Source organism: Diadema antillarum, unplaced genomic scaffold (genome assembly GCF_040938485.1).
Source record: "Diadema antillarum isolate AM-2024a unplaced genomic scaffold, OU_Dant_1.0 scf00000043, whole genome shotgun sequence".
Classification (NCBI taxonomy): domain Eukaryota; kingdom Metazoa; phylum Echinodermata; class Echinoidea; order Diadematoida; family Diadematidae; genus Diadema; species Diadema antillarum.
Window position 1 is genome coordinate 1,842,388 of NW_027270932.1, and position 69,454 is coordinate 1,911,841.

The 69,454-nt window shown below is 37.5% G+C and overlaps 1 protein-coding gene across 2 annotated transcripts; it reads right to left on the minus strand.

Annotated features, from left to right (window-relative positions):
• Nucleotides 1–8,819: 8,819 nt before the first annotated feature.
• LOC139713270 (D-2-hydroxyglutarate dehydrogenase, mitochondrial-like) lies at nucleotides 8,820–44,565 on the minus strand. 2 transcript variants are annotated; one of them, XM_071625025.1, is made up of 9 exons: nucleotides 44,544–44,565; nucleotides 42,011–42,145; nucleotides 40,568–40,827; nucleotides 37,234–37,431; nucleotides 32,479–32,672; nucleotides 30,152–30,320; nucleotides 16,777–16,880; nucleotides 10,830–11,012; nucleotides 8,820–9,453 (listed from the first exon to the last, which is right to left on the minus strand). In XM_071625025.1, exons 2-9 carry the CDS (start codon nucleotides 42,082–42,084, stop codon nucleotides 9,037–9,039), a joined length of 1,599 nt encoding a protein of 532 aa, XP_071481126.1. In that variant the 5' UTR covers nucleotides 42,085–42,145; nucleotides 44,544–44,565; the 3' UTR covers nucleotides 8,820–9,036. The 2 variants fall into 2 exon arrangements, with proteins under 2 accessions (XP_071481126.1, XP_071481119.1); XM_071625018.1 differs by lacking the exon at nucleotides 44,544–44,565 and having other exon boundaries at nucleotides 42,011–42,168.
• Nucleotides 44,566–69,454: the final 24,889 nt, after the last annotated feature.

Genomic DNA, 69,454 nt, shown 5'->3' on the forward strand with positions numbered 1-69,454 from the left:
TTATCTAACGCTTCAAAAGCGGTTCAAGCTATCACAACACTTAAAACAGCGCTCCAGGAAGTAAGAACGAAAGCAACCTTAACATCTTCGCTGCTTTGCTCGTGTTGTTTGGTTCTCTTGAATTCAATAAATCGATTATGTTATCTGAGATCCATTCCGATACTTTGTTTTGCGATCAGTGCTTGCTGTTTTACGTTGTATAGTACTATTGCTTGTAAATAACAAAACACTCCTGATTCAGGTGCCTTTTTTGCTTTTTGCTTGTCGAACCACTATTGATGCTTGGATATCAACAATTATAGTCGCTTTCCTGAACAAATATAATCATGCTTAACACATGTCATGAAAAAGCAACTTCCCCTATCAAAATGTTTTTTTTTTTTTGTTTTAAAGAAAATAACTTGGCAGGGATGTGCCTATCATTATATATCAACTTTAAGATAACTTCTGGGTGAAAATAAGAATGATCTGTTGAGTTTTGCATGGGTAAGCAGGAATAAACGTTAGAATTAATGATCTCTTTTCAAAAGTAAATTTGGAGGGTTTTATGAAATAAGACTTTCAACAATTTCTCTCTTGTTGAAGTTGTATTGTTCATTTATCATTCATCGTTTCATCCTCTCGTATCTATGACACTACATGGTATAATCAAGCTTTGTCTTGTATTTACGGACGAATGAGCACAACTAAGGGGTATGTTCAATTGATTTTACTGACGTAAGAACTGACGTAAGATATTGTAGCAAGTACTGACAGGTAAAAGCACATGTTGTGTTAACATGTGAGGTCGTCATTTAAAGGACAAGTTCACCTTCATAAACATAAGGATTGAGAGAATGTAGCAATATTAGTAGAACACATCATTGAAAGTTTGAGGAAAATCAGACAATCCGTTCAAAAGTTATGAATTTTTGAAGTTTCTGTGCAGTACCCGCTGGATGAGAAGACTACTGCAGTGTATGAATAACTTAGATGTCACATGCGTACAACAATATAAGGAAAATATAAAGAGAATTTCACAAAATTCCATCTTTTGAAAAAAGTACATTCCCCTGACTCGTTACCGATAAATGTTATGGGTAATATTATTCCCCCTGCCTTTAGAAAGAGGCAAGTCAATTGCTCTTTTATTATGCGAAAAAAGTGAAAATATGTTGAATTTTCTTTTATATTTTCTTTATACTGTTGTACGCATATGACTCACAAGCTGTAGTAGTCTCCTCATCCAGCGGTTCCAACACAAAAATTTAAAAAAATTCATAACTTTTGCATCGATTGTCCAATTTTCCTCAAACTTTCACTGATGTGTTCTACTAATATTGTTGCATTTTCTCAATCCTTATGTTTATGAAGGTGAACTTGTTCTTAAGTCAAGTACTGTACTTGTGTCGCGAGTTTGGTGGACATTTACCTCAAAGCTTTTAACGTTTTGTGAGATATTCAGAAACCACTCTATGAGATGTCAGAGAGCATGCAGTTCTAAGGGGTATCAAAAGTTTATTCGATGAAAATCGGTTCTGAAATGGCCGAGATATCCAAAAACAAGGTGAAACAAAGAGATACTAATACAGTTGGGGCATGTCGCCTTTTATTATTTGCACTTTTTTTTTTTGATATCTCAGCCATTTGAAAACCAATTTTCATCAAACAAACGTTGAATCCTTAAAATTACATGCTCTTTTATATTTCATAAGAAGCTTTTCATTATCTCACTTAGGAATGTTCAAAATATGAATCCCTACCTCAACCAGTAGGGCCTACTGTACAGTCCCTTTAATGTGTGCTCACATGGTACCGGTCTTTACATGTCGTGACTCAGCAGAACGTTCTCCTATTGATGATGATGATAGAAGTTCATGGTCAATAAGTTAGTGTAGCACACTCCTTTAAATAAGTTTGTTCAAACCTTTTCGTCAAAAACTTATGCCATTGGAGAGGAGATCCTTTTGTTGACATAAAAGTGTGTGTGTGTGTGTGTGTGTGTGTGTGTGTGTGTGTGTTTGTGTGTGTAGGTGTACATGTGTTTAGACGGTAGACATAAAGTGTGGCCACGCGCCACATAAAATAATCCCTAAGTGTCATGTATAACTAAAATGCTTTTGGCTACTTCTACAAGTTCTAATCCTATAGATGATATAAAATGCTTTTTAATTTATAATTTGGTATACTCTGAAAAATTTCATCAATAAGTTTGTGACATTTTGAAACATGAACGTTACACGTAAACAGGCATGCAAAAGACAAAAAGCAATGAAAAGTAATCATCACCTTACCATAGATAAGTGTACATGTATTATGATTTTGACACACCAAAGTTGCCATTACTCAACTAGAGACATACAAATCGAAACGAAATACGAACACAATCTGTGAATATCGCATTTCGACGCACATGATTATTGTGTACACTCCCACACGCAGTACATTCATGTGTACACAAATTCAAAGCACAAATCATACATTAATGATTTTACATGTTTGTATGAATTTGTGATTATAACGGGAATCACAATATACAAGAAATACATGTATCTGCTTTGTGACTTCCAAATAACATTCGTTCCCATTTTAGAAGTAATCTTCTCTCATCACATAATTGCAATTACAGTGTAACACTGAGAGTCAAACAGACATACAAAGCTAGAAAAAAAGAAGAAATGTCATGTCCAAGCAATTTAAGTTAATGTTAGTTTCCCAATATTTTCAAAACAGGTACGTTTAATATCGATTCCTGCCATGACTTGGACCGACATAGAATGATAAAAAAAAGAAAAATCTCGTATCTAATGTTTCCAACCCACGCAAACATGTTCTTCATCATGTTTACAGAATGCCGCCAAGAATAAAAGAAGACAGCTTCGAAAAATATGGTTGCATAATCTCGGCTGGCGAGACAGGAAAGGTTGAGAGGGAGGGATGAATAATCCGTCAACTTCCCCCTCAAATCTCGGTAGTTGAGTCACTTTAATTACACCTTGTCATCTCATGCCTACTTCATTATCATTTTCCCCACTGCAAAAACCTGCAGGTCAATGACTTCATCCCACGTTCATCTTCACAGTCTGCACCTCACCCATGCCCTTTAACCAACCACCGTTATGGAATCAGATCAAAATCACACTGAATTTATAAAGCGAATCGTTCTCTGTCTCTACGTTTTCAGCCATCAGCAGAAACTGCTTTCTGCCGAACAGCTTAAATTGATGATATGGTATTGGTGCAGATAAGAATTGGACTTATAACTATTAGTTTATTTCTGAATTTCATTTTCATACATAAATGAATACAAAGACTTTATCGAACGAACTAATTGAGTACAGTATAATTTGAATCTGACAGTTAAAACAGATAAAAGATTGCTCTGTTTCGGATATCTCAGCCATTTCAAAGCCGATTTTTATTAAATAAACGTCGAATCCCTCCTGGAATTACGTTCCCTTTCGTATTTCATAAGAGGTTTCTCATTTTCTCCCAAAAGAATGTTGGAAACCTGAAGTTTTTTTTTGCCAAGACATGATACACGTACACTGTATGACGGCAAATGATAAAGAAAACATTCTAGCGCCTTAAAACAGCATAGCTTGATTTTCTTGCACTTTTTCCAATGGCATGCATGCTTTATTTATTTCATGAACCACACTCATAATAATTCATGCAGCTCATGGAGTTCGTATTCATTTATTCTTAATGGATTCATTCAACCTTTCCACTCTATGAAATTATGAACACAGGATTTACATAAATACTGTATTGACGACTGATCTACGCCATTAATTTTATGTGAAATATGTTTATTACACTTTATAGATAAAATCCAATACAAACTTGTGACATACTCAATGCCAAGATGTCCTCGAGAGTGATAAGATATAAGACATAATAATTCCAGTCAACCTCGTGTAAGTCGACATAATCGGGACTGAGAAAAACACGTCGACTTACGCGTAAGTCGACATTTTGTCGACTTATAAATGAAAACTATTTTCCCCTACACAGAGTGACATTACGATGCGGATCGCAACCCAAATCTTACTCCTTTTGCCGCCAAACATACCTACTGACATTAACAACAATTATGTTTTAGTTCATGCATAAATCTCGCGCGGATTAGTAACGACAACGCACAATTCCCAAATCTCTAGAGAGATTTTGAGAGCGGGATCGGAAACCTGGGCCCGTTTCTAGACACTGTACGTTTTAAATTTGATTTGAAAAATCAAACGCATATTCCCCAAATTGCATGCAACTTTGCGATAAAATTCAAATGCGTTGCTGCGAAGATATGCGTGTGAATTCGTATGATTCTGTCGAGATAACGTTTCAGTGCCGACTGAGTTGAAATATGATGTGTGATTTTCCTTCCCTAAGTCGCCATATTTGTTTTGCTTAAATTTCTACTGCCATACTCTGAAAATAAATTGTTCTTGCGCTCCGATTTGCAACATTACCGCTCTGTACGGCGCGGGCCAGTCTGAAATAAAATGAAGAAGAAAAAGTTTGTTATTCCGAAAACGATATCTTTCGGATTACTAACCTTCGTAAAAACAAATCTCTTCCTAACGACGGACTAATTTAACTTTGGTCTGAGATTTAAACCTTTGGCATAGCGAACTGTAACAATAATTTGCTGCTATATTTTCATTGACAGTTCGTGAAGCAGGCGTTTCGGTATACGAGTTTGAAACGTGTAAATGTTGCGATGTCTTTCCCCTGCTAGTGCAGACTTAAGTTCAGTCATGGCGAAAGTTCCGTTACGAAATAAAAAATACTGCAAGTCTTTTCAACAATAACGCACTTCCGTATAGATTTTTGAGCGTTTAAACGCAGTTTCTAGTTTCGTACAAAACCGCAAGTCTTTTCTGCAACGCTCTTGCGTTTTAGATACAGCGTTGCTTGTGATTTGATGGACTTGAATTTGATTTTTAGAATTGCGTTGAAACGCAATTGAGTTTAAGTTTCCTACAATTTTCTAGTTTCGGATGATTATCAAACGCAAGTCTTTTCAGCGTTCCGTGTGATTTGATGGACTTGCACTTGATTTCCGGGGTTGCGTTTAATTTTTAATTTTGCGTACGAAATAAACGATGCAAGTCTTTTCAACAATAACGCACTTCCGTAGATGTTTAGAGATACATTTAAACCCAGTTTCTTATAGTTTCGTACAAAAACCGCAAGTCTTCTCTGCAACGCTCTTGCGTTTAAAGACAGCGTTGCGAGTGATTTGATGGACTTGCATTTGATTTTCAGAATCGCGTTTAAACGCAATTGAGTTTTTAAAAAAAGTTCCCTAAAATTGTCTAGTTTCGTTTGATTATCAAACGCAAGTCTTTTCAGCGTTCCGTGTGATATGATGGACTTGCAATTGTATTTGATTTTCAGAGTTGCGTTTAATTTTTAATTTTGCGTACGAAATAAAAAATAACGCAAGACTTTTCAACAAAAACGCATCTCCGTAGATGTTAAGAGAAGCTTTTAGACGCAGTTTCTAGTTTCTTACGAAACCCGCAAGTCTTCTCTGCAACGCTCTTATGCGTTTGAATACAGCGTTGCGCGTGATTTGATGGACTTCATTATTTGATTTTTAGAGTTGCGTTTAAACGCAATTGAGTTTCGGGTTCGTACAACTATTTCCTAGTTTCATATTTATGATTATCAAACGCAAGCCTTTTCAGCAACGCACTTGCGTTTATGTGCAATGTTGCAAGTGATTTGATACACCTGCATTTGATTTTCAGTTGCACTTAATTACATGTAGTTGGATTTTAATTAATTTTCTAAAAATGGGCCCAGGTTTCTAATACCGCTTCGGAATAATCAACGTAAGAATATTCGGATAAACGGAAACACCTATTTTATGTTCTGATAATGATTCTCTACTAGGACCTATAGGTTTACAAAATTTGTGCGTTTTGAGAATAACGAGGAGAAAAGGGGGAGAGTGAACTAATTTGGGTACCACATGTAATTCTCCAATGTACTAGTATATGGGTGTATGCCCTTTCTATTCTGGCGTACAAGACAATGGACGCATGGCGCGAACGCTACCGCGCCGTACACTAGCGAATTACCGAGTAGAAATGCTGCGAATCGGAGCGGGAAAACAATTCTTTTTCAGAGAATGACGATAATATTTTGAACGAAAAAATTATGTCGACTTAGACGAGGGAATTAACACGTATTTTAGCTCAGTTGGCACTCAGAAATCAGGTCGACTTACGCGAGTTGTGAACTTATAAATGTCGACTAAGACGAAGAAATTTTCAAGGAATAACAAAGGCAAAAATCGGGACTTTATCGTGTCGACTTAAGCGAGTTGTCGACTTATGCGATGTCGACTTAAGCGAGGTCTACTCTATGTGCATCCATTTTGCTCTAAAAAAAAATGAGCAGAAGCCACTCTTCGCAACCGAAAAATATATACATGCAATAAGGAAGAAAGAAGAAAAAAGAAGTACTCAAGCGTAATGTTTGTGCAATGAATGATTGGTAATAGACAAAGACTGGCTGAGAAGTACATGTAAGTCTCCACTTCGAGGTTGTTGTTTACACCTGATCTCTCTAGAGAAGAATGTTCAATTCTGAAGTACATACTGCAGGTACTTGCCACTAAATTGTATAGCATTGTAAGCTGACTGATATTCACGATACATAATTCAAGAGCTTTGATTTTATGAAGATTCATTGTCTCTCGTATCGGGTTCATACCTTTATGTTCTCGCTTTATTCCTCCCCAAATTACAAAACGTACACACGTCACACCGTAGCAAAAATGCTGGACCAATAGAGTTTGTAATAATGACTTTATTTTACATTCGATGACACGGCAGCTATCAGAGAGACATAATACGTGTATACATAATACGTGTACGTGTACACATTGTGCATTGATCTGTATACATGTCGTTGCATAAAATAATGATTTCTGCGTCTAGTAGTTGACATGAGGCAGCTACTGTGAGACGAGGACCACACACGCATAACATTACTGAAAATGATAAGTAGGATAAAAGTAGTCGAAATAAAAAAAAATAGCTTAAAAATATCCGTATATCAACGAATCCGAATGCAACGGGCGTGTATACCCGGGGTTTTACAACAAGATTATGGGATTTAGTATAATAAACATAAATGACATCCACCCCCCCCCCCCCAAAAAAAAAAGGAGTGAAAAAGTATGGAAATACACCTGAATGAGTATTTGCCGTCTACAAGTTGTGAGTGTGACATTTGACCCTGTAAAGACGGAACGCTGGCATGATTGGGGCAAAAGATTACATGGATTCAGATTTGACTCATAACTATATACAGCATCAAACTTGAAGGAAATCCGTCATATATTTAGCTAGTAGAGCGCACCCATCAGATTTAAAAAAAATGAACTGTTTTTTTAATCTTTTTATTTATTCATTAAAAAAAATATATATATAAACACGTTTTACACGTGGGCATTTTCCATCCAAAGTTATAGATGACGTTAGAATTTTTATCATCATTATTATCGTACACCTACATACGGAATTTAAAGAAAGTCTGTCGAGAGACGCGGCGTAATTGCGCATATAAATGTGACCAGGCGGCGGCGATGGCATAAAACTGCTGAATCCAAAGTATCCTCCAATACACGTTTCGCGGAATAACGAAACAACTTCATTTATAAAAATAGTAATACTGATAATGATCACAATCAGAACTAAAATGGGAACATGGTTTATAATAACCTCGGGTAGACATTTTGATTGCTAGTACAGTGGACTCCCGTTAAAACGAAGTCCTCGGAACCAGCAGCTTTCTGTCGTTATATTGAAATTCCGTTATAACCAAACTAAGAAATAAACATTAAAAAAACAGAGCGGATAAGGTTAAGGCCTGAATTGTCACTTCGTCGATCCGCAATTGCGTAACAACCGTATTCGTTATAACGGGAGTGCACTGCATACACTTCCATACAGAAGCCATGATATTACTCAATACAACCACATTCACACATACACGCGCGTACACACATAAGAATAATCCGCACACAAGATATATACATACATGTACATTACAAACATAAGGCACATTCTATTATGAATATCAACTTTATGCCGCAGTTGTGGCAAAAAGGAAGTAAAGGACAGATACAAATAGACATCTTGTGCGATAGTCAATGGATCGAAATACGCGACAGTTTCTGACGTTAATATGCTATGCACTGGACGGTCTCCACTTGCATCTCTGCAAGAACAAATTGTTTACAAGACAAAAATAATGAATTTGTTAGTCTCGCTATCATCGACTCAAATAATTTAACTTTTGTCTAGGACGATCTCGAAATATTGTCATTGAAAAATGTCATCATTACAACATGCGACCATATCACTGTCATACTACGGAAATTGCACACATGTGAGCACCCATTATCTTTATAAACAGTTATATATAATTTTTTCTTCTTCTTCTTCTTCTTTTTAGAGGATAACACATCTTTGAATATGAATAGCCCCCTCCCGCCCTCCGCCACACACTGACACACACACGCACAGACACTAATCTTCATACACCTGATGTGAAATATATAAATGGGAAGTCCGATGTTTCGAAATAGCGCGCTATCTTCTGACTTGGGAAATCAACCCGATCACGAAATAGCGCGCTATTTGAAAATGTGAATACAAATTAGCGCGCTAATTGATGGAAAAAAATTCCCGAGTCCAACTCGGGAAATTTCCGAAATAACAGGATAATTAATGCGAACTAGCGCGCCATGTTCGGGCTGATGTGAACAGGAAATGAAATAGCGTGCTAATTTGCAATCGCGAAAAATATCTCGAGCTTGGATTTTTATCGGGCTGATGTGGAAACGTCTTGTGAGAGTGCTTTCATGAGTATAAACATAATTTTCGCATCGCAATGCCCAAGTCTTACAGGAATTTAATGTGAATGAATATGACCATCATCATCATCATAGAATTACATCACAGAATATCATTGCTTTCTCTGATTCGTTGACGAGCTTGTGAAAAGGACTCGGCGACTGATTATCACTCTTAGAAGCTAGGGCAACACTTTGTATGGATTTAGGATTCCTTTGGGGTCCATCATCGCTTTAATCCCTCGCATCAGACCGACGGCAGCGGCAGCTTTCGACAACCCGATGTAGTTTCTCTTCAGGAAACCCAGTCCGTGCTCGGCACTGATGCTCCCTTTTAAGTTCGACGTCCACTCGTACACGAAAGGCTCCAGAATCTTGTGCACGTGGCTGTCGTACTGCGGCGTGACGACATTCAGGTGGAGATTCTCGTCGCCGACGTGCCCGTACCCGACCACGGTGGCTTCGGTGCCCGACAGTCGCTCACGAGTCTCCTCAACGAGACCGTAAAAATGGTTGATGGGGATGGTAAGGTCGTACTTAAAACACCAGCCCATTCTTACAAGGCCCTCAGCTATCCGCTCACGCAGGGCCCACAGCGCCTGCATCATAAGACACCATGAGGAAAAAGAAAGAAAGAAAGAAAGAAAGAAAAAAAGGACCACTTCAAATACAACTCTTTGGACGCTGTCTCATGTCCCACTCGCAGATGGTTTCATGGACATCTCCCTCACACCCGGCAGTTTCCAAAATGAAATGTTCTTACACACGCATATTGAATATCTGTGGAGCAGCAACATTGTCATCTCCTCTGCTGTCCGCGCAGTAGAGATCGATAGCACAATCTGAAATTCTGGAGCAATAAGCCAGTTCAGAGTTAGCATGAATGGGCACATTGGTGCATGAATGGGCACATTGGTGCAAGTGACCTTTTTTTCAGTCGGTTAGGGGAACTTCACTCGTTTTTAAGCGACATAATGCGCAAGCTTTACTTAAACAATATTATGGAATTCATTGAACCTGTCCAAAAAGGAATGAACTTGGTTAGACCAGATGACCAGAATGTTCCGTCCATTAACACTTGGGAAAGCATCCCTTTCATTATTTTGAATTGAATGTACAATGTATTAACAATCTCTTTCTATTGATATTGCCAAATAACACTTTTGCAGTCAAGTGGATGTGCTGGCAAGCAGCATTTAGAGGTATTACATAAATAATCATTACATCACAGATGCTTACCCTAGTGAATTTAAAAACCAACATGCCTGTTTGTATGAATGACCTTTCTTCTGCTCATGCGCAAAGTGGAACTGCGAACTGGCTTATATCATTACTCTTTACTTCTTGCTCGTTCCATTAACGTTTATTAAAGCTTTAAAAGTTCTTTCGTTTGATTGTATTACTCAGACAACTTTCAAGGAGTAGGATTTCACCTCACTTCAGCAGGGGAGATTCTGTACTGTATTCATTTTAACAAAGGAAATTAAAACTATGACGGCAAGAACGATAGATCTGTCGATATGCTTCTTTCTCTCTTTAAGATAAAAAGATGGATAAAATTAATGTCACATTATTCAGAATAATTGCATTTCATAATTCTTTGGCATTGTGTTGGGGAGTCTATGAAATAAGCATTTTTCTTTTGTTCGGTTGCACGATGAAGGTCTCACTTCTCTGATCAACCTCGAAGTGGAGACTTATATATTTCTGTTCTTCTTTAAGCTTTTTTGTTTCAACTGTTTGTAAGTTTCAATGAAAGGAACTCCATTTTTCTTAATTCTCTCTTACCCATCTGTGTAGTTAGTTCATGTACACTGAAGCATTTGTCAGTGCACTGTCAAACAATAATGATAGTGGCATAAATGCAACTTATTTGTGATTTAATGTTTCACGATACATCTCAACCTTACTTATAATAAATTCTTCGGACCTTATCAATAAGCTCATGTGTCTCCACACAAATTGTGTCATTCACCTGAATTTTTGACACTTCTGTTGCTACAGTTCCGTCAGCTACATAACCGGCTGAGAGGGCACTTTCTAGAAAAGAATTCAGCTTTTCCTCATCGTGTGCAGAATTTGACCCAGAGGTTTCCACCAGCATGTAAAACGGGTGATCAGAAAGTGGGTTTGACAACCCTACAGCATTGACAATAACCTGGGATTATAGAAACAACGACAAAAAACAAACAAACAAACAAACAAAAAACAATAAAAAACAACAACAAAGAAAAACATATGAACGGACAAGAAAAAAAAAAAAGAACCTCCGGCTACCATCATGCAACAAAAGATTACAAACCATGAAATGTGAGATTTTTTTTTCATATAAAATATTTTCCCCTTGCAAATGGATCTTTATTTTTGTTATTTCACTAATCACTGACATGACAAATTTCTCTTCGGAGAACCTCTCATAAGATTGAAAAGATCATTTTTCATTTTGATAAAATAATTTTAAAAAAAGCCTTATTTCAATATAGATGAACAAAAACAATCCCGGGAAAGATCTCATAAAATACAATTGTACCATTGAATAAGGGACTGCAAAATATGAACACATTTAATTCGTGACATTGCTTATTTTGAAACTATTTTTTTCTCTCCAACAATATTTTGAAGAAAAAAAAATCACACAGTCATAACTAACATTATGTAGCTAAACTTGACCATTGTATTCTCTAAATGTTCCCATTCAAATACATGTATACACACATATACACACACAATATATATATATATATATATATATACATGTATATACATATATATATATATATACATGTATGTACATATATATATATATATATATATATACATATATTGTATATTATATATACATGTATATATATATATATACATATATAATATATATTCACCAAATCTCCCCTTTGCACATGTTCATTTTTCTTTCTTCCTCCCCATACTCCAACACAACTCTGATAATTCATTGAAGATATCAAATTTTCTCTATTCCTGAACTTGAATAATGCAGGACCATTATCAAAGAAGCAACAGACTAATTTGAAACGAATTTCTGGACAGCCATTGAAATGAACATTAACATATTCCTATTTTTTTAACATTTCCATTACATCACAGCAATAGCACATGCAATAAAAGTTTTTTCAAACATCTTTTGACTTATGATTGTTACAATACAAAATTAAGAGTGAACATTACTGACAATTCTATTTCTTGTTGGCAAAAGAAGCAGAAGCTACTTCAGACAGGGCCGATTCTTAAAAGTTGTACTCTGGTGTAAAACACATATCCCAAATTTTGAACAAACATGTAGATCTAGATCTAGATTTTACAAAAACTTCTGTATTGTGTCTTTTCTTTATTACTGTAATTACAATTGCTTTGACTATCTTTTATCTGTAAATTGTAGGAGATTTGGAGATGTCAAACAATAAATTGATAAATATCTTATGAACGAATACCTCTCATATTGTCTTTTCTGTCCTTTATTGTTTCATTCTATTTCAAGGTTTGCCATGTCCACATTTTAAAAAGCAGACGCCGTCTCACATTAACATCCATGTTTATAATGCATCTTTCCAATTAGTGGTAATATCCGATGAAAAACATACTTCTAAAATGTACATTTTCACACTAAGCTACTTCTGGAATGTCACTTTTTAAACCATAGCTAGGCTGGGGGGGGGGGGGGGGGTGCCTCCAAGACAGGCATGTCAGACCAAACATTGCTCAAAAACGTGAATTCGTGTACAATTTCATGCAAACTGTGCTTACAGGCAAATTTCATAAAAGCATGATTATTTTGGTGTTTTACTGTTTAAAATCAATGAATAACATATTTTCTTGTTTGAAGCAATGTCGCGGACAAATTTCATTGAAAAAACAATGAAAAACATAAAGTCGAAAAGACACAGAAATACATAAGAAATTCAAAAAACAATAAAATACTTAAGAATTTTTTCTAATATCACAATTTTTTTAAATTACATTTGCTAAGGACACTATAAAGAATATTTACTCAAAAATGTGCCTGTTTTGAGCTTTATTTTATTATTTAAACCAAATAGTCTGATTTCATGTATCATTATGCATAAATTAGCATAATTTAGCATAAATGATAATTTTTTGGAAAAATTCACTTCATGGTATTTTAGATTACATCATAGGCAATGTGTGTGTCAATTTTCGTCACGATCACGCGGTCGACGGCCGAGATCTGGAGAGGGGGCCTGGGAGGACCCCCCCCCCCAACTCGACCTAAATAGTGCGGCCTAGTTAGGGTTAAAGCCCAATCCAACTGTATATGTTTTCCTATTTACGCCCACACTCACACATCATACTAGCTTAAAACCTCTTGAAGCTCCACTTTTCATATAACGTATCAAATCATAATTATCAGATTTAATACAAAAGTAATATAATACCTTGGTTCACATCAGGCTAATGCTCTTTCACCCCCCTGCAGCCTTCCCTTTAAAGCACCAAACTTTTCTTACAATTCAAAATGAATTCTTCCATTTCCATACTGATAAGCAGAGACAAACTGTGCTAATGCTTTTTATGGCTTGCTTACTAAAGGAAAGCTCATGTTTTAAACAGGACAATTTACAATCCACCTACAAAAATAGATCCTACCAGGATCGACATCCTGCTGCCAATTGTCAATGACCTCTCTTTCATAAGACGCATTTGCGATGTAAAAAAAAGTAACATGTTTGTCACAAATGCATCGAATGTTTACCTTCCTTGACCTATGTTTAATTGGATGAATAGGAGAGCATGTACTTTAACTTCGACTTTGACCCTTTCATAAGTTTACGCACTTGAGTAATTTTCAAGGTATGGAGAAAAAGTGCAATTTCTGTATTGAACAGTAAATTGTTATCATTTTCATCTGGCCTTTGATTCATAAGAGAATCACTGTCAGGCAGAACACACATAAATATGTACTAAGTTTAAAGATTACTTGAGCCGCTTCCGAGATATGGAAAAAGTAGTAAGTTCAGCACTTTCACTTGATCTTTGACCTTTTGACCTTTGACCTTCTTGGCAAAAAAAAAATCTCAGAGAATCTCTAGTGGGTAATATACATGCATACATTAAGTTTTAAAAAAATAATCCTGCTGGCATTGCATAAATATAAGGAAAATAGTAAAATTTCGAAGTATTGCCCTTGACCTTTGACCCCTGACCTTTGACCCCATAAACCCCAAATTCCCTAGCTAACTACTGACAGTCAGTACATGCATGTATACTTTGTTCCATAAAGATACTTTGAACAATTTTCAAGATACAGAGAAAAAAGTGAAATTTTAACATTTTACTTGACCTTTTGACCTTTGACCTTTTGACCTCATGACCCCAAACTTTCACCAAAGAATTTTAATTGGGTAATACATGTATACACTAATTTTCAAGAAAATATCTTCAGGCATTGCATAGATATGGGGGAAATAGTGCAATTTTAAGCATTTGACCTTGACCTTTTGACCTTTGACCTTGAGCATGTGCACCCAAAAGTTGATAGGCACAACTTCACCCCCTAATACACATACATACCAAGTTTCATTAGTCTACCTCAAAAGGTTTTGATAGTTACCCTGTCCACAAAATTCATTACGGACGGACGGAAGGACGGACGGACGGACGGACGGACGGACGGACAACCCGAAAACATAATGCCTCCGGCACCACTTCGTGGCGGAGGCATAAAAACCTATTAACAACAAACAGAATAACAAGAAGATATGTCATTCTTTTGTAGCTTAAAAGCTGGAAGCCTTGTCATGAATATGCTGATAACTGGTGTCTGTGCGTCCATGGGTGCATAAAGGTTGCTTCCCTCATCCCCTCCCGTTTCTTCCCGAATGTGTGTGTGTGTGTGTGTGTGTATGTGTGTTTTACATGAGTTGTTGTTTTGTGTGATTTCTGTTTGTTTGTTTTGTTTAATTCAACTCCCTTTAAAAAACATAAATTTCACCCATGGTTGCAAATGAAACTGACTTTTGAAGAGCAAGACGGGATGACTGTAAAATCCTCCTGACATCGTTGGACTGTGTATACAGTAATTTCACTAATAAAGCATTCATGCAGATCATACAACACTTTCACTCCCATTCAATTTGGTGATCCTGCAGGTCTCTGGAAGTAATTTGATATAAGTACTGTACTTTCATTTTCTACATCACTTTTTTTTTTTTTTTGGTGAAAATTCCAGGAGATTCAACTAAAACTTCAAATTTTTTGACATGCTGTTATGATGTCTCGAGCCTTTTTAATTTTCTGCTTTTAATACTAGTGAAATATGGCTACACTCATTTTGTATTCAATATGGATACTATGTAGTCAGTGATGATCATCTTGGAAGAAAGGAAAGTTTCACCTATAAAATGATCAAAATAATTCTGTGTGATATATTCAAGTTGATGAAATGAAATTATCATTTATGGATATCGAAACAACTGTATGGGCATAAGAATATAATAATTAGTTAAGCCACATATTATGCAATAAATACTTTGAATTATTTTGAGCTATAATGTTGACTTTTTTTCTGCATATCCTTAGCAAGGAAAATACAGATGTGTACTTTAATGGATAGATATGAATGAAGATATATATATATATATATATATATATATATATATATATATATATAACCAAAATGACAGATTGAACTGTCTGACAGGAAACACTGCAACAACAAATAATTGTGACCCTGCACCTCAAAACAAACAAAAAGTCGCCAGACATGAAGTTTTAGTTAAGACCATATTCTGAAAGAGCAGACTTTAAAGGGGACCTCCGGATGATTTTCAGATTTTTACATTTGAACAACTATAAATTAATTATACTGAGACAGAGTTTTAGAATTTGCGATAACTGGGATGAAGAATAAGAATATTTTCAATATTTAGAAAAAATTGCAATGAACAAGGATGATGACATGGCAGAGTCACCATAAGAATGTATGAGTTGAGGATCAAGGAAGCAAAACAAAAGAAGAAGGCATGCATAGATTATACACAGGTGAACTCGCAAGCAAAAGTGGTATTGTAATGGAATTACACTGCTACATTTCTGAAATGTGCGAACCTCCTATGTCATCATCCTTGCTCAGTGTAATTTGTTTAAGGTTTTTCAAAATATCGTTTCTCTGCTCAAAAACCACAATAAATTCCACAAATCTATACATGGAGTTGTCAATTTATGTACTACATGATGTGAAATTGTGAAAATCGTCTGGAATGTCCCTTTAAGCTTTAAAATGATGTATAACTCAAATCAAATGGACTGTCCTAACCTATCTAAATGTTGGAACGAAAGCACAAACGCAGGAAAAATGTGAACTGAGAAAAGAGGCTCTGAAGTACAGTGTCTATTCAAGCACTTTCATCTTCACCAAACCGTGCTGGCTGTGCGATGAATGGGACAAAAAAACAGGAAGTAAACCACCAGAGCAACAACAATGAAGGGATTATCAGATTAAACTGAAATTACGCATGCCTCATTAACACATTCCGTCTATAATTAATGCCAACTTTCAAAGCAGTAGCACTATCGTTTCAAAAGTTATTAGAGTTGAACATGATGAGTGTGGACAAGGTTTTTCAGAAATGAAAAAGGGATTCTAAAGACACACCAAATCACACTATTCTACCAAAAATGTTTGAGATAAACTGCTAAAAAAAACCCACACTTTCCTGCCCGTTCTATGATACCAAATTTTAGCATAATGTAAAAAAAGACCCGCTCTTTCAGAAAATATGAAAAAGTCAAGTTCGGCTAGGTTGACCCATTTCACTTATTTTCAGTCCTCACGCAAAATCAGTGTGTGCGACTTCATGTTCGTTTTGAGGTGCACGGTCACAATTTATACCATGAACACATTTTAGCATTTGGCCATTGCACCAACTTAAAGTGGTCTCCTCACTTACCTCCATTGAGGCATGGTCCATGACCTCACAAGCAGATAGAACTTCACTTAGGTTCCTTCTGCTTTCCCTAAACGTCGTCTTAACATTCTCAAAATCTGACACACCTGAATAGAGAAATGGAGAAAGAAAAAACCCTTTGACCCCATGGACCACAATTCTTCAAATAATCACAAACTGGTAACATCCATTTTCAAAACAATACTTTGAGCTATTTTCAATACTTGGGAAAAATAGTGACAATTGAACATTGACCCTAGACCCAATGGCCAAAATCTTTCCCTACAATTGTGCAGTAATGCATGTTTTATTTAGTTTATGCATTGAGTACTCTCCAAGGTATAGAGAAAAAGTGTAATTTCGGCATAAAATAGTACAATTTTAGCATTTTGACCTGACCTTTGACTTTTGAATTTTGACCCCAAAAGGTCCTATTAAAGAAAATCACTGTCAGACAGTACATGTATGTGTACAGACTATCATGATGATACCTTGAGCCATTTTCAAGACATGGACAAAAAAGGGGGTTTTTTTTGGGTTGCATTTCCACTTGACCATTGACCTTTGACACCATGGTCCATGGCCTAAAACTCTTCATAGAGAATCTTATCTGGTACTAGATGCACGCACTAAGTTTTGAAAAGACAACGTTAGGCAGTGCATAGATATGGGGGGAATAATGACATTTTTGAGAATTTGACCTTGACCTTGGGCATGTGCACTAGAAATTGATAGGCACAACCTCGTCCACTCATACATACAAAATATGCCAAATTTTATGATACTTTGAATGGTTTCTACGTTGCACAGCCCTCAAAAGTGACTACCGACGGAAGGACTATCAAATATACAGATGGACAACCCAAAACCATAAAATACATAGTACATACTTGGGTAGTACTAAAACATATTATGACCTGATGTTTCATATTGCTGCTTCCACTAAACGCAGATTAATTTGGTGCTCATTTACGTCAATGCAGGGTATTTTGTAAATCAGTTGCAGTAAAAAAAAAAAGTAAAAAAAAAACAACCCTTGATAATAAGAATTTCATTACCGGTAATTAGAACTACAGTGTACCATATTTACTACAGAGGAAGTATTTTTTGTTTTTACTTCTGATCGAACTTCTGATCTATGTCTTCTTTTCTAACTTCCCTCCTAATAAAAGATGATTAGTTTTTACTTCTTGTTTGTTTCATGGGAATAACGAACAGACCTTCTGTAACTCTGTTGTCTCTATAGGGTTTCACATCCAGCTTGCATTAAATAATTTGGCTAATACCAGCACTACAGAGGATCTTCATTTACTTATTCTTTTTTTTCCCTTCTGATTGATTCTTTGGTAGCTTTCTTTGAAAAAAGAGGGAACTTTCTTGGCATCCTATGATATCATGGATGGGACAACAGAAACAAAAAACCCACAGGAAACAAGATAAACAAAAAACAACTATGATACTCAAATGCACATAATTGTTAATTGCCCATCTCAGCTGTGAAAATTGATGATATACTATTACCAACCAAAAAGGATGTTTGTAACTTATCAAAGAAAATAAAAATGTAGATATCATGACATTCTTAAAGAACAAGGGGTTCAAAGTTAAGGGGGCAAACAAGTGATTTATGTCATTTTGATAATAATTATTCATGAAGAGCAATGAGTGTAGAACAAGGCAATCACTATCAAGGGATTATCAGATTAACATTAAATTTTGTTTGACCACATTCATTACAAAATATCATATTTCTGAATATGTGAACGAACCAGAAGTAGCTTTAACAATATTTTGAATTCATAATCTGTAGAAATTTTCACATGGTATTGCATTTTCCTAATGATGCATCACACACAAAAAATGAAGAAACAAATTTTGAGAGAAAAATGCAGTCTATGTGAAAGTCCTCTCAAGAAACATTTCATTTTATCACTCATGGATAATAAACTTTTAACCTGCTTTGTGCAGTTTGTAATACAGAATCAATTTTTGTTGTTGTTGTTGTTTTTTTTGGTGTGCGCCTCCATAGGTATTCCCACTCAATTAGGGCTCAGATTATATTATCTCTTTTACCAGGTTTTTGCTGCATTTTTGCAGTATGGTTGTTTATATTGTATTCTGTTTGTGTCAAGGATCTTGCTAGATCATTTCCAGTCAATTTGTTGTTAAGTTAGCTGTATATTTAAGCAGTTGAATTTTGTATTTTAATACTGTAGCCGACTCTGTATTGCCATTTTCAGTGTCCAGTGTTGTACACTTACTTCGTGCATCTTGTATGTGTACTTGCTTTGTACTTTCAATAGCATCTTTTGTTGTCACACCCTTCACATGTGTATGTCAATGTAATCTTGCACCCATATATCTTCAAAACCTAGTCTCTCTCATGCTCCTCCTCTTCTGCCAGACCCCTCCGTTCATCTTCCTCTCTCCAATTACTTCATGGCCCACGTACAAAAACCCGTTATGGTGACCGAGCCTTCTCTTCCATAGCTCCCACTCTTTGGAATAAACTCCCTCTTTATATTCAGAATGCCTCATCTGTTGAATCATTTAAAATTCTTCTCAAAACTCACCTATTTAATCAGTTGTATTTTTTTTTTTCTGGAGGCGCACACAGTTATGAGTTATTGTACCATTGTATCACATGTATTTTTCTCTTCTTTTCTTTCTTCTTCTTTAGTTACTGTTAATGCTGATTTTGTTAATGTTATTGTGTTTTCTAGTCTATTTGTATGAGTAACAAAAGTGCGCTTTATAGAAACATCAGTATGAAGCACCATATAAATGCAATTATTATTATTATTATTATCATTATTATCAAGTAATAGTTTGATGCTAATTCTAGAGCAGTAGCTGCTGATTTGACAATATGTGACACTGCACCTCAAAACAAACAAAAAGTCGCCAGACATGAATTTTTAGTTAAGACCATATTCTGAAAGAGCAGACTTTAAGCTTTAAAATGATGTATAACTCAAATCAAATGGACTCTCCTAATATACCTAAATATTGGAAAGAAAGCCCAAACTCAGGAAAAGTGTGAAGTGAGAAAAGAGGCTCTGAAGTACAGTGTCTATTCAAGCGCTTAATCTTTACGAAGCCATACTTGGCTGTGCAATGAATGGGACAAAAGACAGGAAGTAAACCACCAGAGTAACAACAATGAAGGGATTATCAGATTAAACTGAAATTAGGCATGCCTCATTAACACATTCTGTCCATAATTAATGCCAACTTTCAAAGCAGTAGCCCTATCCTTTCAAAAGTTATTAGAGTTGAAAGTGAAGAGTGTGGACAAGGTTTTTCAGAAATGAAAAAGGGATTCTAAAGACACACCTAATCACACTATTCTACCAAAAATGTTCGAGATAAACTGCTAAAAAAACACACTTTCCTGCCCGTTTTATGATACCAAATTTTAGCATAATGTAAAAGAAGACCCGCTCTTTCAGAAAATATGAAAAAGTCAAGTTTGGCTAGGTTGACCCATTTCACTTATTTTCAGTCCTCACGCAAAATCAGTGTGTGCGACTTTATGTTCGTTTTGAGGTGCACGGTCACATATGTACTTTTAATAGACAAATAGCACTCTGGGTGGTTCAGAATATAACAAAACTGTCAATCATATGCAACTGATAATTCCAATATTGTGATTGCTGATATGACAAACAGTACTCGATTCTATTGTACACTGATAAATACTGAACATTTCTAATCACAGACAAGAAACAATTAAAAACAATCAACAAAGAATAGACAAACAAACAAACCACAGGTATGTGCCATCAAACAGTATGATAACTGCATACACTGCACTGCCAATATTTGATGCCCCAAACATCAATATATATAGCAATCTGGTGTTCTAGGCTGAGCAGCCTCTGAAAAATAAAAATGCATTTCATGCTTTGTCAAGCTTTGTTTTGATTAACCATATATGTTGCTCCGGTCTCTCGTCTATCATTCATTCAAAATGATGGTCTTCTGTATTTGTGTTACTATTTATGGTAGAATGATTTTTGTCTTTTGAACTGCAGGTACATGTAATTCTCAGGTTTAAATATGTATAAAAGAACACCTGTTTGTCTACACCTTGTATGATTGTGAAAAAAAAACACACCATTAATCAATCACTTTAACCTGCTTCACCAGTTATAGTCAGGCAATATAATAAACCTCTGTTCAACTGACTTTGTGCTACACATACATTTTGTATCAATCAATCAATTAATCAATTAACAATTAGTGTGCCTGTTTTGCCTAATCTTTTCAAATGTATATTTATCACATTGGGGAGAGGCTGGTGACCCCCATGACCTTTTGTAAACGACTTTTAAAATAAAGTTTAATGATCTAGGAAACAGAGATTTCATAAATTTATGCAAAATAGCTGACTAAAAATTAAGAGGGATACCATAGGCTAATACGCAGAGATACAGGTTTTTCTATTGGGTAATCTGTTCAATTTCCACCAAATATCTGCTCAAAATTGAAAGGCAGGATATGTTTGTGAAAGGGCATCAAAACAAGACTGCTGGCTTCACACTGTTTACTGGATGTGGCACAGTGGGGACATTTGCCCACATTATTATGTAATCATGTCTCCAGATAGACAAAAAGCCTAGGATTAATCATGCATGTGTGCCAGAGGAAAATGTACATTAAATTATGCTTTATCCCACTGATTAGGTAACCCTGCTTTCCATCACATCATGGTTGTTCTTTTTTTTCCCTCTTTTTTTTTTTTTTTGCTGTTGTACATGTACATTGTATGCTTAATTTGTGTCTTTGCTCCATGTGTTTGTGCATGTGTGAAATTTGTTGTTTTTGTTTGTTTTGTTCTATTTTTGCTGTGAAGTGGGGTAGGCATATATATAAACATTTCAATGATAAATGTAAACATATACATTCATTTTCATAATTTTCTAAGAGTATAAAAGCTTGGAAGAAATAAGAAAAAAAAACCACCTAATTAGTTTAATATTTGATATCTGAATGAAATGTGACAAAGAGCATTGATGAAACAATATGCCAACACCTTCTTCAAAGAAATCAATTACGTTTTTGTCCATCATGAGTTCCAAACAATCTCTGAATGACCTTGTCAGAGTAATTTGTGAATTCTATTGTGCTAGCCTAGAAAAAGGCAGGATAAAATCTGACCACACGAGATATGCACAGTATATAATTATGTATTATGTTTTAAGGTGGTGGTATTACATTTGGAGTATCTTTGAAACTTATTTTGACAGCTAGACAAGGACACATTAAGGAAAAGTCATTCAAATAAGACATTGATATCTTCTCTCAATGCTTTCCTTTTGTCTTTTTCTTCTTTCTTCCTTTTTTTTTCCTTTCTTTCTCTCACAACTAATGCTGTTACACCCATGATGCCCCAGGCTGATTGAATTTCTTTCTGGATTTGGGCAGTTAATGCCCATACATGTAGATGTTGGAGAATTGAAGACTGAGGATACCAATATGGTAACATGTGAAATCTCCCCCCGAGGAAATATGCAGACAAATATGCGGGAACAGGAATAACAATTATAAAGATTATACACTTTCTGTGAATATCAAACAAAAAAAAAGTGAAAAAATAATACAGCAAGAAAGTGAATCATGACTTTGGTATTCTATTTATAAAATCCCAGACAGCCAGATTAATTTTGTAAACATGAGATGTGAATCATAGCACAGTTAGTTTGCACTATCTGTGAATTGCTTGTCTAAATTGTTCTGCCAGAGATGTTTTGAAGCAAGCACTAACTGTATATAGCCCAACCTTTTTTTACAATTATAATTCTAAAATGCAAATTTTTTACTGCTGAAATTTCATAACTTTTGGTTATCATTAACTATTCAAGACACAACAAACATTGAAAAGAAAAACAGAGAAATTGCCATAAATGAAAAAAAGTAATAAACCTTTGGTACTTTGATTTTCTCTTTAATAAATTTGTCTAAATTACATTTGCAATACAAAGAATGATAATTATTTGCAACATTAGACCATGGGATTCAAAGCTTAAAGACAGCCAATCCCTTTTCCATGCAAATTTTTGAAAAATTGGTGAGAACACTTTAGGTATTGAAGAAAACACTATTTGTGACCCTGCACCTCAAAACAAACAAAAAGTCGCCAGGGATGAATTTTTAGTTAAGACCATATTCTGAAAGAGCAGACTTTAAGCTTTAAAATGATGTATAACTCAAATCAAATGGACTCTCCTAACCTATCTAAGTATTGGAAAGAAAGCACAAACTCAGAAAAAGTGTGAACTGAGAAAAGAGGCTCTGAAGTACAGTGTCTATTCAAGCACTTAATCTTTACCAAACCGTGCTGGCTGTGCGATGAATGGGACAAAAAAACAGGAAGTAAACCACCAGAGTAACAACAATATCAAATTAAACTGAAACAAGGAAAAGTAGAAATTACGCGGTGCGTAATATATGTCCCCGCCGGAAGTAGCATTTAGTAGCAAAATTTACAATATAGGTAAAAAGATCAAGGTCAAAGGTCAAGAAGTCAAAGGTCAAAATTCTGTGTAGAAGTTTTGAAGCCCTCACCTAGTGCCATCACCTAAAGCAAACGGATCAAAATCGGGTTAGAAATGGCGAAGGAGTAGCATTTTGTAGCCAATGTACAATATAGGTCAAAAATCAAGGTCAAAGGTCAAAGAAGTCAAAGTCAAAATTCTGTGTAGAAGTTTTGAAGCCCACACCTAGTGCCATCACATAAAGCAAACGGAATCGAAATCGGGTTAGAAATGGCGAAGGAGTAGCATTTTGTAGCAAAATGTACAATACAGGTCAAAAATCAAGGTCAAAGGTCAAAGAAGTCAAAGGTCAAAATTCTGTGTAGAAGTTTTGAAGCCCTCACCTAGTGCCATTACATAAAGCAAACGGAATAGAAATTGGGTTAGAAATGGCGAAGGAGTAGCATTTTGTAGCCAATGTACAATATAGGTCAAAAATCATGGTCAAAGGTCAAAGAAGTCAAAGGTCAAAATTCTGTGTAGAAGTTTTGAAGCCCTCACCTAGTGCCATCACATAAAGCAAACGGAATCGAAATCGGGTTAGAAATGGCGAAGGAGTAGCATTTTGAAGCAAAATGTACAATATAGGTCAAAGGTCAAGGTCAAAGGTCACAACTGAAATTCTGCGTAGAAGTTTCAAAGCTCCCATGTAGTGCTATCATATAAAGCAAACCGAATCAAAATTGGCTCATATTTGACAGAGAAGTAGCAAATTAAACATTTTGATCACACACGGACGCACGGACGGACACACGGACGCACAGAGGGACGGACACACGGACACACACACGTACGGAGTCCGTTTCATAGTCCCCTGCTCGAACTCGTTCAGCGGGGACAATTAAGCATGCCTCATTAACACATTCTGTCCATAATTAATGCCAACTTTCAAAGCAGTAGCACTATCCTTTCAAAAGTTATTAGAGTTGAAAGTGAAGAGTGTGGACAAGTTTTCTCAGAAATGAAAAAAGGAATCTAAAGACACACCTAATCACACTATTCTACCAAAAATGTTCGAGATAAACTGCTAAAAAAACACACTTTCCTGCCCGTTTTATGATACCATATTTTAGCATAATGTCAAAGAAGACCTGCTGTTTCAGAAAATATGAAAAAGTCAAGTTCGGCTAGGTTGACCCATTTCACTTATTTTCAATCCTCATGCAAAATCAGTGTGTGCGACTTTATGTTCATTTTGAGGTGCACGGTCACATTTGGAAACCTCCTGTAAATTTTGAACTCAAGAGGGTCTTTATTTGTTTACTTAAATTGACCGTTTAGATTTGAATAATTTTTGCGAACTTCGCAAAAATTACAAATCTAAATACTAGTCTAGTTTTACAGACCTGTGTGATGCACTTAGTTGTACATATAGTTCATGTAAGTGGTGTGTTGTTAGCCATTAATGATAACAAAGTAAGAGAAGCTAGTGATTTCTTCTTTTCTGACAGCTTTAATATGCATATCTGTTGTTGGCATAATTTACTCTTAATGTGCCATAATGTACACCTCCTGTGTGCCACATAATTCTGAGGCAGCAATGTAGTTTTGCTTTGGGAAAACATTCTGTGTTTCAAATCTATATAATTTATCAATTTTTGTTATTCTGGACATGTAATGTAAAGAGAGTTGTAGAGAATTGCTTAGCTTTGCTTTGATGTAAGATGACATTTTGAGCGTTTGAGCAGAATATGCAAAGTTGGCACACCGTCGACTGAGACAGGCGTGTGAACGTGGCACATAAAGAGTTAAGAGAAAATAACCATATCTGGGGAAAACGAATGACTCATTCTTGGAGATAACATAATGGGCAACATTTGTGTCAACTTTCGCCATGATTGCTTGATCGATGGCTGAGATCTTGGGGGAGGCAAATATGTTACACCCCCCACCCCCATGTCCCCCATGTGATTTGCAGAAACCACTCATTGTAAATTCCACCCATGGAAGAAGAACAGGGCAGAAACTTTATGAAACTACTAGAGAAGCACTCTGAGAGCACAGACCTCCGCCCAGCATGCAGCTCATTTCCACCACTGATCTTGTTCTTCCATAAGAGATCAGCGATTTCCACCCATACATACTTATAGGTATAGCATGTGCTGAAAGTCGCCCGATTTTCCAGTACAGAAGCCTTCGTTACGTCATAAACCCTCAGCTGCACGGCGCAAATCGCCCTAGCAGAAATAAGAGCATACACTTTAGTGCGCACATGCAAATCTCAAATATGCGCAGCCTGAACCCCCAAGTTCATTGACCCTACCTGCCAAAATGCCAAAAATCCTTCATAAATTCTCCCATAATTGTCGGATCACTACCAAAATTTAATTATCTGTTACTTGTATCATACTAAATCTTTCCTGCAAGTTTCATCCAAATCTGTCAACTACTCTTTGAGTTATTTTGCACATGGACAAACTAACTATACTAACAAACAAACAAACAAACAAACCAACAGTAATGAAAACATAACCTCCTCCCTTGGCGGAGGTAATAAGTCAGCAGTTACTTTGGCACTCTGCCATTCTCCAAGAATAGAATGTTGTTGAAAATTGAAGTCCTACAATTTTATGATCCCTTCTGAGTGGTTGCTACGTAGGAAGCTCTATATCCCTACAGATGTATTTTGTGTGTCGCAAACTAATGGGTGAACTCAAAATTGACATTTGATTTCAAACTTCCTTTTCTCTTAAGTTTCATCCAAGCATTTTCAATTTTCCACCATTAATTTTGGTGAGTCCAGAACATCTAATCATAATGAGTAATCGTATTGCTTAACCTGTTGAATACTAGTTCCGAGTATACTCGGGCAGGTGTATACGGGAAGTGCATGTAATAGCAAGATTGGCATGCCCTCCCTGAGAATTTCATCTACAAGAATCTGACCCTTAATCCGAAATTTCGTGTGACAACTCATTACTGATTTTGTGAAAGAAGATCACATTATCAGATGCGAGTTTCTTCACTTTGTCTCCCTCTACAAATTAAAAAAAAAGCAACTGCTGACCTGTAAATCAACAAACATGTCGGAAAAAAGGAACCATGTTTGTTAATTTACAGGTCGGCAGTTGGGATCTTAACAAATTTAATTTGTAGAGGGAGACAGAGTGAAGAAACTCGCATCTGAACCTTCACCCTTCTGAATAATATCTTTCTTTCATTTAAGATCACATGATGTTATTTGAAGTTTTATTCTGTTTACAGTCTAGCCTGAATCATTTATTTCTCTATTCCTTTGTGTGTCACTTCTATCTTTGGAAATATTGATGACACAGGTCATGTGTGGAGGAGTGAAACTCGACGGGTTTAGAAACTTCTCCCGAATCAGCCTCCTCTTTTATTCCCCCATTTGATTTCTAACAGTGGTGGCCCCTGGACTGCAGACTGACATGACAAACACAAGCCCCCAAGAGGAGGTGGCTCAAGATGTCCTCCGGGCATCCAGATAATAAAATCTTGAGAGGTTGGATGGAGGACAGTGCCATCAACACAATGCCTCCCTCAAACAATGAGACAAATACAGTCCAGTACATGGTCAGCGATTACTACGGGGCTATCATGGATGAACGTACGTACGCAGCATCACGAAATGAGATTTCTCAAGAAAACCCCTTAATTTGTGATTGGCTAATGGGCCGCAAGTGACCTGGGAGCATCTTATCTGCTCTTCTGGATACTGCGGCGTCCAGAAATGCAATCTTTAATGCCTATGATCCACAATCATATTCATGGTCAGCACATCCTTTTGTTCTCTTAACTCTTCTTGCATTACATCAATGAGCCTTCTGCCTGTTTGTTACCAATTTTCATTATTGGAAAAAAAAAACAACAACATATTTTATAAACAAAGTATGTAGCTTGTTACAGCCACATCTTTGCTGTTTGAGGCTGATTTCTACATCATTAGTTTTATTTGTTTATATTTTTCTTAAAAAGGAAGAGGTCAACAGAAGGGTGCATAGATATGCCTCCGGAAACTCAGACCTGGAACTCATCATTATCCACAAAAAAAAATCATCATTTCTCTGACACAACTTTTGCAACCATACTAACATTCCAATTACTTTTTTCTCTCCTATGATAAGAGATAATCTGTTCCACAAATTAATTGATCTATTCTGTAGGACCTTCCTTCTTTGTTGGAATAATTATCTTTTTTTCTTTTTAGTTATGTATCAAAGAATCTTTTTGTGTGTTGATTTGTGTGAAAAATGTGCACAAATCATATCAAAATAAAATCAAGCACAGTGGTCACCCATTAACCAGGAGCTGCTTTAGTGAGAACCCTGCTTAAGTGCAACAAAGTTTGATGTAAAAAAAGTTTCACATGTTATACCCACCACTTACAATTGGAACTAAAATTGCTTTACCTGGTCAAATTTTTGCTGAAATACTTTTGTTGTCCATTATAAATGTCTGAAAATAATAACTAAATCCAATAGAAATAGTCACAGAGATTTCATTTCCATTACCAGATGGGTTATTTTCTAGCCAATTCCAGACTATGCTAATTGCAGTCCAAGGAATTGCTGCTATGCAGTAGGACGTAGGGCAGTCGGTCTATCGAGCATCGTCAGCTTCAACTCATGCACTTACCACCCTCTCAGTGTAATACTGAAAGTCAGATCACCTACCCCGCGTGCGGCCCAAACTCTCCCGGTTTGTGTATAGTATTCATTTGGTGTGTGTGTTTGTGTGTGACAGGCAGCACAAACAGGCATGAATATGAGCAAACGAATGTTTCTGTGTCAATCAATTAAAGTTAAACTGTTAAAGGCATGATTTACCATTTGTAGTTCAAACAAAAACCCAGCATTAGTGCTTTACAGTAATAGTTCTAAAATAAGAGTTAGGGATAGAAACAACCACTGTAAAAATTTGAATAAAGTTGAATATTGTTTAATATACAAAATGTGAACAATAGCTAAAATAAAAATGATTCTAGACTAAACTGTAAACAGTTACAGTTTATTGAGAAAAATACAGATATCTCCTTATATTTTAGGCTTTATTACATAATTCTACATAATAAGATGTTTTGTGGTACAGACCTACACATACAATGTATGCATTAAATGTCATATCTTGAAATTTTTTAAAATCACTGTTCCCAAAGGTAAACAGGACCTTTAAAGTGAACAGTGCATTCTTCCTCTCTGTGTTGATAGGGTCATAGCTACAGCATGTATTGTGACTTGCTACGTTGTACATTGTATGTACTGTGAACTCTAAAAAGGCTTATTTTGTGGATCAAATGAACAAAGGTTTGTTCCAATGTACAATCCCCTTAATCACGAGACTGCTGTGTCTTTTATTTTTATTGCTGGTTTGTGTCTGCGCGTCTTAGCATATGCGTTCTAGTTGCTGTGGTCATCAGTGGGTCAAATATTATATAAACTGTGCATGGTTAAATGTAATGCCCACATACTGGGCTTCATGTTGTGCGGTTTGCATGGGTCAATACCAGCCACAGCTTGTAATGAGTGAGAGCACCAGTTAGACGGGCAAAGACTTGTCTCCCAACCCCTCCCACTTAAAGGACAAGTTCACCTTCATAAACATAAGGATTGAGAAAATGCAACAATATTAGTAGAAACATCAGTGAAAGTTTGAGGAAAATTGGACAATCGATGCAAAAGTTATGAATTTTTTAAATTTTTGTGTTGGAACAGCTGGATGAGGAGACTACTACAGCTTGTGAGTCATATGCGTACAACAGTATAAAGAAAATATAAAAGAAAATTCAACATATTTTCACTTTTTTCGCATAATAAAAGAGCAATTGACTTGCCTCTTTCTAAAGGCAGGGGGAATAATATTACCCATAACATTTATCGGTAACGAGTACTTTTTTAAAAAGATGGAATTTTGTGAAATTCTCTTTATATTTTCCTTGTATTGTTGTACGCATGTGACATCTAAGTTATTCATACACTGCCGTAGTCTTCTCATCCAGCGGGTGCTGCACAAAAACTTCAAAAATTCATAACTTTTGAACGGATTGTCTGATTTTCCTCAAACTTTCAATGATGTGTTCTACTAATATTGCTACATTCTCTCAATCCTTATGTTTATGAAGGTGAACTTGTCCTTTAAGCGGTGACGACTGTAGCATCCACAGCACAAACAACCTAATTTACGAAACACAATGATCTGCATGGCTTCCCTCAATGGGGGCGCTGTTAACTGTTGCCAGCGTTTGTTTTTTTATGCAACTGACTGATATTGCCCTGCATCGGCATAAATAAGCACTGAATTCATCAGTGTTCCAGTAGTAGCCATGATAAAAATCCTCATGGCTACTATTAAAACACTGATCAATTCAGTGCTTATTTACGTAGATGCAGGGCAATTTCAATCAGTTGCATAAAAAACCTCTCGACAGAAGAATTTCATGAATTTGGATCATCTTTTTATTTGTTTGTTTGTTTGATTGTTACAAAGTGTGTCCTCTCTCTCTCTCAAAAAAAGTAATGTATAAGTCTGACAAGCAGTTTTAAAAAATAATCAGTACATTATAGTTCTATATGAAATAACAAATGAAATAAGCAAGAAGACTTCTGATTTTGTGTCATGAACGCAAGTAATTGCATCTATGGATATGGATAAAAACAGATCCTTTGAATCACCTCCATTTGACCATTGGTAATGCAACAGCCTCCCCCCCCCCCCCCAAAAGAAACAACATCCACAACATCCCCCAACAAATCCATAGACACATCTTACAACCATAGTTTGTTATTGTCTATGAGTCCAAAAATAGCACGAAGAGACATGGGGATTCTACATTATGAGGGAAGCCATATTCCAGCCTGCAGTTTGCACGCAACTGAGCTCACCCAGAAACGCGAGGTTGACGGCTTTCGGTCTCTGCGGGCACTTGATGGCCACTGCAGTGACAATGCCCAGGGTCCCCTCCGAGCCGATGAAGAGTTGCTTCAGGTCATACCCAGTGTTATCCTTGTTCAGGGAGGATAGGCAGTCTACAATTTGGCCATCTGCGAGAACCTGAAAGGGAGAAGCAAGGCATGGGATTCATGTGAAAGATACCTACTCAGGTCTTTGGCACATGGTTTGTCACTTGTCATTAAATTCTCTTCACGCATGCTACACCTCAATTCAAGGATATTTTCATACAACAAGGGAACAAAATTTTTATGCAGGGAATGCCACAGTACAGGGAGACCTAGTGAAGAAATAAATACATGATATCTAGGGCCTGTTTCATAAGGATTGAGCGTAAGGTGCAATCAATCAACAATTGTGTTTTTTAAACAACCTTGTCATTGATCGCAAGTAATGCTCAATCTACTGAAAGTTATGCATTTCATAATGAAAAACATCACTCATTGAGACCACAGTCAAAGTGATTGAAAGGGGCATTTTCATGCTTGTAACCTCCTGGTGCGTGAGAACATCTAATATGGTAAAACTAAATGCACAGCCCTCACCACATACCCATTCCTGGAGCGCTCAAAACATTGGTGATCATTTCAACAGAGTGTCAGGCATTTCACATACACTCCTAAACCTAGAGCCTTTAGAGGGGCATAACTCTAGAGTGTTCGAGAGCATAATTGCCTGTTCAAACAGAGTTCAGAGGGCTTGACCCATTGAGGACGAGTCCCGAGTATACTCAGGTAACTGTCTATGGGAAAAGCGTGTTGTACTGTAGCAAAATCAGTCCGTCCTCGACGGGTTAAGGAGTGCTCCTGGGCTCCATTTCATAAAAGATGTTGGGATAGCAACTCTTGCTGGCATGGCAACTTCAAATAGCAACAGCCACTCAGAAAGCTGGATTCTTGTCTTTACCATGACAATTGCCATTCTAGCTAGAGTTGCTATCATATCAACTTTTTTTTTTTATAATGAAATGGGCCCTGGAATGCTCTAAATACCCTGTATAAATGGAGTATGTGACATCACTAGTAATGTGCTTCTCATTATTTTACACAGTACGTAGTAGGTCATTCTACATGTACGGTACATTGTGTAGTTTCCTAAAAGAACGTGTCTATCCATGCCTACTGCCTTCCATGCTTGAAAATAAAAAGAGCATCACCAAAAGTACATAAAAATTGCTACAAGGTCAATTCATGTTGATGGATACTATGAAAGAGACAATGTAACATCACTACAAAAGCTATTTCAGTCTATCGACACACCCCTCTAATCTAGGGCTCATTGCTTTGCTTGACCTTGTTCAGAATGTGTTCCTTGCCACACATGCACACAAGAAAAATATGTTGAACACAAATCAACAGTTTGCACATATAAAATGCCCTATAGTGCTGTCAGACTGATTTATCATTTCACCTTTTTTTGTTTAGTTTTTATTCTTTTTTAAACCTGAGTATGGGGCCCATGCACAACTCTTTTCAGATTCAATATTTTTTATTTTATATTTATCTATTTATTTATTATTACTTCTTTTTTTTTTTTTGGTAAATGAGTGCAGTGGAAGCCTGTGTCCTTAATATGAAATTCATTTATAGTCTGGCACTTTATCAATAATATTTCTTGCTTATTTCCTTTCAAAACTGTATGGTGTCCTTGGCATCCTTCCTCTGATTACTGTCATGCTAAATTTAAGAGATTACACTAAATTAGTGAAACATTATCATTGATGCTATCAGCATATTCGTAAGATAATCTCTGCAGAATTAAAAGTACAGTTGTAGGTGGTACCATTGATCACATGTTATGAAGCATTTTAGAATAATATGGTAACAAGTATCTTTACATTTGGGTGAATAGCATAGATTTTTTATCAGCACTGACCATGATTAAAATGATGATGATGACGACAATGATGATTATGACCATTATCTTCATCCTCCTAATTGTATTCGTATTCATCCTCATTTGTATTAATGTCATAATTATTGTTCTAACCACAGAAAATAACTATTTTCAGGACGAATGTTAGTAAAAACATATACTTTTAATACAAAAAAAAAATCATAAATGTAGCAATCATGTGAAAAGAACGACCTGGGGTAAGCTAAGCCTGTTCCCAACTATTGATTTTTATGCACGCATCAACAACTCCCAATCAAATTGTGGTTTAAGTTGAACAATATGTGAGATGTACAATGCTTTTACCAATCAGCTCATTTAGATTTCACCTGGAATGTCTATAAGATTATCATCATCTGTGACTTACTGCTTCCACTCCGAGGACAGTGCCGTGCAGTGACCCGTACCTTAGGAGCCTCAGTCCCCCAGCATTGGTGGACACGTTACCCCCGATGCAGCAGCTGCCCTTTGCACCGAGATCCAGGGGCATGGCTAGGCCATACTCACTAACAACACTGTCCAACTTTTCGAGCACACATCCTGCTTGGGCCACTAATATTCCTGGGGAGAACAAAGAACAAAAAATATCACAAATCATATTGCCTTATGTACTTTTAGGTACAGAGATAATATACTGTAAAAGTGGATATTTTCGTGAGACTACTTTTTGTGTGTGTGTGTGTGTGTGTGTGTGTGTGTGTGTGTGTGTGTGTGTGTGTGTGTGTGTGTGTGTGTGTGTGTGTGTGTGTGTGTGTGTGTGTGTGTGCTAAGCTGGGTAAGATGAGATTTGCATGTTTTTAATTCTGCAGAATCAAGACATCAACTACAGGAACATATGGCAAGCAAAAATACTTGTGTGCTTTTATTTTTGCACCGATTTCTAGTTGCGAAATGCACGAAAGTTTCAACACCATGAAAATTTCCACTTTCACAATAATTTACTGTTAGAGTAATCACACAAATAGGACATCGTACACTGGATTCCACCTGTTGATGTTGAATAGTGGTATCAAGATTACGAAACATTCAGGATACTTCACCAGGATTTGATATTTTGTTTTTGTTCACCTTGACTCATCACTGGAATATTCAATTTGCATCGTCTTTGTTTCCATGACTGAAATTTTGCAAGTTATTGAGGTGCAGGTAGGCTGAAATACTGTATACGCCGAATATTTCGCGAGGTTTTTATTTTCGCGACTTTCGCGAGTCAGCTGCTATTCGCGAAATTAAAAACACGCGAAAATATTGACTCTGATGCCGATATGAATATGACATACGCATGTATACCTTTCTCTGTTCAGTACAGGACTCCACGATCGTGAATTTAACCACTCGCGAAATTGTCGGGAAGTCCCAATTCGCGAAAATTTAGACTCGCGAAATATAAGGCGTATACAGTAGTCTCGGAGATAAATACCCTTCAGAGTACAAATGTGACCCTGCACCTCAAAACAAACAAAAAGTCGCCAGACATGAATTTTTAGTTAAGACCATATTCTGAAAGAACAGACTTTAAGCTTTAAAATGATGTATAACTCAAAGCAAATGGACTCTCCTAACCTATCTAAATATTGGAAAGAAAGCACAAACTCAGGAAAACTGTGAACTGAGAAAAGAGGCTCTGAAGTACAGTGTCTATTCAAGCGCTTAATCTTTACCAAACCGTGCTGGCTGTGCGATGAATGGGACAAAAAACAGGAAGTAAACCACCAGAGTAACAACAATGAAGGGATTATCAGATTAAACTGAAATTAAACATGCCTCATTAACACAATCTGTCCATAATTAATGCCAACTTTCAAAGCAGTAGCACAATCCTTTCAAAAGTTATTAGAGTTGAAAGTGAAGAGTGTGGACAAGGTTTTTCAAAAATGAAAAAGGGATTCTAAAGACATACCTAATCACACTATTCTATCAAAAATGTTAGAGATAAACTGCTAAAAAACACACTTTCCTGCCCGTTTTATGATCCCAAATTTTAGCATAATGTAAAAAAAACCTGCTCTTTCAGAAAATATGAAAAAGTCAAGTTCAGCTAGGTTGACCCATTCCACGTATTTTCACGCAAAATCAGTGTGTGCGACTTTATGTTCGTTTTGAGGTGCACTGTCACAAATATGAAATGTGAAACACTTTATGTGCCTATGCACCTACGTGCAACTTGACTTGCCGTGATTTTCCACCAGCATTCCGTACTTGACTATAGTTGTAAAATTTAATGCATTCCATAGATTAGTATCAATGTGCCTCAATGCAACAGGATGGCCATGGTGACACAACAGGGATTAGGTACTCTACACTGATTGGCAATTATTTTCCAGACATCCATGCAATTGGCCAAAGAAAGCTCCCAACCATGCCTGGTAATCAGTGAACATAGTGCAATAAGGGCACATTTAAATCACAGATACTTAATAATGAAAATTCAATTCAAAGATGCCATTTGAATTTACGAGTAGAAAAAGTTCCATTAACTCTTTATGTGCTACGCTCTCAAGCCCGAGTCGGGTGACTGTGTGCCTAGTTCGTGTATTCTGCTCAAACCCACCCACGCCGATCAATTGCCAAATGCCATAGTACAATGAAAGCTTTGCTTGCAATTCTGTTCCTCTCACACATAGCTTTTGCATTGTGTGGTGATTGAATATCAAGTGGTGTTCCCTATTGGATTTTCAAAGTTTTCAAAGATAATTCAAAGTTTCTGTCATTTTTTTGTGTACTTGTGAGCACAAAAGTCATGCCTGTGCCAGTTATATAACTACTGCTCATTTGGAAAAGAAAAATAATCAAATCTGTCAAAAAATTTATCAGGACGTAGCGTCTGACTTTCTCTACAGCTTTGCTCATTGCTTGTCTGGCATTTAACCAAAATTAGCAAACAGTTATACATGGATTTGAAAAACATTATGTCTTCCCAAAGCGTGCCTGTGTTGCAGTCTCGGAATAATGAGGCACACAGGGGGTTTGCACTGTGGCGCATAAAGAGTTAAAGGGAGCAATGTCTGCATGGCAACGTAAAAGTCTGTGCTTAACCCATTGAGGACGATTTGATCTTGCTACAACACACATTTCCCATGGATGCTTGCCCAAGTATACTCAGGACTCATCCTCAACGGGTTACAAGTGGTACTGGCTGAATTGTAGACCATTACCTTCAAAAGTTTGTAGGAAATCTGGAAGAAGGCAAGAGACTTTGAAATGGCAAAGTTCATTTTTCTGTTTGTGGTTTATATGACTATCATCAAGGTTTTATGAATGTAACAGTTCTTGATGTCACTGACCTATATACTGTTGTTATAGTTTCTAATAAGGATTGCTGTTCCCATTTCTGAATAGGGCAATTCGGCAAAAAATATTCATTGATATGAAGGATGCCACCTGAAGAACTGAGTGTTATATACACTTCTAGCTTTATGATTGAAAAACATGGCAAAAATTAGTCTCTCTTACTTTTGAATAAGGCATGCAGTGTGGAATAGAAACCAAGCCACACAGATTCTACTTATCAGGCAACTGGTAACAAAGCTACGTAGATTTCACTTAAAGGACAAGTTCACCTTCATAGACAAGTTGGTTGAATGAATGCAGCAATATTAGAACACATCAGTGAGAGTTTGAGCAAAATCGGACAATCCGTTAAAAAGTTATGAATTTTTGAAGTTTCTGCTCAGTCATGGCTGGATGAAAAGACTACTATAGCTTGTGATGTCATGGATCACACAAGTACAACAATATAAAGAAAGAATACAGAAAATTCAACATAATTCCATTTTTCTCCCATAACAAAAGAGCACTCGGCTTCTCTCTTTCAGCAGGCAGGGAGAATAATATTACCCTTAACATATGTCAGTAGCAAGTCGAAGACCAGTGCACTTTATTCAAAAAGTAAAGTTTTGTGAAATTCTCTTTTTATTTTCCTTATACAGTTGTACGCATGTGACATCATTCACTGTAGTAGTCTTCTCTTCCAGCAGTGACTACGCAGATACTTAAAATATTCGTAACTTTTGAACGGATTGTCCAATTTTCCTCAAAACTTTCACTGATGTGTTCTGCTAATATTGCTGCATTCTCTCAATCCTTATGTACAGTATATGAAGGTGGACTTGTCCTTTAAATGATAACTGGTGTATAGCAGGTAAGGCTATTCTATAGCAGGGAATTCAAGAATGAAACACCATTCATGCTCTTTATACCCCTATTCCAAAGAGATTTTCTCTCATCAGTCACTCATCGGAAGTAAAGTTCATCGCTTCTGTCTCCCTACCGTAGTGTATTGGAGCACAGTCTGATGAATCCAACATCTGCTGGCCGACTATCAGGTCAGTGTCAGACATGTTGGGCGGTGATCTGATGAGGCAAGATGGTCCAATGAGGATCCCGCTCTACATGTCTGACACTGATATGATTATAGTCGACCAATCAAGGCGGATTCATCAGACTGCAATTCGATAAACTTTGGTAGGTTGCCGGAAGCACCAAACTTTGCTTCTGATGAGTGACCAATAAGAGAAAATCTGTGTGGAATGGGGTAATAACCCAGACAAAGTTTAGGTGGAATACAAACCTAAGCCACAAAGATTCTACATACAGTTGAACCTCTCTTATCCGGCCTCCCTTTATCCGGATCTCTCTATTATACGGACGCAATCTCGCCGTGATTTTTTTTTTTAATGATTATGGGAGGAAAGGGGGATTCCCAACTCCTTGAGAACTCCTACACAAACACACATGAATTACATATTACTTCCAACATGATTAACATACATTACATCAAATTTCCTCCCAAATTGCTTACCTTCAGACATTTTAACATCCCCAAACATCCCCAAATGTAACAATGAAAAGGTTGCAGTATACACATTACTACATGTGGTACTACAATGGGCTACATCAGTACATGTGTATGTATATGTACATGTATAAAGCATTGAGTCTCCAGTATCCGGCCAAATCCCTTATCCGGATGAGCCCCGGTCCCGACTTGTCCGGATACGAGAGGTTCAACTGTACATGTAAAGGGTAACTGGTGTGTGGCAAATACGGAACTCTTTATTTCATTACAGGAAATTCAAGAATGGAACACCATTCATGCTCTTTGCCCAGAGAAATTTGTTACCTGATGTCTCATCGATGCTCAGGACTTGATTCATGAGAGTCGTTGACACAATGACCTCATCAAAGACAGGCACACTGCCCCCAACCAGACCGGTGTTGCCACCCTGAGGGACAACTGCCAGGTTTCTGCTGTGGCAATAGGCCAGGATCTTGGACACCTCTTCGGTTGTCTTTGGTCTCAGCATGAGCCGGCTGCTGCCTGCAAATGAGAAAAGATTTTGATGCTCCAAATTTGGCAACACTGACATGTAAATATCGCAGATTTTCCTTTATAACCACTTGCAACCGATTCTTTCCAGTACATGTATCTACTTTCCACGTTCAACTGCATGTGCCATTGAACAATATGAAATATCAATCGGCCGTGAAATATGAACAGAGCACAAGCTTGGCTCGCAGACTCTTTTGCTATACATGACACTGTAAAGTGAAAGTCTACATCTAATGAGCTCAGCTTGATTGCTATGTACATCTTTATAAAAGTTTTACAACAAAACAAGCACACTGCTATGTTGGAAAGGGTAAATTAGACAAAAATGTATGCACTTTTCATACAGTAAAAAGAACATAAATTAATGGAAAAACTCTCACCACTCAATCATAGACATTTGTCTGGTCAGCATAACAAATGTTAACATGAATTCAGGGCACACATGCAGACACTCTTGTCTACATTTGGAGAACCTGGCATATCAGGTTGCCATAAAGAACAGGTTAACCCGAGTACACTCGGATACTCTGTACTCATCCTGTAAGGTTAAAATCAAACTAGCACACCCCCCCCCCCCCAAAAAAAAAAAAAAGAAAAAAAGAAAGAAAGAAAGAAAAAAATTAAAATCATGAGTTATGACGGGATGGTGGTGAGGCACAGGTATACCGGCCTTTGCCCTCTCATTGCCACAATCTACATCATATAGAAGGATTTCATTTACACAAGGTATACAATGTAACTTAATTTTTTAAATCTAAACACATAAGGGTCTTTATCACTGTTACAAATGATTTGTTGCTTGTTTGTGTGGTTTTTTTTGGGGGGGGAGGGGGAGGGGGTGTTTGTTTAATTTTTACTTGTTTTGTTTGATTATTGTTTGTGCACTTGTTTGTTGATTTTTTTTTTTTGGGGGGGGGGGGGGGGGGTGGGGGAGGAATTTTCATCAGTAATGCAAGTTAGCTCACTATACCTCTCATTATGACTCCTAAAAGCAGAGCTGAGAACTGGAATACTACTTGCATAATATTAAACTGATGAATTCTAACTTGATGATTAACTTTTATTACATAAAACCAGTCAGCGTTCCCCTGTTAACCCGCTGAGGACAAGTCCCGAGTATACTCAGGCTGGTGTCTGTGGGAAAGGCATGTTGAAGCAAAATCAGTCCATCCTGAACAGGTTTAATAGCTACTTTCTCTCCCTTCCTCTCTTTGTGATGCAAGAGGGATACAAACAGCTCTCCATGAAACATAATATTCTGCATTCATAACTTTCTCATCTCACAGGAACTAGATATGTGATCTATTCACTCTACGCAGAATTGCCAAATACTTGTGGGGCAAAGGGTTACATTATTATATAACTCCAGTTGTGTGCTAACCAATTCTCGCTATCGCCAATGACATAAAAAACTCCTGCGCACGCTAAAGAGCTCTGTCACAGGTGCACTGTGGGATTCCTTGGTCCATTGTTCGCTTCCGGTTGTCAAATGCGAGTCGTAGTTCCCATGAGATTCAATGGAGTTCTTTGTCTGCTTTTCCGATGTTAGCCGTTTTTTTCTTGGCTATAATTCAGCTTAAAAGAGTTGAAAGTGTCTATTATAAAGCTTTACTGATTTGCGGTCACTAGAGTCATGGTTCACTACTGCAAGGCTTCAATGTGCTAATCACATGATGGAAAGCGAAGAAATCTTCAACAAAAAATACCTCTCTATAAAGACAGAGCGTGTTGTAAGTGCATGTGCAGCCAAAACTGGGGCTAGTTTGCCACCCGAGCTATCCCATAATGCATCTAAAACGCTGCTCTGCGCACGGCACCTACGTACATTGTATTGGCGATACCCTCAATTGCTCGCAGCCCCTGGATTTGTTGTTTGAATAGAGCATGGTAATCATGCCATTACAGACCTGGATCTTTATTCAAGGTCTCCACATAGCACAGCCTCTTTGAGTATACAGATTCCATGTAGATATTCCACTTATTAGACTCTAAACAACACTTGATGTAACAGTTATCGGAAGATGAGAAGAATCCAATTTATTTTCTGTTTGCTCTCATGACTAATATTGTATATTGTAGCACTCTGATGAGTTAATTCAACTCCATTCTATTCTTTATTTTTGAATATACAGATTTTATGTAGATATTCCACTTATTAGACTCTAAACAACACTTGATATAATAGTTACCAGAAGATGAGAAGAATCCAATTTATTTTCTGTTTTCTCTCATTACTATCAGTCTATTGTATATGGTAGCACCTTGTTGAGTAAATTCAATTCCATTCTATTCTTTATTTTCCCAATAGTTTATGATTACACTGAATGGCTATCATGACAATGCACATTCAATTGTATCAATGGTATTCAAGGACGTGGATGATTTAATGGTACAAGGGATATTATCACAATTTGAAGTGGATTCATGGAGTTCCGAGAGCCAACAAGTAGTTAAATTGAATCTTTTCTTCTGCACATTTCAACTGTGTCTGTACCAAGGGTTGCCAATTGTACGTCTGCTCCCTCTTCAAGCTCTTGGATTGCAACAATTTGTGACCCTGCATCACAAATCAACAAAAAAGTCACTTGACATGGATTTTTAGTTAAAAAGCAGAATCTGAAGGAGCAGACTTTAAGCTTTAAAAGGAAGTAGAACTCATTAAAATGGACTCTCCTATTATCCAAACAATTGGATTAAAAAAAAAGAAAAAAAAAGGATGTAAACCACTGGAGCAACAACAATGAAGAGAGTATCAGATTAAGCTAGAATTATGCACTCTTCATTAACATATTCTGTTGATGGTTAATGCCAACCTTTAAAGCAGTAACATTATCCTTTCTAAAGTTATTTAATAGAGTTGAAGGTGGTGAGTGTGTACAGGGTTTAGAAGAAATGAAAAGGTAACACTTTGTAAGACACATCTACAGTGTAATTACACTTTGCAAAAAAAAAGTGTAAAAAAAAAGTGTAAAAAAAAACCCTGCCACAAAACACAATTTCCTGTTCCCTCTACGATCTCAAACTTTAGCATAACATAGAAGAAAACCTTGCTCCTTCAAAAAATTTGGTATTTGGTACCGACAAATTGTCTAACTCTATGGTGCCCTTCAACTGACCAATTTACCTCTACAAATTCTCATCCAGTCTGTGTTGGCTCCCGACAGTTCATCCTCGTCTGTGATGATGCGCCCCTCCAGGAGCTCGTGGAAGAATCTGACGTCGTCCTCCCCGACCTTCCCGTAGTCGCCCCTGACAACGGAGGGGAACCGGTCTCTCGTGAGGGGTACCTCTGTGCCAGTGGAGCAACTTTGAGGAGATGTGCAGATGAGCCGACTTTGGCACTGTTGCCCTGGAATGACGTGCCTGAACACACATCTCTGACTTCTGTGCCATGGCAGACAAAGGGATAACAAAGGGTAAAGGAAACCATGATCAACCAATGATGGTGGACAATGTTTGTAGAATGATACTGACTGAAAAATTCATGCCAACACTCCTATTACTTTCTTCTTCCTATCTTTATTTTTCCACGTGATATCTAATTGACTGCAATTTAGGGACATGGACAAAAAGAAAGACAGGGGCAAATCTGTTATGATACCAAAGGTGGTATGTGTTGCTTTACGTCATGCTGCGGCTAAGAATATAAACCATGCAGAAGAGATTCCGAAAGTGGTAGTAGTATATCTAAAATATAATCTGATACATAATCTGCATATACAATTATGTTGTGACATACTGAGTAGTATATAATCCAATATCTAAATCATTGCAGCCCTATTGCATGAAAAGATGCAGTGAAACATATATCAGAACATCCAACATACAATAAGCCAGGTATTTGCCAATCAGAATTACTTCAATAATCACAGACTTACAAATATGTATGCTTGATATTCTGACATGCATTTTATCTCAACTATTATACAACAGGCCGCAGAAATTTTTGTTTAACTTGAATCAAGATTTCAGTACATCCTATTAACCCAATACATACCATAACCTGGTGGATCAAGTGTGAAGTGTGAAAAATTCAACTTAAAAAAGAAACTGGTGTGATATGATATGCCAAAGAAACATAGAAGGCCAAAAGCAACATGCATTCTTCTCTTATCACCACCCTATGATACAAACAACAGCTAACAGGGGGGGGGGGGGATCCATATATTCTGTAAAGAGGGGACGCCTTTACTGAATTAAAGTGGGTTGCACGCCCCCACTTTTGTTTTTCGTTTTATTTCTTTTGTTTTAACAAAAAAATTAAATAAATGGGGAGGGGCACCTGTTGCACTCCCCCCTGGATCTGCCTCTGACCAATAATTTGCAACACATCATTTTATTTGTGTGCTGGGAAGTCTCACATGTCTTGGGACATCAAATATCACCTTCGACTTTTCAAATTAAAAACTGTATTTTTGCACAAAAATGCCTTCACCATGAAACTATAAGCTCTTGAACTTTAATGAACTTGGCTAATGACAGAAAAAACAAATAAAAATGAATAAAATGAAATAAATACTTACAGTAAAAGAATAACAGAGAGATGTCTAAATGGTGTCAGACTAACCTGCAATTAGCAGCTGAGCCCTCCGGGTGAGAAAGGTGTCCACAAGCACTAAGAGACCTTGGAAATCGTCTCATGAGAGCTTCTTCCTGATTGGCCCATCTGCAGGTGGTTGCCCGGGTAACTGTCCTCACAGCGCTGTTGATTCTTAGTGGGTGCATACTTTGTTACACATGAAAACCTATGACCTTTTTTTTTTTCAATGAAACAGAGAGCATAAAGTAATGGTTACTTTAAACCCATTGATGACGAGTCCCGAGTATACTCTACATGTAGCAGGTGTCTACTGGGTAATGTTGTAGCAAATCAGTGCGTCCTCATTGGGTTAAGACTGAAGAGCATTATGGTCCGATAGCTTCTTTCTCCACTCAGCAAGTCCATTACAAGAGACTTCCTTCTTTTTTTTTTTTTTTTTTTTTTTTTCTTTTTGGGGGGGGGGGGGGGACCAAGGGTTTGGGTTGGGGGCTTGTTTGTACAGTTCAGCTTTAGGGTTTACTAGGGTTAGAGTTTAGGCAGGGTTAGGGTTAACCGCACCAGCAACCCCAACACACGTACACAGTCATACGGCACCCCAGGGTTAGGTTAGGGTTCCAGTTTAGAGTTGGGTTAACTCGGGTTTAGGGATAGTTTAGGGGCTGAAGCCTAAGAATATAATTCAGCCCCCTAAAACCCAGGATAGCCCCAATGTAGACGTAGATGCAGACCTTGACTACTTGACAAAAACTGTCTCCATTTTCCAAAGAGGTGAAAGCCCAAGCCTACAAGCACTTGTCCTCCCACAAATTGAGTATGGGGTAGAGGCCAAGAATTTTTTTTATGAATTTACTTGTTTTAATATCAATTGATTGGAAAACATATGACCTTAGACAGAAAGATCCGTCTGTCTGGAGGAGTCTTTTATTTTTTTGACGTTATTGCCAATTGCTCTCCTCAGAGGGGATCTGCGAAGCCAGACGCAGTCTCCACAGAACGTATCCCCGACGACCAGATACAGTCTGATCTTTCGGTCAAGTATGACCTACAACGTGCTGCTGCTGGTGCCCGCTTTGTTTACCGAGCTATTAATTTATTAGTATAGTGACACTCATCTTCTGTCACACCATTACTATCCAAGTTAGACTGTGACCTGTTTATTACAGACGCGCCGTCTTCTTGCGCAACATCTCCTTCTCATGTAGCCATCATAACCCCAGCAACCTGTTGGCAGAAATGACCACCTCCTCAAATATGCAGTCTCGGAAGCCACAATTGATCTATATACAAATAGATGGGGTCTACTCATTTTTTACAAGAACAAGAAAACTGTGCCCTGTGGAACGGCCTACCATACTCTGCGGTACAATACTTCAAGAACACCTAAGCCCTTTTTACACTTGTGTTTCTTAACCCCGTACTCTCTCTGACCCAGGACTATCGTTAATCCCGCACCAAGTTTTTCAGCTTTTTACACTTGCCAATAAGATCTTGTCCCACTCCCAGGCTAAAGAGAAAACTGACCTTTTTACACTCGTATAATTAGTCCAGTACTTTGTGTGGTTCAGGCTTCGTCTCCGTCGCTTAGCCCGGATTATTTCTTCGTTCTGTTTACACTCGCTTGCTTGGCACCGCAATTGCGGTGCTAACCCTGCTTTTTGCAGGGCCAGATAGTAGCATGGTATCAGTGGGGCTAGCCCACTCTGGCAAAAACAAGTAAACAGAAAGTGGGCTAAGGAAAGTCCAGTACCAACGGTGGGGCTAAGGCCCCCCCCCCCCCCCCCCCCCCGACATTGGTACGGGACTAAGCAAAAATTTGCAAGTGTAAAAAGCCCTCTCGAGTATAGACAGGGTCTACTGCTTTCCGAGAGGCTGCCCTCGTCCGCGACCCTCTCATTTATTTGGAACATGCAGCCCCCCAGGATAATATGATCCATCGCATCGGCTTGTTTTTAATTTTACTTGCAGCTTGTTTTTAATTTTACTTGCACCTAACAAATCTTTATTTGTAACTATAAATTTTATAATTGATTATTATATTTGCTACACGCTCCGTCCGTTGGGTTGGCCTTTTTGATCATGTTGCATGTTGATGTCACCGTGTACCATCCCAGTACGATAGCTTCCTACGAAAAGCTGCAACAGGGATTAGATTTTACTCCTTCGAGGTTTAACTTCAAGTCTAGAAGGGTCTAGACAGAAAGATCCGTCTGTCGAGAGGAGTCTTTATTTTTTAGACGATATCGCTCTCCTCCGTATAAGGAGGGGATCCGTGAAGCCAGACGCAGTCTCCGCGGAACATTTCCCCGACGACCAGATTGAGATACAGACCAATCTTTCGGTCAAGCCCTAACCCCGGCGGCGCGGGGCGCTGTAACCAGTAATCAGTATACAGTAGTGACAGTACAGTAGAGTAGGGTCGCTGGTGCATGGTGCGGTTAGTCAAGCCCCAAACCAACTCCATGGGAAAACAAAATCGAATTGCTTATATTCAGTGAGAGCGTTATCATAGTGATTGCCAGGTTATAATTAGCTCGAAAATGTGTCTACGCTTGAATAGTACCTGATAATCTGCCGAAAATCTCCGTCCCCAAAGTCTCGGCCAGGTAACGAACATCCCACGGGCCGCTGCTGCACCGTGGTGGTGTGTAACGTATGGTACCGTCACTACAGTGCCGGTGGGTACCGCGAACCGTGCATGCATACTTGTACTAGGCATACGCATAATGATCACGGCTCACCGAGTCACATGATCAAATCACCTGATCATGGACCTTCAAACGCCCCTGCCAAAATTGTGTATGGGGGTGCGCACCACAGAACTCTCAAGAGTTCTGTGGTGCGCACCCGTTCCAAACACAAAAGCTGCGGAATCCCCCCCCCCACCTTGTTTGTTTGTTTGTTTGGTTTTATTCTATTTGTATTTTTATTTATTTATTTTATTTCATTTTTTTTTTGGGGGGGGGGGGGCGTGGTGGTCGAATCAAGGGGCTAAGACTTCTCCCATTCCCGCCCCCACGGCGGAAAAAAACCCCCAACAAAAACAGAAATGGGACGGAACCCTGTGAGAGTCATGGGTTTTCTTTTGTGTAAAATAGCGTTTCCGAAATAAAATTGTGGATTAAATCTGACATTGTTCTGAGTAACTGTATTCCTAAATGAATAAAAAAAAGTGTTATTCTACTAAAAGAAGCATTTTCAATATTCTAAACCGTATCTGTGTTATTTCATACATAATTATCATCGCAAAAAAAGGGGGGGGGAGAACGCAATTTCAGGGTATGATTTTATAACAGTGCAGTCATACAAATTTAGAGGTGCAAATATCATTAACTTCAGTAGTATGCCCTCATAAAAGCGCTGGGTCTATTTCCACGGAGTCATGATTGCAGGTCGCGGTTAGCACTTTATCAATCTGTCTGAGAGTTCCCGGGTGCCATGTTCTTTAATTCTCTATTTCTCTGCTTTTTATTTATGGGAATTTCTGCTTGAGTAAATCTACCTCTAAAAGAGTGAAGTAAAGCCAACGCTAAGCGTGTCGTGAACTAAGAAAATCGAAGAACGTTAGATGCAATAATGTTTCTGGGTAACAGTGGCATCGATCCTTTAAAATCAGACAAAGATGATTATGATAGCGTAACTGGTCTAACTGCAATTCTCTTGGTAAGTGCAAAATATGTGCGACCATTTTCCCCACAAATATTTCTGAAAACGTAACTCCTCGTTGTTACAAAGTCCCATCACTTCCAAACAGTCCAGACTCGATGTTGAAAATAGAATAATGATCTGTATTCAGGGGAAAGAATGAGAATTTATGAAATATATTGTAGGTATAGGTATAGATTGAAAGTCTTTTGGAGTCATGATATCATCTTAACTTGTAACCGAAATCATGAGGCTTGTGTTGAGAGAATGAAGAAACGTACATTAGCATAAGTGAAGTTTGACGTAAGTCGGACAATCTGTTCAAAGGCTTTGAGTTTTTAAGGTAACGATACAGTCATTGCTGATCAATTAAGATTACATATTCGTTATTTCCATTCAGTACAAAGAACGATGTAGAGAAATATACATTATATATATATATATATATATATATATATATATATATATATATATATATATATATAAATCCAAATCAAATATTTTTTTTATTCACTGAAAAGTATCTATAACATTCCGTTCCCATGTTACAGATGTAATTATGAGAATACAATCTCCCTGCGCTCTGAAAGAGATGACAAGTGCTGCTATTTATTTCAATTATGCCATAAAAAAAGAAAATATTAAAGGGATAGTACAGTATTGGTGGAGATGAGAATTGGGCTTTTAACTTTTTGCGAGATACCAAGAAAACACTTATGATATAGTACAGAGCATACCATTTTAAGAGGAATTCAAAGTTTATTTGATGAAAATCGGGTTTGGAATGAATGAAACATCCAAAAACAAAGTAAAACAAAGCCATCGTATAATGTGGGTCCCACACTCTATAGAATCGCTCTTTTTTTGGATATCTCAGCCATTTCAAAACCAATTTTCATCAAATAAATGTTGAATTCCTCATAGAATTACGTGCTCTTTCATATTTCATAAGAGGTTTCTCATTATCTCACCAAAAAATGTTAGAAACCTGAAATTATGTCTCAACCAAAACTGTACGATCCCTTTAACATGCAAAATAATGCGTATATTGTGTCATACTCTAACACACCATTGACTGTCAGTCGTTTTATTATAGTGATGATGAAACCAAAACTTGCGCAAAAAAAAGACAAATCAAAACAAAACCTTAAACCGTTAGCCGATTCCGCTATAACTGAACTGATGGATTATGTTGTGTACGAATACATTATTTCTAAACATTCACTCAACCCACATAATAAAGCGTATTCAGTCAACCTAATCTTTAAGCATGATGTTTGGGCAACTGCATGGGAAAGGGCTGGGGTGGGAGATTTGCGCATGAGCATACACATCACTGCCATTGTCAAGCTGCAAATTTTCATGCATTATCTTGTATTGTGTGCACGTTATACAGCATTATTTTATATGATGAGGGACACTGAGCAAACAAACGTGCATATCCCGCATATCAGCAATGATCAGTGGGTATAAAGTGGCGGTAATTTGTGGTGGTGGTGTTTATATTTTATGTGCATTACATAATATTTCATGACCTTTTTGTGCATCGTCCGATCTTTCCAAAATAAAAGCCATGACGAAATGACGTTATCTTCATCACACCCTGCATTTTACATGGCTGATCAACTATCCTGCAGAATGCGCCCCATGGACAGACGCAGGAAGCCCTGAAAGATTTAGCAGTGTTACGTTTATGAAGACTGCTATCATACCATGTGATATACCTAATGTGACAAACACTGATATCCTCCTTTTGTCACTTCTATTGATAACATTAGTTTGCAGGAATGTCCGTTACTGTGAAAAAGTGCATCTTCCGGTTCATCGCCTTAACATCTAATGTTTCGACAATCCGTTGGGGTTACACCCCGTTCCGGGGTCAAAATGACTTGGAATTTGATCATGAAGACCCGGAATGGGGTCACCCTGACCCAATTCATGACTCTGAATGGAGTCATATCTGACCCCATTCCTTGTCATTTCTGACCCGGAACGGGATGTGACCCCAACGGACCCTTTCAGTCGATACCTTTCAGTCGATAATCCATCAAGTAGATTACGACATGCAGCTATACATATACTCGCTTTAGTTGGGTCTAAACATACTGTAAACGATTCCTGTCTTGGATTCGGCTTGGATTAAAGTCGCGATTCACTGTGAGCTATATGTTTACATTCTTTGAGAGAGGACACACATACATAGACAAAAAATGAATAAAATCACTGCGCGCTTCAAAGCGCTTTGGGATCTGCTCGGTCACCATAACAAAGTTTTGAAATGATAGACAAACAATAAAAATGGATGCATTATTACTTAGCTTCGCTAACCGGTAGCTTCTATAATTGCCTCCCCGATCACGCATTTTCTTAAACAATCTTTCCGAACTTGCGTTTTACCAAAAGCCTGGAAATGCGCACGAGTTACCCCCATTCATATAGAGGGGTGATAAAACGTGCATGGAAAAATCATCGCCCAATTTCTGTTCTACCTACCCTTGCCAAGATAATGGAAAAAGCAGTTTATGACCAAGTTGTGAAGTATTTGACAAAAAATAACATTTTAACGGATTGTCAATCAGGTTAAAGGGCTATGCTGTGATTGCATTCCACAGAAACCGCCCTTCACAAAAACTGGATAAAGAAATCGATAATGGCAGATTAATGAAAAGCTAGTCGGTCTTGTTTATGATCAATCTTCAAAGACACAGTTGACCATGAAATTTTACTAGAAAAATAAGAAATGAGCGGTTTTAATGAAAATGCAATATAATGGTTTTGGAGTTATGTCCAGCAGGATAGGACGGCTTTTACTTCCATAAAATGGTTATATCCAATGAAAGGAGTATTACATGCGGAGTGCCGCAAGGATGAAGGCCCGCTGATCCCATGTAGTTTACTTGTCAAGTGGGAGCCATGGATTAGCATTATGTGCAGATGATACTTATAAGTTCGTGTAATCCAAAGAGCCAAGAGAAATTGAAATACAGTCGAACTAAGAGTAACTGAAATCATTTATTTATTTCCATATCCCAATAATACAAAATTATTGCTACGTAAGATTAACATTTTGTACAAGAATGCGGGAGTGTCATAAAGTAAATACAAACAATAGTATAACAAAAGTGTTGGAATGCAAACACAACTGCAACTTCAAGCACATAATATGAACCCACGTGATAACTAATATACAAATAATTTGATTTCATGAAATCACTTTGAGATGAAACAGCACTCAGTGTATAGTTTAGTAACAACTATGGAGGGAACTTGCATAAGAAGCATAGATGTACAATTAGCAAGTTCCCCGAGTAAGAATAGAGGGGTAAAAATCTATGCATAGTTAAGTGCGTATATTTCCAAATAAACGGATTATCAAATTGGTTAAATGAAAATAGGCTTATGGTTAATTCACATAAATGTGAAGGAATGTTTCCTGCTATGGAATCCATTGCACAATGTCACATTTACTATTGGCAATGAGATTACAAAAAAAAAGTTTCTCCAGCAAATAGGAGTAGTTATCGACCAAAGTCTTTCCTGGAATAGAGCATGTCAAGTAGAAACGTATAAAAAGTATACATCTGTTGAAAGGGTTGCGTCAATCCATCAACCAGCGGACTGCCTTATTATTCTTTGTATCAGTTATACGATAATGCAATTTTGATTATTGCAGTTCCGTTTGGTCAAATGGCTCTAAATCCTGTATATCTTAATCGATTATAAATATTGCAAAATAATTCGCTTCGTGTTGTGATGAATGTAAATTACACATTTCCATTGAATAATTTGTACCTTAAGATCAGAGAGGCTTCAGGTTTGTTGGTCTAAACTTGTTGCACGTATGTATCGAGCAATTCGTAAGCTTTGTCCGTCTTACCTTTTTTCCGTTTTCGAGAACCTGTGTATTGTACACGATCTGGTCCGAGGAAATTATATCTCGCACGACCACAGACGAATTAATGGTAAACAAGCCCTCACGTACCGAGGAACGAAACTATGAAATAAACTCGATTACACCCAGAGTCCGCACCTGTATCAATTGCATCATTTAAACGCCATTTGAATGACGATTCTGCTCGTGTGAATCGATCAACAAATCTACATTCTACACAAAATATACACCAAATGAAATCCTCTATTGGTTACAATTATATTAATGTTTACTTGTTATCATACCATAAACAATCTTTCTTTAGCTCCCCCTTCTATTCTTGCTTCTCTTTCTTTTGTTTGTTAAGTGAACGTTTGAGATTTTTTTTTTGTGTGTGTGTGTATTACAAGGCCTGGCCTTACTCGCATTATGGTACAGGTTTTATTTTGAGCTGAGTATTGATATAATAGTATTTACTTTTCGTGTGCGTGTAAAGATAAGTTATTTTGTTTTCAATGAAACTATGCTGAATGTACATGCTTGTTTATTTTGAATGTACGGCAAGGACCCCTTTTAAAATCAATCTAACTATGGCTGAAGAGGGCAATCCTTCCCGTGAATGGAGAATGAGTAAATAGATTAGGTAAGATTCAACCGAGCTTATTTATAAAAGCTTGGTGTCCACATTATTTGAATGTCTAGAGTTCAATAATATGATGTGTGAATAGCAACAAAAAGGATATGTAAAATGAGGGCAAGAAAGGACCTCCATTATGTTTCAAGCGAAAGGAATGGGCATGAAGGTCGTGATGTGCTTCATCCGATTGATTATTCGATTCGCATATTGATGATACGAACTATTTATATGCCCCTACACAATCATGCTTGTGAATTTCTCAACCGTTCCGACAATGAGATAAATACTTGGAAAACGACTAATTTCAGCGCAGAGTATATACTAGTAGATAAGTATTTTAAGAAGCAAACAGATACACACACACACTCGCACACACACAAATCATCACATATCTTGTGATCCATTCAAGATCACCACAATCTTGTCCCCTTCATATACCACCACAATCTCGGCATGCATTACATTCTGTATCCTGAGTCCGATGATACATGTAGTTCAAAAGCAACATTCGAAAGATCATTACCCTCCAGCCGTTCATCAAAATATCGATAAGTTCCATATAGAGGATAGGTATACCACCGACAAACACGTACGTTATCAAATATAATTTTCACCGTACCTTTCAGATCTCTGCAGAATATGTAGTTCTTTCTAATTGGAAATCAAGCAATCGTCATTGAGTTCGGCTCCACAACAAAATGAGCTTGGATGAGAGAAGTAGGCCTCACTCAGCGCAATGAGTTTTTAATGAGGTATTTGTCCAAAGCTCCTTAGTGGCTTTGCAGAGTGCGATCATGGACGTGTAGAGATCAATGCCGAGATTCCACTTCCCTGGGTCAATCTTTGAACGAACAACTACTAATGGATATTATGTCTGGGCGATCGCGGGGAACAATGGGGGGAGTGAAATATGCGCATTCTTCACTGTCCTTTCCAAGATGACCATCTCTCGTATCTGTGCGCACATCATAAGGACTTTACCGTGTTCGTCGTCTGATTCTACTCAAGTTAGGGCCTGTGCATCGAATTCCACTTAAGTTTGTCTTTCACATGAGACTTAATTATGTGAAAGATAGTGAGAACATTTTCATGTAAATTGTGAATTGTGATTAACAAAGTTTCGCATTCGGAATGCTTCTCCTCCTCTTCCTCCACCTTCGCCTTCTGGTTAGGCCTTTATAAGTCTGGCTCCTTCAATAAGTTGGAAAGATTATTGGAGACAGTAATAGCTCGGACCCTTCGGAATTCTCAGAGTTTCAACATCTTGATACCGGCCTGAACGAAGTTTACGTTATCATAGGCATGGCATGTTGTGAATTAATTTGTTCTTATTTCTCGACTATATTACGATTGTAACAAATTAGTTTCTCAGACATCATTTAGCCCTCGCATGATCTAATGCTTTCTGCCCATGTAATATCTATCTAATCACTGTGCAGGTATGTAGGAAAAGTAGGACGAGGCTGAGGCTTGCCTAGGACTATTCAAGTCTAAACTATAGGTTTTTCCTATAGACCTGTAAAAGTAATATTTTTCTTAGTTGTAACTGCTTCCATATTGTATGTAGACTATCCATCATGCAAAAGTTTCACAAAAGAGTTTGATTATTTTCAAAGTGCATTAAAGGTACAAATTGATTGTTTAATCAATTTCCTTCAGTGTAAATTGTACCACCAGAGCCTATTACCCGCTCAACCTCCAGCGGGCGGCAGCCATACATTTCCGTCAGAGCCTTCTGATTTACAAAAAGATATTTTCCCCAGAGGAGAAAAATCTCTTTGATCTTACGATACTAGTAGAAGGCTCTGACTTCCGTAACGGTTTCACCACCTCCCTGGTGTCACCAAGGAGCTTTTTGAAGCTCCTTCAAAAAGCTCCTTGGTTTCGAGAGGGCAGCGGCCGGCTGCGTAAAAATCGGGGATCTCTGATCCCATCAGCCTGCGACAACTAGTATTGTGCGTTGCAACCACAGATTGCACAGAACTCTACTTAGAGTTCTGTTGAAAGTTGAAAGTTTATTTACTCAACAACCCAAACTCTGGGTATCGGAGTTCACTGAAAAACATAGCACATTAACTATAATATCAATAAATGATAATTGCAAATAACTCTGAAAAGTGTACAAAACAACTATAACAAAGAAAATAAGAATAAAATGCGATTGATGAAAAAAATGTACAGAAATATACAATATATTATACACGATATATTATGGTAAAAAAAAACAAACAAAGAAAGGGAAATATGACGAGAGAGAGAGAGAGAGAGAGAGAGAGAGGAGAGAGAGAGAGAGAGAAGGGATATGGAGGTGAAGAGGGAGAGTGAGAAGGACACAAGACTGGTGAATTAACAAAAGATATATATATACGATATGTATACGAGTGACTTTTGGTTCAGGAAAAAAGAAGAAAAAATAGAAACAGAAAAACGAAAAACGCAAAGACATACGGAAATGTATTCATACGCGAAGTGAACAAGAATGAAGGAAATATGTAGACGGGAACGAGAAGAAGTATAGAGATGGAAGAAAAAAGAGGAGAGAGTGAAAAGACAAATAAGTTACATATCAATTAAAAAAAAATTAATTATATCAATTAAAATATCAATTAAAAAAAAACAATAAAAAATGGTAATTTAACTCTGGCTGTCCGTCTGTTCAAGCACGGCTTATAACGGCGGCCCTCTGCATTATATGTATATATTATATATTGTACTGTGAATCAAGTCATTATTGGCCATATAAACATTTTGTATGTTATTTAACGTTTCATTTGTCTTTATATACAAAATATGACTTACTATGTAATATGTCAATAATTTTCAGAATTGTATTTGTGTAATTGAACCTGCCTTTGTTATTTTTGTATTCTGAAAGAAAATATGAAATGCAGAAAATAAAATCTTTTCAAACAAATTGTAAAGAAGGCACAGCCTGTAAAAAAGGCATGTAGTATTTGCAAAAAGGATAAAAAAAAATACTAGTACATGTAATCTAAACATGTATCATTATTATAACTATACAAAACTTGATTGAATTGGAAAGGACTGTTTTCTTTTGACAATTAAATAATTGATCCATCTTCATAGTGTTTGGGTATTTCCAGTAACTTTTTTTGAAGTATTTCTTTCGTTGTTCATTAAAAAGTCTACACTGAAAAAGGTAGTGAAATTCATCACCAATTTTCTCTTCATTACAATGGGTACAAAATCTTTCGTTTCTTGGAATCTAATAATTGTATCTTCCAGAAACAATTGGCACAGTTTTTGATTAGCGCAACGGAATTTACATATTTTTTTTTTTGCCTGTGAATCATTAAGGTGTCGAAAATACTTCTCAAAATGAAGATCCTGCTTAAAAATTCGATAATTTAAACATTGGGAATTTTTGTCTACATTACTATGCCACTCTTGTTTATAAATATCATTTAATCTGGTACTAACTAAACTCTTGAAGCCAGCTAATGAAGTGAGATGTGATGCTTGGCTGTTCCAAATTTCAGTGAGACCTAAGTTGTTAGATATTTCTTTTATCCTAATTACCCATGTCATCGAATTTTCTTGCCTCACAGATAAAACATATTGAAAATTAAACAAAACATGCGCTATCTTTAAACCAATACATAAACATCCGAAGGGTCACTGGTTTTTTTTAATCTATCTTTACCTATTTCTCCGGAAACCATACAATTAGGAGTTCACTTATGTAATCCAAGAAGTTGGGCTACAAAAGAAAGTTTCAATTTGGGCGAGGTCTTCAAAACCCCAAATTTCACTGCCATAAAGCAAAATAGGCATGATCAAATACAGGGGCGTCACCAGCTTTTTTCAAGGGGGGGTGCGATTTGACTCTAAATGTAACCTGGCCTGCGAGGAAGCGACCAAGCCCATATAAGCGGCAAGGGTAGCCATGGTTTCATTAACACGTATGCACACACACACACACACACACACACACACACACACGCGCGCGCGCGCGCACACACACATACACATGCGAGGCGCACAAATACACACACACACATACACACACACACATACACATACACACACACACATACACACACACACATACACATACACACACACACACATTATACCCCACTCTCTGGTGTGTATTCATGATTGTGATTATATCTCCATCTAAGGACTACCTTGTAATGAACGAACATATACAATATAAAATGAAGAATCAAATCACAGCAGTATGATTTTTACCAGGTTCTGGGGATGAGATAGAATGCTCTAGTACAGTATTAATGTTGAGGGCACCCTATGCCATGCATATATATATATATATATATATATATATATATATATATATATATATATATATATATAGAGAGAGAGAGAGAGAGAGAGAGAGAGAGATACATACATATATATATATATATATATGTATGTATATATATATATATATATATATATATACATATATACATATATAGATATACAGTATACAGTACAGCCCTTATAGATTGACTCAAAAAAGCAATTATTGTTATATCACATTTCATACTCTGAATATTATACTAGTATATATATACATATATATATATATATATATATATATATATATATATATATATATATTACACATATATACCATTATATTTATATATATATTATCATGGGTGTATGCAAGGGGGGGTCGGGAGGGTCATACGACCCCCCAAATTTTCAAGAGGTCCACTTTTTGTAAAAGACATTTTTTTTTTTGAGGGCTTTTTACTCTATATAGGCCTACAACAGGAAAAAAAAAGTGACCAGGTGGTGTTCCAGCAAATTGTCAAAAACCTCGTAAATTTCGTAACTTAGTTTTAGTATGCCATAATTTACCTTATTTCTAAGCTGCACTGCCATGCCGAAAAAGTCACTTTTGTATGCACCAAATTGCCCCATTTTAAGATATAGAATTCAAAAACTCCCTACCGTGGAAGGGGGGACACCCCCCTCCCACACCCTCCCCCCGCTCGGTTGCTCCGCTCCCTCGCAAAGGTAAAGGTCCAGGCAAAAATTTGGGTTACGACCCCCCCAGAAAAAATCCTGGATACACCCCTGATTATGTATAAATATATACATATATGTATATATTACTGATGATATATCAGTGTGTCCCCACAATCACAAATACATACACCCACACACATATTAAAACTTGTACTACTTTTCATCCCAAACAAGTCACATAATCACTGCCTCAGAAATTGTATATTTCTTAATCAAATTCAATGGACAACAGTGTATAATACCAACAATTTTTTTCTGTTTTGTTGCATTTTTCCTCTGAAGTACTTTATTGATTTATATGCATTTGTTTTAGTTATCAATAGATTGCAATCCATATACATATATCATACATATCTTGAAATAATTAAATAGGATATCACATGATTTTCTTTAGAAAAATTATGTAACTTTGTAGTCCTCTGAGATTACCCGTTAAGTATTGCATTCGATCAGAAGCGCAAAAGTCATTGAGAAATGAGTCATTTCAAGCAAATCTCATTTCAATGAACTTTGGTTGCCATATTCCCAGTCACACATATAAGTAGCTGCTAATTATAGGTATCATGATTTGGAGTAATGGCGATACCTCTTTGATTGTTGTTTTTCTTTTTTATTCTCACAATAATCAATGATGAACCTTTCATTTTTACATATTTTTAGCACATGCCTGCTCTGCCCAAGCATGAACAACTTCATATGACGAAACCAGACATGTATGAATAATTGCCTCAACATGGAAAAGATGTATATTTTGCTCACTGATAGTCACATGTGCCATATCCAAAGTCAAGTGCTAAAAACCTGAGGAAGTAGGATAAGTAAATCAGCAATTTCTATGAATTTCATTCAGAAATGCTGTTACCATGGCAACACAATGTTTGCCATTAATGAAAAATGAAGTTTGTACAACTATTTGCACAACTATATATCATGTGCACATATATATATGCATATATATATATCTATATATCATGTATCACATATCACATGTGCTAAATTTCATGCCAAATGCTCAAAGACTTAGGCAGTTAGCTGAATTCAACGTTTTTGTATCATTTTTAATCAAAATATACTGTTACCATGGCAACACATTGTTCAACAATGACAAAAGATTAAGTTGACACATCTATGTACCATAGCGGTCACATGTGCTAAATTTCAAGCTAAATGCTCAAAGACTTAGGGGGTTAGCTGAATCAACAATATTTTTGTATTCCTTTTATTGAAAAGATGCTGTTGCCATGCATGGAAATGCATAGTTCAACATCGACAGAAGATGTGTTCTGCACATGTACATACTGTAGTGGTCACATGTGCCAAAATTTGAGTCAAATACTCAAAAACTCATTGAGTTTGATCAATCCACATATTTTAGTATGATCTGTAGTATAAAAACCTGCTGTTTCCATGGCAACAGATTTCACATATGCACAAAAAAATCCTGTACAACTACATTACATTGATCTTATATCCTAAATTTGAATTGAACTGCTTTAAAACTGACACAGTATATAGATCCACAGCATTTTATAAGATTTTTTTTTCAGAAATTTGTCATTACCATGGCAACGCATTATGCAATACTAACAAAAAAGGTGTCTTGCACACCTGCCTTTGACAGCGGTCACACATGCCACATTTTGGGTCAATTGCTCAAAAAATGAGAGTAGTTTGATCCACATTTCATGAAAATATGCTGTTGCCATGGCAACACATTATGCGATAGTAACGAAAAAGGTGTCTTGCACATGTACCTTTGATAGCAGTCACACATACCAAATTTTGGGTCAATTGCTCAAAAAATGAGAGAGGAGTTCGATCCACAAGCCACCCCACTTTAGAGTGATTCCTACCCCCACAATACACACTATGTGTGGGTAGGGGTGTACATTGCACAAGGCCCCAGTGATACTTGCTCTCAAAATGGAGATTGGCATAGGGCTTCCTGCATTTGTTCAATATTTTGGAGCCATTTACATAACAAGTGAGACACTGCATCTACATTTTGGTCCAACTACTCAAATAAGGTGTCAAAATGTTGGGCAAAAGGCAATAAGCCTATAAACTAAAAGCTATTTGGAGATCTACCTGGTCCAATCATTGTGCCCTAGCTATGGTTAGGTTGTAGTAAAAGTTTGTAAATAGGATTCATCAAATCTGAGCTTTGATAGTAATATATTATTATAGGTTAACCATGATTCAATCCCATATTCAAAACTTAAAGGGGAAGTTTCCACAAACAACAGTATGCATGGGTGAAAAGAAAGCAATGTAGAAACATAACAGTAAAATTTTAAGCATTTGACACATCAAGTTGACACCTCAAGTGATCAGATTGATCAAAATACAACTGCAGGGATTGCTTATTGTCATGCAAGTGGTCCCAAAAATGAAAATATAAAACAAATGGAACAAGCCTTGATTATTTGCCACTTTCTATTTTGAGAACAGATATCACTAGGGCATTATGCAATTTTTTTCGCGGATATTTGCATAAAAATATAGCGCACACTTTTCATTCAAACTGATGTCACATGTGGAATTACACCTTCTCTTAAAATGCTAACAAACATCCACTAATATGACATGCCATACTTAAAACTGATTTAATGTGACCCTGCATCACAAAACCAACAAAAAGTCACCAGACATGGATTTTTAGTTAAAGGACAAGTCCACCTTCATATATATATATATATATATATATATATATATATATACATATAAGGATTGATTGAATGCAGCAATTTAAGTAGAGCACATCAGTGAAAGTTTGAGGAAAATCAGACAATCTGTTTAGAAGTTATGAACTTTTTTATGTATCTGTGCAGTCACTGCTGGATGAGAAGACTACTACAGTGTACACTGTATGATATCACATGTGTACAACAATATAAGGAAAATAAAAAGAGAATTTCACGAAACGGTACTTTTTAACAAAGTGCACATTTCGACTTGTTACTGATGTATATTAAGGGCAATAATCATTCCACCTGCCTTCTGAAAGATAGAAGTCGAGTGTTCTTTTGTTATGCGAGAAAAAATGGAAATATATTGAATTTTCTTTATTCTTACTTATATCATTGGACAAATGTGGCATCACAAGCTACAGTAGTCTTTTCATGTAGCCATGACTGTGCAAAAACTTCAAAAGTTCATAACTTTTGGACTGATTGTCAAATTTCCTCAAACTCTGATTGATGTGTTCTACTAATATTTCTGCATTCACTCAACACACATGTCTGTGATGGTGAACTTGTTCTTTGAGGACAGATTCCAAAAGAGCAGACTCTAAGCTTTAAAACCATGTACAACTCATTCAAATAAACTCCCCTAACCTACCTAAATACTGGAAAGAAAGCACACACTCCGGAAAAGTGCGAACTGAGAAAAGAGGCTTTAAAGCACAGGGTCTATTCAAGCTTCTCATTGATGTCTAACTGCAAAAATTGAGCTTTCGTTTTATATTTCTACTTTAATCTTTACCAAGCCGTGCGATTGAAAGGGACAAAACACAGGATGACTGTATATAAGCAACTGGAGCAACAACATTGAAGGGATTATTAGATTAAGCTGAAATTGAGCATGTTTTATCAACACATTTGTCCATGATTAATGCTAACTTTCAAAGTGGTAGCTTTATCCTTTCAAAAAGTTATTAGACTTGAAAGTTAAGAGTGTGCAAAGGATTTCAAAGAATGAAAGGGGGCCCCCTAAGACATACCTGATCATTCTTCTTTTCTCAAAAAAGTGGGTAGTAGAAAAACTGCTGAAAACACACTTTCCCATTCATGTTATCATCTCAAACTAGAGAATGATAATAAAGAAGGATAGCTCTTCCAGAAAATATGAAAAATTCAAAATTGACACGGTTGACCCATTTCATGTTTGTTGAGTCCTCACATAAAATCAAGGGTTGCGACTTTTTGTTGGTTTTGTGATTTTTGTGATGCATGATCACAAATTATCTCAAAATATGAAGTGGTCAATTTGAGTCTTTTTTTCTTTTTGGTATTCTGACTCCCTACTCGTCACCATATACAAGGTTTGGCAAAGCCATTTCCTTGGATGCAGTTTTGCAAACCGACTTATGATCTTGTCCACATCATGAGGATAGTCATAATGAATATGTATTAAGGCTAATGCAGACAGCCGCTCCATGCCCATTGTTGCCCTGGTGTAGTGATGGAGTCGGCGAAGGACACTGGCTGACCGTTCACACTCTGCGCTTGTGACTGGTAAGGTGCATGCTACCTTTAGCAAAACAAATATGTTCGGATATCTCAACCGGTCACAGGCTTTGATGGCACGAGCAGGGGAATCAGGTGGATTAGGATGGTTACGGAATCCAGCTCTCCAGCGCTCATACTCTTCCTGCACCAATCCTGGTGACGGCAGATCATCACTGTATGTTGCAATCAGGCTGTCTATATCACAGTCGTACTGCAATGCAACTTCGGGTACCAGACCTAGTAGTCTGCTTGCCCTCTTGGATAGAGCTGAAAATGAAAGTGAGCAAATAATGCACTTACATTAAGATAACTTATTTTGATTATATGCTATTTTATTGGATGTTCACTACTTTCACATTAATTTATTTGATCTGTTGAATGGGCCGACAATACACAAAAGGCCAAATGAAAAACACTTCAAACTTGAATATTCATATTGGACTGCATTCCACGGAATGGATTACTTGAAATCTCATTTTTATTCATGCATTGAAATCAATATAAGCCAAGAACCTACATGTAAGAAAATAAATACTCTGCATCTAGGTTGGGCGTTCTTCCTGGTATTTTTGGTCAGAGGTTCATGTAACCATAAACACTTAATAAAAACAAAAGTATTTGTTGCGTGTGTGACGCGTCCATGAATGCACTGGTTGAAAATGTACGGTGGCACCGGTGCACTATGTATGTGGATGCTGTGACTGAAAATCTGCTGTCTAGATGGGCACTAAACCATTCAAACATTTCAAATATTGTGTTTTTGTCATTCTAATATGGTAGCAAAAGGATGTTATATTGGCCGCCCCAAGCTAGACATTAATAATATAAGTCTTCTGTTGTTCTAACTGTCTTGCTGGTCAAGGTACAAGTAGACAATTTGTGTTATTTTTGATTTGGTACTGGAAATGGAAAACTTAAAATCTACATATTTATCCATGCCACATTGTGTCCACAAATAGGTAAATAGAAAACTGAACCAAATCTGTTTGCAAATGAGAATCTTTAGAAGAGCTTCCATTGCATAACCTCATGTGTCAACAGATCAACAAAAAGGATTTTGATGAACTTTCTATTTTTCATTCTCAATTGAAATTATTGGTAAATTGACTGATGACTGATCATTTATTCTATTTTCTAAATCGAAAAATTATTGTCCAGTACTGTAAGTCAAATAATGAAAAAGTTTCTACATTCATTTGTAAGTAGGTTCATATGAGTTATAAATTTGAACAATTTCAATGTTTCAGTGTAATAAAAAGTTAGTAAATGGGTCGATATTTGTCATGTTTCATTTTCAATCTGAAAAAAAAAAGTCTAATACTGTAAGTGAACCTTGATTAATAATAATGATAATACATACAATTTCTATAGCGCCATTCTCCACTCTGATTAATTGCTCAAGGCGCTAAATTTTAAATCATTAATGATGCATAATATTACCCGAAAACTGCTTCTCAAGCTCTGCAATGATGTGATCCACAAAGGGGACTGCATAATTCACTCTGAAGTAGGTCTCAACCCTGTGGTCACATGTTCCTTCTTCACAGCTGCAGGATGTGATCTGTGCATTTGGTCTTTGGGTTTGTCTTGCGGCAAGCCTGGGCATCTCCACTGACACACCAACCTTGAATCATAGAACAATAGATTATGGTCATTTTCTTGTGACATTTTTTGCTCATTCCTTAAAAAAACAAAACAAAACAAAACAAAACAAAACAAAAAAACTTGACTAAAGCTTAGTTTTGTACCTGTAATTGATTACAGCTTTAAATAATGTTCAAGGTCAGATATGATTCTCTCACATTTCCCTATACTTCATTCAATATTATTTGCATACATGGCTTTCAACAACTCTTGTCACATGATGAATTTTATTACTTTTAGACAGTGAAAAGCACTTGTATATCATTCCCATGAATACAGGGCTCTCTTTGTCAACTCGAGGGTAAGGAAGTTGAATAGATATATGTAGTTACAAATCCTATACATTATTGAAAATTGTTAAGGAACTACAGACAATTTGTATCATTAAGGTAATAGTTTTTGGTTTCAATTCCTAAAATGCTTTACATGTACCTGACATCAGTACTCATTATTTAAAGAGAAAATTCCCCAAACAACACTGTGGATTATATGAGTATGAGCAGTAAGCAATCTTAGAATCACAAGAAATTCTGATAATCCTTTTAAAGAGAAAAATTATGCACAGTGTTGTATGTCACCCTCCATAGATGAAACTGTGCCAGCATTTGCAATATCACATAAAAATAACTCTCCATTGACTTTGTACATAGAATTAACAATTTTTAGGTTTCGTTGGACATCATGAATAGTCAAGTTGACTAAGTTCAATGGTAAATACATTCACAATTATCTTAGCCTTAACATATCTCAGTATGAAAGTAGGGGAAGATGCATTTTCACGAAAAGCACAAATTCTGTGAAATTTGTGTAGTTTCATTAGACAGGGTGGCATACAAACATTAACCAGAACCTTGAAAAATCATAGATCTTGATCGGGTAATTGAAAATTTGCCCAAACTTTTGCTGTAAGATTTTAAAACCATTTTTCATTCACTCAGTTTACATTTATGCTTGTGGAAGCTTCTTCTTTAAGGAACATACAATTTGTAAACATACCCTCTGTGCAATCCTCTTTGCATGTTCAAACCAGTTTTTGAACCGTGCGTCAATGTTTTCCCTCAGTTCCTTGTAGTCTGCAACTACACCATCAACCTGGAGAAATGTAAAATTTATTCAAAACGAGGATTGAAATTATTTTCAGCTCAAAACAAAGGCTCAGGAAATAACAAAGTGACAGAAACAAATTGAGAATATGAAACATAATTGCTTATCAGATTCTGTTTCAATATACCCATCCTTTATTCCATCTGTTACAAATATGGAAAACAAGTGTACTTGGTACTCTTCACATCAGCTTTTTTCATTGAACTGGCAATATCTCTCTAATTGTGAGCATTTAATATTTTTTTCTAATAAGCCACAAGATTTACTAGATTTGTTAAAATCTTCAGAACTGACCATACCATCAAATTCAGAAAGCACCATAATTAACGACATGTTGTAATGTGAGTATACCATTAATGTCCTATGTACAATGCATATTACTTATGATAGAGTATTCGAGGGGAACCCAAACATTCTGATATTTTGGTTATAAATTTTGACAATTTGACTCTTCTGAGCAAACAATCAACAAGTCATGAACTATTCACATGGAACTGTAAAATGATGATTCCATGAACTAAAATTATTTCATTTAATTTTCACCATATATCAAAATTATTCATTAACTTTAATGTACTGTGGAACCTTGTTAAAATGAGGTCATTGGGACCATGGCAATTATCCTGTTGCATCAGGTTTCTCATTATATCAAGGCAAAAAAATAAATAAATAAAAACTGGGACCAGCAAAATAAGAGGTTTTGTTATATCCAACTTCAGTATGAGATTCCACTGTATTAATCTTAAATCAAACGATGAAATGTTTACCTTGGTGTAGGCATCATACACGTCAAGGGCTCTCTTCTGCAGGGCCTTGCTAATCTCTGCTAGAGCTCCAAGTCCTTGATACACCACCATGAACACTGTGACGAACTTGAAAGAAGCAATGCTATGACACAGTGAATTTGCATCACTTCTGCAAGCAGCCGACCATGAGCCAGAGAAATCTTGGAGTTCATACTTGTCTGTATGCAGTCCATGGGCTATATGCTCAAGGGCCTCAACCATGAACACATACGAAGTGTAGAAATGATCATACGCTGCCTGACGCTCTGCCCACCGAGTGCGACATAGATCGAGAAGGGTTTCCTCTTACCAGGTGTACAGCCTTTATTAACTATGCATTCAAGAAGTCTTTGCCTTTTGGGGGATCCATTGAAATAAAGACAAATAGCCTTCATCTGATCAATGACATGCTTAACTTCAGTGTCTCTGCATGAGTGAGCAATAACTAAGTTCAGAGCATGGCTACTGCAGTGGGCATACGGTGCCAGATCTGCGCCTTGGCTTCTCACATAGCTCTGGGCACCACATCTATCGCTGGACATGTTAGCGGCACCATCAAAACACTGTGCTCTCATATCTGTGATGGGTATTTGTAAAGAGCAAAGTGTGTCTACGATTGCTCGTCCAATGTCTTGCCCTCGGATCCTCTCTAAAAACTGAAATGAAAGGAATTCCTCCCGAATGTTTCTCTCCTTGTCAACAAACCTAATACAGAGAGCCATAATTTCTTTGTTGTGTGAGGTCACTTCATCTGCCATTACACAATAGAATTTTGCTTCTTGTATTTCATGCACCAGATCCTCTGTGATGAAGCTTGCAATTGCACTGATCAGTTCATTTTGGCTTAAGGGCGATGTGTACCTGGAAGTATTTGTCCTTGCCATCAGATGTTTTTTTAGTAAGTTGTCTTGTTTAGCTCTCCTCCACAGGTAAGCAACGAAATTGCCTGGATTGTTCTGCTGCTGTAGATTTTCATATCTTCCCCTCAAACCTATGTTCTGCATGGCACAAAACAGAACTGCATCAACAATGTGGTGTAAAATCTGTTTGTTTTCCTCTAGCCTGCGAGCAAGGTTGGCATTCACTTGATAGGGGATGGTTCTTTCAGGGTTCTTCATTCTTGTTACAAAGGCTTTGCTCTCTTGCATGGCAGCAATGTGGTAGGTACACTTTGCATGGCTATTCATTCTAGCTCGGTACTTGTTCCAGTTATTGAAGGGTTTTATCACAAACTGACCCAGATTTGCTCTGTTTTTTGCAAATAGAGCGCAATGAATGCAAAATATGCTGTCTAGATGGTCACTATAAACAGTCCATGGGTAATCTTCTAACCACTGTAGCTTGCACCGCCTAAGGCAATTATTCTGCCTAACTGGCTGGAAAACATAGTGTCTACCAGGACGAAAGTGGTTTTCTAGGAGATTTAGTGTCTGAGCATCAGTCAAAGAATTCAATGCGGACAAAACTTCTTCAGTGGTTCCATCAGCAGGAAGAATACTTCCAATGTCATTGAACAGCACAGAACCACATTTCAGATTCCCAACACTGGTACTGGTTGACAGTGGTTTTGACGGCACACTGGCACTGGATGTTGGTGTTGATGACACACTGGCACTGGATGTTGGCGCTGATGACACACTGGCACTGGATGTCAGATTTGACGGCACACTTGCAATGGATGTTGGTGTTGATGATACACTGGCACTGGATGTCAGATTTGATGGCACACTGGCAATGGATGTTGGCGCTGATGACACACTGGCACTGGATGTCGGATTTGACGGCACACTGGCAATGGATGTTGGCGTTGATGATACACTGGCACTGGATGTCAGATTTGACGGCACACTGGCAATGGATGTTGGCGTTGATGATACACTGGCATTGGATGTCCGATTTGACGGCACACTGGCAATGGATGTTGGCGTTGATGATACACTGGCATTGGATGTCCGATTTGACGGCACACTGGCAATGGATGTTGGCGTTGATGATACACTGGCACTGGATGTCGGATTTGACGGCACACTGGCAATGGATGTTGGAGTTGATGGCACACTGATGGCATTGGATGTTGGTGTTGATGACACACTAGTGGTATTAGCTGTTGGTGGCATTGACACACTGGCACTGACTGTTAGCAGTGTTGATGACACACTGGCACTGGTTGTTGGTGCTGATGACACACTGGCACTGGCACTGGCACTGGCTGTTGGTAGTGCTGATAACACACTCGTACTGGCTGTTGGTGGTATTGACACAGTGGCACTGGCTGTAAGCAGTGTTGACAACACGCTGGCACTAATTGTTTGGGTTGATGACACACTGGCACTGGCTGTTGGTGTTGATGACAGACTGGCACAGGTTGGTGTTGATGACATTCTAGCACTGGCTGTTGGATTTGATGACAAACCGGCACAGGTTGGTGTTGACGACACACTGGTACTGGCTGTTGGTGTTGATGACAGACTGGCACAGGTTGGTGTTGATGACACTCTGGCACTGGCTGTTGGATTTGATGACAAATTGGCACAGGTTGGTGTTGACGACACTGTGGTACTGGCTATTGGTGTTGACGACACACTGGTATTGGCTGTTGGTGTTGATGACAAACTGGCACAGGTTGGTGTTGACGACACGCTGACACTGGCTGTTGGATTTGATGACAAATTGGCACAGGTTGGTGCTGACGACACTCTGGTACTGGCTGTTGGTGTTGACGACACACTGGTACTGGCTGTTGGTGTTGATGACAAACTGGCACAGGTTGGCGTTGATGACAAACTGGCACAGGTTGGTGTGGACGACACTCTGGCACTGGGTGTTGGTATTGATGACAAGGCACAGGTTGGTGTTGCTGACACACTGGTACTGGCTGTTTGTATTGATGACAATCTGGCACTGGCTGTTGATGTTGATGACACATTGGTACTGGCTGTTGGTGCTGCTGACACACTGGTACTGGCTGTGGGTGATGAGTGGTATAACATAAGTAGAAGTAAATTCAAATAATGGTTTATAATTACCTAGGGAAAATTTTGCCCCCCCCCCCCCCACCTCTGCAAATGAAATAAGGATTACTCCAAGTCACAGCTGCAAATCTGCAAATTGTTTTTATTCATCCATGGGATGGGTGTATTTAATGATTCCCCCCCCCCCCCCCTCCCTTAGGAATAGAATCCAGCGCCTGTTAATACTACCACTCCACTAAATCCGAGGCCCCGTTCCTCAAGACTTTCCCTACCACACAGGATGCAGTAGACTTGAAAAAATGGATATTGTACCTATCACCGTCAATGGCTTTTAATTCGTGATACATGGTAGTGATAATGTATGTAAGTTGTCAAAAGCCTGGGAGTAACTCTCTGCTGCGAGTTGACTTAACTGGTATGAACGTCATACTTTGCAAATGACTGACATTGGAACCATCGTAACGACCTTTTTTTTTTTGGAACACTCTTTTAAAACAGCTTGTGTCATGCAGATCTTCAGTGTATTGATTGATCCACAACCAATTACAGTAAACCCCTTTCAACTAAATGGCCCATATATTTTTTTTTCCAGAATTTGTAGCTCTCTGTCTACAGCTGAGATGAAAACCGATATATGGCATTGTGAATGGAATCCATCTTTGCACCTACACGAAAAAAAAAATAAAAACCATATTCTAAAGCTCTCAAGTAAAAGTAAGATCAAAATAAAACTTATCAAAGAAAAGAAAAAAGAAATCCCGAGAAGAACAATGTTATTGGTACTTTCTATAGAATTCTAGGCATCTGTAGTAGATGTGGATGCATTTTTTTTTTCATGATTCATTTTACTAATCCTAATTTGATTCAATCTCAGTGGCCATTTATTCCTTTATCTTATTACATCACTATGCATAATGCAAAACATTTGACATACTTATCCAGCTTTATCTATTTAGTGCTAATATAATCAATCCCAAACTGCATGCACTTCCAATATTCCAGTTTCACATCCCCAATAAAATGGTATTTAAGAAGCATTGACTGTAGTCTGTAGACGTGTACACAGTGTAGTGCTGAATGAATTTATCATAATATGCCTGAAGAACATCAAAGCTGCCTTCATTTCATAACTTGCCATCAACAGTTAGGCCGTGCTACCAAGTACTGGTAATTTACATTGCATACAATACTTACACTTCGCCTTTAGCTTCGAGAAATATGCTGTGATGAAATTTGTCTTTTTCTTCTTTGTCGTAGGTTTGCATAGCTCTGCTTCAGTAGCTGGACGCTTAGCCCTCATGTCTGCAACATTACAAATTTGTTTTTATAAAAATGTGTAAGTAAGCTGCTGAGCATCATTAACTAGTCCAGCATACTTATAGAACTTCCCAAGCTCTAGATAGGCCCTACTTTTTCATGCAAACAGTTGTTTAGGTAGGTAATCTAATTTGTTGAATTCAAAAGGGTTACAAAAATCTGACTACGCTTAGACATAATGACAAAATGGTAAGAAAATCAGAATAAGTAGTGAAACCAAACACAACCATTTGAATAGGCAAGCTTTATATCACTGATTATTAGGGCACACACCCAAAATAGGAATAGGACGTATGTAAACAGGGGTGTGACAGTTCAGGGTTTTCTGTGACATCAGATTGTTTTGTACTTCACAAATTCACATTTTCCAGACTTTCGTTTCAGGCATTTCAATTTTCTTTTCAGCCTGATCCTTTGGTCACACTAACAAGTGCAGTAACGGTCACCTTATGTTATATTGTTAGTGTTGTTAGTGTTACTGTTACTACTAACCTATAACTGTGTTAGTGTTTATAGTCACGTGCACTCTACTCACTGATACTCACACCAGAGCTGCCAACCTGTCATTTTCAAAGAACAGCAGCTTGAAAAAAGAAAACGTAATCACCCAGTTCCACTTTTTTCCCATTATTTAATGCTATTAAATGGTGTTTCTTTGAGAAAAACGTGTTATATGCGTTCAGTGTATTTACTGTTGCGGTTTACTAATGGCAGACAGATCACACTCATGAAACTACATAAGGTGAAAGAGCAACGTTTGAAACTAATGTACTGTAGGGCCTACCCTACCGTACCTGTATTGTAACTTAAGACTAGCCTAACGTTAGAGATTTCTAGTTAGAGATTTCTACTATCTAATTCACTCCAAACCAAGGGGGCCTACTTAAGTTGTAGACCTCTACTTGTAAATGTCTAAATGAAAACTTTACCTGCAGTTTTCGACTTTGATGCCATAATTGAATCCACGAAAAATACACAAAAGACATCACTCATCAGCAGTAAAATGTACCAAGACTGTCCAATCTCAGTCACACCGGCACCATTTGCATTTAGCAGGCGCGCTCGGGGGGATCGGCTCGTCTAAAGCTAGCTAGGTATAATGTACACGTACGTACGTCTAAGCTATCTAGGCGAGGACGGACTGTCACGTGACGTACAGCGTTTGGGGGGAGGGGGGGGGGAACCTATCACACACATCAAACCCATAAACAGTGAAATTGTTGTCCTCAACAATCGCACATCCATTTAAGAGAGCACGAGAGAGTGTGCGTGCACTGGATTTACGCCTGTCCTGTATGTACGCACGGAGGTATGGTGCGCATCAGCATCCGATCCACGAAACTATGACTGTACTACATGAAGTAAAGCTAAGCTGTGTGACATGTGATCCATACAAATCCCCCACCCAGGCCCCCTCCTCCTCCCCATACCCAGCCCCCACCCATCATCTCATCACTAGCATAGCCATGTTGTCTAACGTTTCAGTCCGGTCCAGATCAGAGTCTAGTTATAACTTAAGTTATTAGCTACTTGTTTAGTTTTTACTAACTTTCATTACGTCTAGGAAGACTAGGGTAGGTCATGGTAAGATTTATAGCAAAGATGTATCAAATATCAATCATAATGTTGACAGGGTAGATATATCAATTCCTCACCTTGCAAATGCTTTGAGTGGTAATGACATTACAACGATCGGTGAGTGTGTGGACTCTGACTGTCAGTCGGATTCCTCATAACATCACACATCACGAACGTCATCAAATCCTCAGTGTTCATCATGATGACATCATCAGGCAGGCTACGTACTGTATGTGGTGCGTGCAGTGGGTGCGTGGTCGGTACATAACAGCCAGTCAGTGCCCGCAGGTACCGCGTACACCCACCCACTGGTAGGTAGCCCTGCACGCGTGCTTGCGAGGGCGGTCGATCGACGCTAGATGCGCGGCCGGCTGCCGGCTGAAGCTGAGGCTCGCATTCTCAATTTGGATTGGTCAAAAGTTAGTAGGCTTGTACAACAAGTACACGCACGCGTGTGCGTGTTCCGCACCGTACGGATGTACAGCTCCAGTACGGTCGGTCGGTATAATTTAGTAACGGTAAACTTTGTACAAGAGCCCGTCTCGGGGTGCGAATTGGTTTTGACCACGAACTTTTTGCCATTAAAAAAAAAAAAAAAAAAAAAAAAAAAAAAAAAAATCGTAGACTGGAGTTGTGATAACCTTTTTTTTTTTTTTTTTTTTTTTGGCCTGAAGGGGGGTGC

Coding starts and splice junctions, on each gene's coding strand:
- LOC139713270 (XM_071625018.1), bottom strand. CDS start 42,168: ATGCACCCACTAAGAATCAACAGCGCTGTGAGGACAGTTACCCGGGCA. Junction 11,013..16,776: donor TGGACCATGCCTCAATGGAG/GTAAGTGAGGAG, acceptor CTATAATCCCAG/GTTATTGTCAATGCTGTAGG. Junction 9,454..10,829: donor CAGAAGTGTCAAAAATTCAG/GTGAATGACACA, acceptor CTTATGATGCAG/GCGCTGTGGGCCCTGCGTGA.